The sequence below is a fragment of the Abrus precatorius genome, unplaced genomic scaffold, assembly GCF_003935025.1.
Source record: "Abrus precatorius isolate BTA unplaced genomic scaffold, Abrus_2018 Scaffold7, whole genome shotgun sequence".
Classification (NCBI taxonomy): domain Eukaryota; kingdom Viridiplantae; phylum Streptophyta; class Magnoliopsida; order Fabales; family Fabaceae; genus Abrus; species Abrus precatorius.
Window position 1 is genome coordinate 20,669,949 of NW_020874417.1, and position 72,089 is coordinate 20,742,037.

A 72,089-nucleotide genomic window follows, 5' to 3' on the forward strand; every position below is an offset into this window, starting at 1 on the left:
AAATTTACCTTTATCTTATGCATGTGATGAACAATTTCCTAGGCAATCAAAGCATTATAAAAAGTGTTTCTAACAAGAATAAAATAGCTCTATAAAGGATCTAAAAGATAATTTAGGAAAAGTCAAATTCTTTTCACCATGACTTTAACAATAACATTAAAGACTATATTAGAAAGACTAATGGGCTCAATATCCTTTAAATTAGTTGGATTATTAACATTTGGAATAAGAATAATGACAATCTTTGCTAAGTTTCTATCAAATTTGTCGACTAAATTATTTAAATAATGCATTTTTAAAAACAAATTCTTATACTAGGAATTTTTTTAAAAACTAATACCCTGTCTAATACGATTTTTGGTCAAGTTAGCAACAATATTACACCTGCATCTCCGATAGTATATTTTTATTTATATTTTAACATTATCATTTGTCACCAACTGATACACCTTCAGAGGTTGACACATGGCAGAGATCGAACATGTATCGCCACAACAGGAGTGGTAGATGTTAAATGATTTAGATATTGACATGTTTCATTCGCATAATAGTATCGAAAGATCAAGGATGATAGTCATATCCTTGGACCAAGTGTACTGTGTTATCGAATAATTGACATCAGAGTTCCTAAACAAAGCTGTGAAACCTGTGATGGTGGGTGGGCCAAGACTAAGGATGGCAAGAGCTTGTGATGCTTTCATGAGAATGGTAAATACTTCAGGTTATGCCGTAGCAATGTTGCCTTCAACAAAAGGATGGTAGAAGAACAACACCTAACTTCATTAGCACTTATTGGGGAGTAGCCAACACTGCCTTATGTGCAGAAGTTGTGGACTCTGCTGATGCATACCATTTTGCTGACCTAATATTCAATGACATTAACTCTTTAGGTTTCTCATAGCTGCTTAAAATAGAGAAAGCAATTATAGTGCTGCCTAATGGTGTAACGATTGCAAATGGACCTACTATTGGCTGTGTTTCAATGAAGGACTTTTTTAAAGCACTCACAAAATGCCTTAGATCTAACACTACTTATAAGAACTATAAAAGAATACATATCCAAGATCACAAAAATTCAAAAGAAGCATTAAGGGTCAATGTTTTATTTGGTCATACACAGGAAGGAGGAGGGGAAGAAAAAGAAGCTTCATGGCGCCTTCGCATCAAGATGTATACAGTATCACCATAAATATAGCGATAGTACTGTCAACTACTAGAATCAATATTTGAACACGTGGCCCGTTTTCTGCCTAATTGTTCATTTTAAAAATTTATTGTCACTAACTGACTGATACTATTAAGCATTTGACATGTGGATTGTATTGCCTTTATTAGGACGATACTAATTAAAATTATTTATTTATTTTTCTTCTTTTTTTATTTATTAAATTTTAAGTTCCATGTGTCAATTTCTGAGGGTGTATTAGTTGGTGAATGACAATAGTATGTTAAAATATTAATAAAAATATGCTATCAAACATGAAAGTGCAATACTGTTGTTGACCTAGCCAAAACTTGTACCAGACGGAGAATTAATTTAAAAAATTCTTATTATAAGAATTTGTTTTCAAAAATGCATTGTTTAAATAAATTAGCCTAATTTTGCCACTTTGAAAAGCATAAAAAACCATCTCTTATATATTAGAACCTACAATATCATAATAGGTTTTGAAGAAAATTGGTTGAAAGTCATCTGGTCTCCGTGCCTTGTAAGATTGCATAAAGAAAATTTCTTTTTTCACTTTAAAAAAAGTTACAAAGTTGAAAAAGTAATGCATTAATATGATGTGGTATAGTAAAAATATGTCTCAACCCAAGATTATTGGAGAAACACCTCGTAGTAGGTTGAAATAGGATTTTAAAATAAGAGAAGACCTTTCTTTTAATAACATTAGTATCTAAACACCACTTATCATCGATAAAAAGATTAGTAATAGTATTATTTCTCTAATAAACCATAAATTAGGCATGATACAATTTTGTGCTGTTATTCCTAAACTTCACCAAATTCTTCTTTGATTTTAGAAACCAAATTATTTCCTCTTAAGCCAAAGTAGAGCTATACTTCTTCTAAAACTCACATTCAAGACACACTATATCAAAATGAGGAAAACTTCCAATTGTTTGTGCACCCTTTTTAGTCAAGTCTCAATAAGTCTTTTCCTTCTAAACACATTAGTTAGGATAAGAGATCCAAGCTTCTTAGAAGATTTATTTATCACTCGATCAATGAAGAAATTTGTAACAACTTAATAAAAGTGGATAATGATTGAATTATTTGGTGGAAATAATTCTACAGCCACTTGAGGAAACATGATTCACTAATCTGAGTGCGATGTTGAGTAGTATGTCGACAAGTAAAAATACCACCACTAGTATCAACATCCACCGTATCAAAATAATACATTAAACTTTATAGATTAAGAAGTTAGAAAATACTCTCTTCTAATTCATAAGATTTGAAAATTTCATTAAAGTTATCCATATAACCCAAGGATCCAAGATAGCTTTGCTGAGTTGGGAAAGATAACTCTAAAAAAATCTATGATGAATGCAGTAAATTGGACTTGCATAAATCATGAACATGAACCACTTTGAGCCATTATTGATAAAGAAAGTAATAGCATGTGGCGTATATTTACCACTATATAACTGAGATTATTGTGATGAGAGAGAATCAAAATTTCACCTAACATTCTACTAGCTTCCTCAATATAAATAGGAGCTTGTACCTTAAGAAAGACCATAATTTTTAAGTCCTAGCAAAAGGACCATATATGTGTCTCACAAATGATAAACACTGAAGACTTAAAATTTAGTAATAAGAGGACAAATGTGTCGTTTAGAGCTTTGACACATTACTCTCTTAATATTTCAAGTCATAATAAAGACTTACTAAAAGCCATTAAAATAGATGATACAAGAAAAAGTACAAACACTTATACTTTAGTATTTCTACGTAGCATTCTCATATGGTATCTCCAAAACCATCTCTTGCATATAACTATTTAACATTATCACCTGGTCTTCACAACTTGCATCAATGTATTAAAAATATCTATTTTTGGGATAAGGAAAATTTTCTAAATTATAAAATTAGTTCGAGGAGTTTTTGGAGGATTAGAGAAGAAGTCTCATTTTTTATTGAAAAATAGGTTCAAACCCAAAAAAGTGTTAGAGGGTTTTTCGAGGAAAACCTTAGTTTCTATCGAAAATGTCACATTTTGAGTTGTTTTAGAGGTTTTTGTCACCCTAGATTTTCCTCGAAAAATTGCTCAAAGTACAAAAAAGTAAGGAGAAAATTATTCCAAGTCCATAAGATTGAGAGACTTTTCAAGGCTTTTCTGAGGATTTTTTACCCATGGACTAAGAATAACTAAAACAGGTCGAAAATAAGATTGACAAAAAAATAATTCTAAGTCCACAAGACTGAAGATCTTTTGAGGTATTTTTTGAGGGTTTTAAGAACCAAACTAAGCTCCACTCCAGAATTGCTTGAAAAATAGGAAGTGGTCAGAAAATATTATAAGTCCATAGACTTGATTGAGCTCTAGACTTTCTCTAGAATTGCTCAAAAAAAGGAATGATCAGATAATACTCTAAGTCCACAAAGCTAGACTGAGCTCCAGATTCTCTCCAAAGTTGCTCAAAAAACAGAAATGAATAAAGGAAATATTCTAAGTCCACAAGAACAAAAAGAACTCTAAGATTCCCCAAAATTAATCGATAAATAGAAATCAAGGGGGAAATTATTTTAAGTCGATAATGCTAAATAAGCCTCTTAGATTTCTCTTAGAATTGCTCAAAAAATAGAAAACGAAAAAAAAAAGATTTGAAGTCCATAAGAGTTATGATAAGACTCAAAAGTTATTACATGGCTCAAAAGCGGTTATCAGTAGTTACCACCAGACAAAGGTTCAACAATATGAAAAAGTGTCGCGGGCAATAGCAATTATGAAAGAAATCACAACCAACAGCATGTGGATAATGGGCAACAGTTGAAGGCAGTTACCAAGAAGTGTCTGCCAAAAAAGGAGAGCAATAATGATTTCCCTTGCCTATAAATACGTCAAAGCTTCACTTTCCCGTGGGCGACTTTTTACACCCAGATACTGCACCTAAAATTCTCTACACACTAAAACTCTACACCGCGTCAGACACCAGCTACCAAGAGACTTATTGTGGTTATAGTCCGTTGTTGCTAGGAGTCATACGTTATTTTCTTGCATATTTACCTTTCCACACTTCAATTCCAATTCGTTTAGTTTGTTTATGTTTCTATAATTCAGTTCTTGTTCAATACGTTGTGTAAAACTTTCACATTTGATTATGTTCTATTTAGTCAATTATTTACTATTCCTACTGCATTATAGCGTTGATCTTATTGTTACATAATAGACACACTTTAAATAACTCAAGAGGACTTAAATCTAGTCCTCTCTTAGATTATTTGTTTATAAATTATTATTTTTCACCGTAAACAATCCCTTACAAACCTTTCTCACTTTACATTAAGGGCATCAAAATGCTTTCATCATAGTAGAAAAGACTTAAACTAGAGAACCGAACGCAAACAAGAAATCTGATCAATCTGAGCTATTGGAGATAAAAAATAAAAATAAAAAGTCCTCAGACCAAGAAGGTCTCACAGTATGGTAATGATAAAAAAAAATAAAAATAAAGCCACGAACTGTCTTCCATGACCTTCAACTTGTCATACTTTACATCAAACTTGACCATAAAGAACCTATGTCGAATAATTCAAAGTCTAAAACAAGTTTCTAAAGCTTATTCAAATGATCTTTTATTGTGTGAAAATCAATTTTCATTCTAAATAATTTAATTACTAGAGCAGGTGCACATAAGCCCTAAAAAGTCACGAATGATTACCTCCTTCACTGTCCCATGACTTCTCACCTGAACCCTCAAAATAAATCTTTTCATATTTTTTTTTAGATATATTCTTATAATTTCATTAATTTTTTTAAAATCAAACCTTAATTAAATTAATTATAATAGACTTGGTTCTTGATTTTATCTTCTTTGATAGAAACCAATTTGATCGCTTAAGCAACTTTTTTTTTATACTTATTAAAGTTTTAAATTTGGATATTTTAAACTGTAGTATTTAGATCTTCGTTCTTTTTGCCTTAGTTCGTTTTGACTTTTTTTTTATACATAATGTTTTTAAGTGTTTATAATTATGTACATTATCCAATTTCTTTATAATAATTTATACGTCATGTCAAAATTTGTTTCTCGTTATACGAAGACCTCAAAGAAATATCGGGGCTACTGGGGACGACATTGCATGAGCTATTATGTAAATAAATATTCTTCTGATTCACTTTAGAGTTCTTATGTGATTTGTCAAAACTTATACAACTTTCCGATTTTATAAACAATATTGACTTAAAGTCTGCGACTTGCCACGCTAACGAGATAAGAAAATATTTGGTGGAGTGCCTTTCATCCATAGAGGTCGACTATCATACCATATGGATCACGATCACGTGGGAAATCAGAAGAGTTCTGCATTTGTATCGAAGGAATAAGGATGCACACCTTTTAATATATATATATATATATATATATAAATTTTACGCACTTCAAAGAATGGAATTAAAAAGTCTCTCTTTTACAAGAAAATTATCTATGATTATTATGCTGATCTCAATCCGGATACACGAGTTAATATTTTTCCATGAGAAGTCCAACTCATATAGATACAAGAATCAAATTAAAATATTATTTAAGAAATAATCTAATTTTATTACATAATTATACATGAATTATTAAAAGTAAATTTAAGTAAAATTAATCTTAATCATATCCAAATATATTTTACGATAGTCAAGACTGATTTCCTTTTACCTTTCATTTCATGTTAAATTTAAATTTGATTTATTGTTAAAAGTTAATATACAATTCGATCCTGAAAGTAATAACTTTTATTGTTTTATTCTTTGAAAGTTTTTGTCTATACAAGATAATATTGAGATATAAAACCATCAAGTCAACAATATAACAGGCTAAAATTTTTAACACGTTGATATTTTTCGAAGACAATTTTGTATAAATGTGCATTTTCACGAACTAAAATAATTCAAAATATTGCTATCAAAGACCAGAATTGTATAAATTCAAAAGTTCACAACGCATCAAAGGTGGGTTATGTGGTGATTATGATTTACAATAATCAAACTTTTTTAATGATTTTATATAATTATTATACCATAGTATAATTTTTTATGGTGCATCATAATTAAGTCCATTTTGCTCGACGGACTCACTAAATATTGGCGTCCTTACAGTTAGAAATAAATGCATGCATTTGTTCGAGACAGTGAAAGGGACTTCAATATGTACTCGATGCAAGTTCTCAATCAACATCAGAACTGGCCCCAGAAGAATGCACGGTGGATTTCTGAGGTCAGAAGTTGAATGCAACTGACATGAACAGACAGCCTTAATGGGAATCATGCTTGTTGATGCTTTGAATTAATGAAAATACGAAATCAAATATTAAAAAGTGTAACTCCACCTGTCTCTCTATTCACATAGGGTGTTCCTCAAAGAGCCCCATATAAACTCAGAAAATATTTCAGGTTACAATATTTGAAGCTTCAATATGGAAAGGAGGTGTAGCCGTTCCTGGTGAAGCTATCTCCAGCTGTTGTACGTCAAGGACCTAGAAGGAACCAGTAGTGACTCCAGTCCAATGTGGCCAAGAAAGAATCTATAGCACGCCATTTCCAGTGTAGCAAGATTAGAATTTTGCGTTTGAATTTCAATTATGTTTCTTGTTCCTTCGCTTGTTTTCCCTTTGAAATTTTGGTACAACGTCTGGGATCAAAATTTTCCTTTCAAGGTCTCAAACATTTGACAAAACAAATAAGCTAACTTGCAGCTTATTTGACTAGTTTAAAAGCTTGTTTAACTAAATTAGACATAATCCCAATTTAGAATAACTTCTCCAAAAACACTAGTAGGATAAAAATAAGAACATAAAATAAATAAAATTTTCTTATAAATTAAAATCAACTTATGCTCCTCATGTTTTGAAAATGTTAATTGAAAAATCGTTTAAAAAAATTGATTTTAACTTAAGAAATCAACTATGCACTTCATGATCTGTAAAAGGAGAAAATTTCTAAAAAAAATGTTTTTAACTTAGAAGAATTTTATTTATTTTATTCTCTTATTTTCCACCCTACAAATACTTCTACAAAAGCTCACCCAAATTGTGTCATAATATAGAATAAGATTTTGACCTTTCAACCAGTAAACCATACTGATAAAATCCAAGGGGCAAACGCGAAAGGGAGTACTCCACAGTGTTGGCACACCAGACAACTCATAATGCAGTCTTGAGACAGTTATCACAGGGGCTAGATCCAAATTTGCAGGCTTTTCTATCAAAAGATTCTCCAAAGTGTTCGAGTAAATTCTGTCTCCGGCATTCAACCTAATCATCCAAACAAAGGCAAAATATAAAGTCTTGCGTTGTGGCTAATCGCCTTTCTGCACTAGGGACCAGTTTGTTACACCTTAAAAACAGATGGAAATCTTTTGGATGAATTTTATATGAAAATTTATATGGACAACTCATTCGTTAATGTTTTTTACCCCCATTTTCGAAAGTATATTGACTATAGACGTGAGAGAAAGAAAAAATAATACGTGTTGATATGCGGTGGAGTTGGCTTACCTTCAGTTCACAGTACTGTTGCATCTTTTTGGCTTGAGCCATTGCTGTCTTAAAACTTTCCTTTTTATATCCTTGGCCGTTTCTTATCATGCATACAACTCTACTAAAATCCTTCTTCTGGTATAGAGCTATGCAAACAGCAGGGAGATTATCTCTTCCAGCCCTTCCAGATTCCTGATAATAGCTTTCGATTGATTTTGACATTGTATTGTGGATGACAAACCGCTGAAAACGTATGACAAAGAAAAAATAATAGTTTTGGGTAACCAATAACTGGAAAACTAAGACACCACAAAGAAATTTTTAGTTAGTGTTAATCTCTATACTTGCATGTGATATTTGAGCTAGCCAAGCATTTAAATGTTTCACTAATGTAGACATACTATATTTTAAGTTTATTAGGCAGATTCGATATAAAATGCTTACAGATTTTGGGCTTATACTTTCTAGTTTCTACTTGCTTTAAGGCAGGATGGATAAGATGATCACTAGGAATTTGAATAATTGTGCAAATTATCATTTTTATTTTCAATTTAGTTAATTCAATCACGAAAACATGGCTTGGAAAAGAGTATGAGATAAAGGTTTTGGTAATGGTGTGCTTGGCCCTACTATGTCATTTCTCAGCCATTGCACCGGTGATCAATAATTACATAGCAAATCAACAATGCACCATCAGTTTATATATCAACTATCAAGACCAGGAATTACTCACAGAGGACATAATTTCTTTCTTTAAGTGTAGAATTCCTAAACAAAGTTGATCATAAAATTGTGAATAATAACAGCATTATCATAATAATTTAAAAAACGTAGCTCAACTTACAACATCAGGTTTGTCTATCCCCATTCCAAAAGCAATAGTTGCACATACTATATGGACCTCCCCGTCATGCCATTTCTTTTGAACAGCTACTCTCTGGCGGGCAGCCAAGCCAGCATGGTAATACATTGCCTTGATCTTGATCTTCTCATTCAAAAATTTTGAAACCTCAACACATTCACTTTTTGAAAGGCAGTAAACAATTCCACACTGATTCTTGAAGCGATCAATTAGTAGCTGTCCAAGCTGCTTTAGCGGTTCCTTTGTCTTAACAATGACTTCATACTTCAAATTTGGTCTGTCAAAGCTTCTTTCAAGAACAATTGCATGGGGAATTCTTAAAGCATTTAAGATGTCCTGAAAAGAAACAATTCAATTTAAAGGCAAAAATATGGGGATGGATGATACTCAATAAAATTGCCCATCATGGCAATTTGATATTCTGATTACCTCACGAACTGCATGAGTTGCAGTGGCAGTCAGTGCCATGACAGGTACATCTGGAAAATGTTGCTTAAGAGATCCCAATCCCCGATAATCAGGCCGGAAATCATGTCCCCATTGGCTGAAAAGCATAATTTTCAATTTAACAGTAGCAAATAGCAAACAATTTGATATCTCTTATTCATAACAAAATCATATAGCTTTAACAACCCCATCTCATGTTGATGCATGCATTTTTTCAAGTATTTTTGCTGTTTACAGTGTTGCTAAGCATCATTGTTTCTGTACAGGAGAGTTTGATTTGTTTTCCTTGAGAAACTTATAATTTCAATACAGTATTCTTTGTCATTTGTCCCGTTCCTATAATGTGTTTACCTACTTGAATCAACCTGTCCATTTTCACTTGATTTCTCTTCTTAATGACCACCAACAGAGCTAACATGGGATAGTGCAGCTTCACGGATGTGTGTGATTCATGGCATATGTCTCAAAATTTCATACAATTGTAGTCATTGATAAAAAAGAAATACCGGGATTGTACACCGAAAGCACAAGGCGTACCTAACACAGTGTGCCTCATCAACAACAAAACCTGCAAGCTGTCCCTGTGATTTAAGAGGGAGCACCAACCATATACATGTAAGATCTTTCAATTCTACTGCTCTGTGACAATGGCTTAAAAAAGTGTACTCAAATTAAGACAACTTTACCTTCTGATGCATGCATTTTAGAATCTGAAGAAATGATTGATTGCCAGCAATTCTCTCAGGTGTCACATACAAGAGCTTGCATGATGGTTTGTCTTTTCTGGTTACACGAAAACTAATGTAAGAAAATTTTAAATAATAAAGTAATCAATAATCTGAAACAATTTTTTTTTTCAAAAAAATAGAAAGAAAGAAATGATACTAGTACTAATTCACTATTTTCATGGGCAAATTATAGGACAGAAAATGCTAGATAAGAATAGACAAAGAAGTCAATCTCACCTTAGCTCTTGGAGGACAGCTGTGGCTTGGGAAGCAGTTTGTTGAGAATTTAAAAAAGTAGCAGGTATTCCAAACTTGAGGTTTAGTGTTATTATCTGATCTTGAATGAGTGAAAGTAATGGAGATACTACTACTGTAACACCCGGTTGAAGAGTTGCTGGAAGCTTTAAACACAAAATAAAGTAAACATGTTAGAAACGCATAAATTATAAGAAAATAATATTTCACCAATCAATGGAGTCTGGGTACCAAGAACAGCTTGGACAACCCTTCAAACAATTAATAAAAGGACAGTCATGACTCATGATACACAATCATTTGACAATTGACACATTCTAGATTTTTGCACTTTTGAGCAAATAGCTACTTCAAAAGAATATAAACAGCGCCCATATTAACTAGTCAGAAGAATATGGCCAAAAGACAAAAATATAAATAACCAAAAAGGGTTACAAGAAAGAACAAACCTGATAGCAAAGAGATTTACCACCCCCAGTAGGCATAAGAATAAAAGAATCTTGTTTTGCCAAAGCTACTTTACATGCTTGATGCTGCAATGGTCGAAATGCCTTATTACCAAAGATAACAACATTTGCCAACTCAATATCATCTACTAGTGCTTGCAATTCTTCGTAAGTGAGAGTCCTGTTTTTATTATTTGATGCAAAGGAGGACCGTATTTTGCTGGAAGTTGATGAAACTGAGCCTTGAGTGATGCCACTTCTGCAATCCTATAACATATTTTTAATTATTTTAGTAGGTCTCTCGCCATTATATCTGTCTTATATACCATAAAATCTAGCAAACAAATATAAACTAATAGAAAATATAATAGAACTAAGAATAGTCAAGGAATTTTTTACCCATGATTCTTGCCATCCAAATGATAAACTACTTTAGAACTCCATTTAAATGTTTTGGAAAAAGCTTAAGGCCCCAATTATCGAAGAAACTGTGATTGCAATTTTTATTAATGCCATATTGGGTTTGGGTTATATCTATTCCCTTTGGTATTATTAATTGCATTATACTCCAGTTCGTTTAATAATTTCTGTACATGCAGATCCATAATAGTTCACCATCCAAATAAGTGTATTTTTATCACTCGTAAATGTAAAATTATTTTCTTACCACAGATTTTTGCCTTGAAACACTGAAATGCACATCCTCATCGTCACTGGAATCCAACTCCACCACATTGGTCTGGTGTTTGCGTCTCTGAGGCTGAGGCGAATCGTCGACAATGTTAACGAAGCATCTTGAGGTGTCATCATCATTGGCAACACCACACGTGGGAACAGTTTTGTCGAAAATGTGAGTCAAGGTTCCACACGCTTGTGACTCCATTTCCTGTAGGTCATCCCATTCCTCGGTGGCTTGCATCGACTCCGCCAAGGCGGCGAGAAAATCATCGCCGCAGTGTTCGACGGTGATGAATTCGCGACCATCATCGCCTGAACAGAAGAAAGAAACCTCAAATTTTGAAAGAGATTTGAAATGAAAGAGAATTAGAAAATGGTAGGAAGAGTACCGTAGAGAGCGAGAAGACGGTCGAAGCACTTGTTAGCGGAGTGTTCGTCGAATCCAAAATCAAGGGCTAAACTGATTAAGCGAACTCTTTCCAACTCCAAATCGTGCTTCTTCTTCCTGCTACTGCTTGCCATTTCTATTCCCGCGCTATTTTCTGCTTTCAACTTCAATTCTATTATTTTCCCCTTCTGCTTCTGCTCCCGGCGTTGTGTGAACCGTTAATTCAGGGATAGGAACCCGTTAGTTTTATTTGTATTTCTCATAAATTTTATAAGATATTAGTTAAGGAAAAAATATATAATTTCTTTATTAAAAAGATACTTATTGTATAAAAGTTTATATTACCTTTACATAATTATAAATATTTATCTTATTTAACCAATATTCTTAAAATATTCATAAATAAAATCATATTGTATAAGACATCCAAAAGTAGCATAATGAGCTCGTCCCCTTTTTCGTTAAGAGTAAGTTTTACAACGTTTTTTTATTTTTTCGATTTTGGTAAATTTTAAAAGTAAATAACTTAATTAGTTAAAATATAATATTTTTTCATTTTTTTTTCGTCCCCTTTTTCGTTTTTTCATTCGTTAAAATATAATATTTTTTCGTTAAAAGTAAATATTATATAACTTAAGAGGAAGTACATAACTTAATAATTCTTTTTTAAAAAAATAAAATAATTAAGATATCAATGTGCATACAAATTGAAAGATGCTTAAATTATAAAAGCATTACATCCTTGCATATAATGTTAACAAAATATAACTAAATATACAAACTCAAATAATCTTGCTTAAATTTTCATAAAATTTAGCAAATTTTAAAATTTTAAAACAAAAAAATTAGTAAAAAACTCAAGGGACACATTAAAATTACTAAGTACTTTAAGCTTGTGTTTAGATAGAGTATTTTAAAATTACTATATTTATATATTTAGACAATAAAAAAAGTAGTTTTAAAATACTGTAAAATTTTAATGAAATAATTTTTGTTAAATATAAAAATTGAAAATAATTTATTTTTAGAAAGAATTTAATTTTTTTTATTATACTTAATTTTTTGTATTTATTATTTATAATTTTTGCGTAATTAACATGTTACCAAGGAAATATGATGAAAAAAAAAGTAAAGATAAGAAGATAGAGACAAAAATGAAAAAGATTAGAAGGTGATGATCATGTAAGAAAAGAGGATAAAAATAAAAATTTCTCATAACGTAAAGAAAGAAACTCTCCTAATGCAAGTAAAAATTTTATAAAAATTGATAAGTTCATATTTTAATATGTTTTATAATTTATATTTATATACTTGAAGCTTATTTTATGGGTGTTTCACATTAATTTTTATTGTTAATTTTTACATTTAAGCATGAAAGAACCACTAGTACATTATGAGAATATTTTGAGCAAAAATCAGACAATTACAATTGACCTGCAAGAGAGTATGATCGTGCTTCGTTATCTAGTACAACCATGCTAGAAGATGATGCACGACTATGCTGAATAGATCTGCGTTCAAAATTTAATTTTAAATTTTAAACTTTGTGGTTTTTTTTTTTTTTTAATCTAGATTCATATTTGAAATCTAAACAAAGATGTCAGTTGAGATTCTATTGGTCGACAAAATCGATTTTTGTTCAAAAATATAAAAGCTCAACCACTAAAGATTGAGTGACGATTAAGGAACTCAGTGTACACTCTATATAAAGAAGCCTTATGCTCCTGAAAGGGGACACCTTTTACACACCATCTTTTTCCTCTAAGTTCTGACTTAATCAATCATTAAGAGTTATTGGAGATCATTGGTAAAGATGACGAGTGCCCCTTCAGAGTTTGAGCGAGTGATTAAGTGCCCTTAAGAGAACAAGAATTACTTCCATCCTTTTCCCTTTTGGGTCTTTTCAGTTCAAATTGTCCTTTGTATTTATGGATTTGTTGATCATGCTTTTCGTTGTTCGTTTTGTTATGAGTAGCTAAATCCATAACTAGGATTGTGACAGATTTTATTGCATACTCTATGTGACTTTTATATTTAATAACGATATTGGTTTCTTTTTAATGTTTAGTTTTTATCCTATCAAATTGAATTTTGCATGATAAGAATTGATCACCTTTAGCATCTTATAATTAGTTGCATCATAGGCAGTTGTACCACATGTAATTAATGAAACTATTAGATAAAACAGAACAAAGGGTTAGGCAGATCAAACTTAATTATTCCTTTCCAACAGTTATTGAATTAACAAACGCATAAGCTCTTTATGCTTTTTCTACCTTTTGTCTTGCATGATCATTAGTGGTGATCGCTTAGGGAAAAGAATATTGACATTGCATGATCATTTGGTGTTAATAGAATAAGTATAAGTGGTTGGTAAACATTAAGGAAACTAATATTGGAATTAAACTAAAGAGAACATAGAGAGTGTAATAGGTGAAACTATATGCCCTAAGCTCTTCTCATCCAATTTCTATCAAAAATTACTTTCATGTCTTTTTAATTCCCCTTTGAATTTAAACACCTCTTGTTTTTAATTCATTACGCACCTTTTCAGTTTAAACAATTAAATCAATGTGTTCTTGGTACTTGAAAATAAGCTCTATAGGACGATAACTTGGGAACTCAATTTTAAACGCCTTATTACTTTTTGACTAGTACACTTGCCTACAAATAAGTTTTTGGCATTATTGCTAGGGATTAATTTTTAATATAAAAGAAAATTGAGTACTTAGTTGATTTAAACATTTGTATGTTTGTTTATTTGTTTTGTTTTGTACTCATTTACTTTAAGCTTATTGCAAAATTTGCTTTTGATTTAGAGATTAAGAAGACAACACAAAGGCTAAGAAAGGAGTGTAGACAGAAGAAAAAGATGGCTGAAGAGCAACCAATCTTGGAGTATATGACACCCACTGTTGAGGGGATGCCAGAAGCATTGTAGCCCCTGATAAAGAGGCCAACAATTTATGAATTGAAGTTAGCCTTGATCAATCTAGTCTAGAACTCTACACTGTTCTTAGGGCGACTTGATGAAGACCTCATCTCTATTAGTAAAAGTTCCTCCGATTTACAGACACCATAAAATACAATGATGTCACCAAAGATGCTATCATGCTTCGCCTCTTTCCATTCTCTCTTACAGAAAGGATGAAAGTATGGTTCTCTATACTCCTATCAAATTCAATTACAACGTAGGATGACCTAACTCAGCAATTCTTGGCCAAATATTTCCCACCATCACTCTTTGTGAAGCTTATGATATAAATTTCTAATTTTCAGCAATATGAGTCTAAATCTCTGCTCGAGACATAGGAGCGGTTTGGAGAGCTCTTGAGGAGATGTCCACATCACGGGTTCCCTGTGTGGAAAGAGATGCAAATATTTTATAGTGGACTCTCATCTTTCAATGAAGTCACAATTAATGCGACAGCTAGAGGAGCCTTCCTAAGCAAAGGGCCATTTAAGGCCTACACTTTGGTAGAAAAGATAGCATCTAACAATTTTCAATGACATATAAACCATTTAATTGGAGCAAAGAATTTCAAAACTTGAGTCCCAAATGGAACAACAAAGCCTTTAGATAGAGCAACAACTCCAAACAATGGACAAAAAGTTCTAAGAAATAAGCTTTGACATATTCGAAATAAAATCATAATTAGGACAACTTACCAGTTTATTGACTCAAAGGGAGTTAGGAATGCTGCCCACCTAGCCTATACCTAATCCTAGGGAACATGCCAAGGCAATTAACATTGAGAAACGGGAAGACATTGTCTGATAACGTGTCAAAGTCACAAAATAGAGTTGCAAGCACACTCATGCACATAGAGCAACATGACCTCGCACCCCTAGGCACGCCTGTGCTTACTGAGAAGGACGACCATGACTTGCAAGAAGTACAAATGTGCTTTGTTGATATGCACACCCAGTTCATAAGCACATCCATGCTCACTCATATGCATGGTTGTGCTGACATCGCATAAATTGAACGAGAAAAAAAGAAGAAGAGCTATTTGCGACACCCAAACCTCAAGAACCTCAAATCACTTTTTTGTAGAGGCTAAGGAGCAAGTAGAGAGACTCACAGTTCAATAAATTCTTTGAAATCTTGAAAAAGTTATACATTAACATACCATTTGTGGAGGCTATATCTCAAATGCCCAAATACGCTAAGTTCCTCACAGAGATATTGAGTAACAAGAGGAGGATAGAGGAATTTAAAACTATAGGGCTCAATGAAGAATGTTCCACAATCCTTTTGGAAAAACTACTCTTGAAGCTTAAAGACCCTAGGAGTTTTACTATTCCTTGTACTATAGGTAGCTCTCATTTTGATAAAGTCTTCTGTGATTTAGGAGCTAGTATAAATCTATTGTCTCTCTCTATTTTTTGAAGTTTGGAGTATGCAAAAATTTAAATCTACCTTTGTTTCTTTGCAGTTAGCAGATCGATCTATCACTTACCTAAGGAGCATAGTAAAAAATGTCTTGGTAAAGGTCGACAAGTTCATCTTTTATGTAGATTTTATTGTATTGGACATGGAGTAGGATAATGAGTTCCCTATTATCTTGGGGAGACCATTCTTAACCACAGGAAAAACTATCATAGACGTCCAGTAAGGGAAGCTCACGTTGAGATTAAACGATGAGAAAGTTGTTTTTAAAGTTTTTGATTATCTTAAACATCCCTTTAGTTTTGACTCTTGTAATTTTAATTATGTGAGTGATGCTTCTTTCTCTTTAGACTCTGTGCAGTTAATAGATAGGTTGAGGAATGATATTCTAGAAAAAAATCTTCATACTTAGGAGAAATGCTCTACTAGAAATAGAGGAAGTGATATGTGAGATCTTAGTCTTAGAGAGCAGAAACCTAGGATGGTGGTTAGCACCTAGGCATTTTGAAAGCATGGGAGCATGTGATACTTAAATTCCTAAATCATCCATTAAAGAACTTCTAGAATTTGAGCTCAAACCCCTTCCCCTCTAATCTTAAATATACTTTTCTATCTCCTTCTTTTTCTCTTCCTATAATATTTTTTTCTAAATTGATAGGTCTTGAGGGAAAACAAGGAACCCTTTCAGTAGAGTATTCTTGACATCAATGGTCTTAACCCTTCCATATGCACCCATCAGATTTACTTGGAAAAGGAATTCAAACCCAAGGTTCAACCTCAAATAGGCTTAATCCTCAGTCTAAAGGAAGTGATAAAAAAAGAGATAATAAAGTTATTAGATGCTAGTATTATTTTCCTATTTCTAATAGATCTTGGGTGAGCCCTGTGTAGATTGTACCAAAGAAAGGAGGAACCACAATTATGGAGAATGAGCAACAAGAACATATTGATGTAAGGAAGGTAACCAGGTGGCGTATGTGTATAGACTATTGGAAGCTCAATGAGGCCACACAGAAAGACCACTTCCCTTTTCCTTTGTTGATTAAATATTATAGAAATTAGTTGGGCATGAGTTTTATTGTTGTTTGGATGGTTATTCGGATTATATGCAAATACCTATAGCATTAGAAGACTAAGAGAAAACTACTTTTACATGCCCTTATGACACTCTTGCTTATAATTGATGCCGTTTGGTTTATATAACATTTTCGCTATATTTCAAAGATGCATGATGGCCTTATTCTCTAATTTATTAGAAAATTGTATTGAGATTTTTATGGATGATTTTTCTGTTTATGGTGACACTTTTGATCATTGTTTACATAGCTTTGATTTAGTTTTACAAAGATGTAAAAAGGCAAATTTAGTTCTAGATTGAAAAAAATGTTAGTTCATGGTTGATGAGTACATTGTTTTGGGGCACAAAGTTTCTAGTAGAGTATAGAGGTAGACCCTACTAAGGTAGAGGTTATCGCTAAACTTTTCCCTCCCCAACATGTGTTAAATCTGTTAGGACCTTTTTGGGACATGCAAGATTTTATAAGAGAATAAAATATTGTTCAAAAATAGCAAAGTCTCTTTCCAATTTACTGGCTAAGGGTATAGAATTTAAATTTGATGATGCTTACTTATATACTTTTAATGCCTTAAAAAGTAAGTTAATTGATGCTCCTGTGGTTATTTCTCCTAACTGATCTTTACCTTTTGAGCTTATGTGTGATGTTAGTGATACAACTATTAGAGCAGTTTTGGGCTAGAGGAAGGGCAAGATTTTTCAAGCCATTTATTACGCTAGTAGAACTTTGGATGAATCAGTTTTGGTCTTCGACAAGATGTTTGGGGTATTGATTTTTTGAGACTATTTCTTAAGTCTTTTAATAATGAATATATATTGGTTGTTGTGGATTATGTCTCTAGGTGGGTGGAAGTGGTGGCGTTACCCACTAATAATGCTAGAGTGGTTACTAAATTTCTTAAGAAAAATATTTTTACTTAGTTTAGAATCCCTAGAGCAATTATCAGTGATGGGGGTACTCATTTTTGCAATAAACTTTTTGATAATCTTTTAGCAAAATATGGTGTCATCCACAAGGTTGCTACTCCCTACCACCCTCAAACTAGTGAACAAGTTGAGATATTTAATAGAGAGTTGAAAAAGATTTTAGAGCGCATAGTTAATAGTTTTAGAAAAGATTGATCGTTAAAATTGGATGATGCATTTTAGGCATATCGCACTGCTTTTAAAACTCTTATTGACATGTCTCTTTATCATTTAATTTTTTGAAGAGCTTGTCACTTATCTGTTGAACTAGAGCACAAGGCCTATTGGGATTTGAAGCCAAACATTAAAAAGAAACCAATATTGTTATTAAACATAAAAATCACATAGAGTATGTAATAGGATCTGTCATAGCCGTAGCTATGGATTTATCTATCCATAACAAAACAAACAATGAAAAGCATGATAAACAAATTCATAAATACAAAGGAGAATTCGAACTGAAAAGGCTCAAAAGGAAAAAATATGGAAGTAGTTATTGTTCTCAAAGGAGCGCTCAATCACTTACTCAGACTCCGAAGGGACACTCGTTGTCTTTGCCAATGATCTTCAATAACTCTCAATAGTTGATTAAGTCAGAACTTAGAGGAAGAAGATGGTGAGTAGAAGGTGTCCCCTTTCAGGAGCATAAGGCCTCTCTATATAAGATGTGAATTGAGTTCTTCGATCGTCACTCGATCTTTAGTGGCTGAGCTTTACCTTTTTGAATAGAAATCGATTTTGTCCACTGGCAGAATCTCAATTGACATCTTTGTTTTAGATTTCAAATCTGAATCTAGATAAAAAAAAAATCTCACAAAGTTTAAAATTTAAATTTAAATTTTGAACACAAATCTGTTCAACACAGCCATACATCATCATCTAGCATAGTCATGCTAAATAACAAAGCACAGTTGTGCTCTCTTGCAGGGTCAGCAATAATTGTTTGATTTATGCTCAAAATATTCTCGAAATGCACTAGTAGTTTTTTCATGCTTAACTGTGAAAATTAATAATAAAATTAATGTGAAACACCCACAAAATAGGCTCAAAATATATAAATATAAGTCATAAAATATATGAAAATATGGACTTATTAAAAGTCTTATAAATAACTATGAAAACTCATGTACTAGTTTTTTTTGTTGTTGAATTCTAGTGTTCAATAGTTTCAAGTAACATCGTTGCCTGTGATATAGGGACCCACGTTTATTATCTCAATTTTTCATTTTATTAAAATATAAAAGTTGCAAAAAAATTCCTCATATTTTGAAAACTTAAATAAACACATTGCTTGTTGTGTCTTAGTTCTTCTTCGTCATGGTCAATGTTCAAAGTTGAGACTAAAACTTAAAGTTCAACGTCAACATGGTTATCATTAAGTGGTGTTTTCTATAATATAAGTAAGATAAACATTGTAATTGCATTTCATCAACAATTTTAGAATATATAGAATCACTTATAAAATCCATAATCAACATGATTTATGTTATTATCATTGTCTCCACTCTCTAAGTTAAAGTGACATGATTTTATGCAAGTTGAATGAGTACACGGTATATCAAGATCAATGCGATACAAGGGTTGAGTTCGTAAGCACATTAAGCGATTCATCAATTTTTCTTTTGATTCAATATTAACTTCTGCATACTTATTCATCTTTCAATCCAGCGAGAAGAGAAAATCAGCGAAAGAGACCAAAAGGAATGTGTTTTTGAACTACATCATCATATATTTTCCTTTTTTATTCACGTGCTTTAGAGGAAATAAAAATTTGGAAGCGAAATTAAATCAATATACTAATCTCTAGCCATTGTAAATGATGCCCACACCAAACACAGTTTTGGTTTCTAAACTCTCACTCACTCAAAACATGATGTTGTTTTCTGAATAAAGGAGCAAATTTAATGATCCAAAACAAATGAGCATATGTAATATTTATAGGGCTCTATCTATCATAGAGCTCAAAATGTGGAGACGTTAATGGAATTCCAAAAAATCAACAAAAAATCAAAACCTTCGTGTACAAAAACAAAACATGGACAATCTTATCATCAACCATAATAAGAAACTAAATGTATGAATCATGGTGACAATCCCTCTAATGGTGAGTATTATCTCCCAGGTATTGCAATATATCAAGTCTCTCAACACTAGTTTTTAACTTAATGAATAAACTACATGTTTACTCAAGGTCAAAACTACATGAGATTTCTCAAAGTAAATAAACAAATATATGCACAAAATATATGAATAAACATCAAAACTGAATAAGAGTTTTATCAAAATAATAAAAATACCTATAATGATCGTCACATCATGGAATCAAGTCTCATACATACTACATGAACCTTAAAATTCTTTGTTGGTATGCCTTTAGTCAAAGGATCGCAATCATCAACTTAGTGTTAATATGCTCAATGACCACTTTCTTTCCCTTAACACGTTTTCTTATGACTAAATATTTAATGTTAATGTGTTTACTTTGACTTTTGTTATTATTAGCTATAAATACTGCAACTGAGTTGCCACAATATAACTTTAATGACCTAGAAATAGAGTTCACAATTCTAGGCCCAAATATAAAACTCTTCAACCATACACCATGTGAGATAGCCTCAAAATAAGAAAAAAACTCAGCCTTCATAGTGGAAGTAGCAGTCAAAGTATGCTTCACACTGCTCCAAGATACAGCTCCACAAGCTAGCATAAAAATGTAACTATATGTAGATTTCTTAGTATCAATGTAGCCAGTGAAGTCTGAATCAGAATAACCTATCATCTCCAACTCATTAGTTCGTCTGTACATAAGCATGTAATCTTTTGTCTCTTGAAGATATCTAATTACCTTCTTTACAACTTTTCAATAGTCAACTCCTACATTACTATGATATTTTCCCAAAATTCCAACAACAAATGTGATGATTCGTATTTTATACTCACATTTATAGCCTTATGGCATCTTCCAAAATACCTTTTCTCACTTTAATTATTGTATTTAGCATATTTTTGCATTTCTTGCATTAAATTAGAGTTTTCATGAATACTTGTCATCTTTACTTTATATTTTGTATTTTTTTTTCTATTTTGACCTTTGTCCACTATTTCGGTCATAACATTTTTTGCAGACCTCCTTTTGGATGATTCTTTTTGCAATGTATTCCTGACTTTTTGGGTTTCAATTTGGACATATGGATCATGTTGTTTGAAGTTCGGAGCTATTTTCTATTAATTTTTGAAGTTCAAACTTAAAATTTACCTTTTATATTTAAGGTTTCCACTTAGGGCCTTTATTTTATTTTTCGCAGAGGCCTTGACCTATTTATTTTCATTTTCATTTAAGACCAGTATATATAGGGGTCAAAAGGTTGATTTTGGACCCTTCTTCTTATACTTTTAATAATTTCATTTTTCTGTAAAGACACTTTCCCATTTTTGAGAGTAAATTTGTTTTGTTCCATTCGCTTGCGTCTCTTTGGATCCTGCTGTGTTCTTAATTATTTGGTGTCACAAATTATTTCGTCTCGAGCATGGATTGCTAGATCGATTGAGCGCTCTAAGTTTATCTTTTTACCTTCTCGCAATTCTTGATTAAGATTCGTGAATGCATAATTTGATTGAATTTGGCTTTTGTTCTTGAATGTAATATCGATCGATTGTTTTCTATTGCATTTGAGTTTTGGATAAATTCGGTATAGTAATCCTAGTTTGCGTTTGTGATTCGTGGATTTAATTCGTGTTAGTTTTAATTCTTCTTGTTTCAATTTTCATTTTTTATTTTCATTTTCAATTTTCGTTTTTCAATTTTTGTTCTCAATTATTTTTTTAGATTTCTTTTTAAATTTTAAATTTTAAATTTTAAATTCAAATTCGGTTCCAGATTTATTTTTTTAGATTTATTTTCAAATTTTAAATTCAAATTCGTTTTCATATTTATTTTTTGATTTGTTTTCAAATTTTAAATTCAAATTTGTTTTTCAAATTTATTTTTAGATTTGTTTTCATTGTCTTGATCTGCTTTCATTCGAATTACTTTCGTTTTTAATTCATCGTTAAATCACAAACCTCTAAATTAATCATCGTTGCATGTTTAAAATTAGAAATAGAATGAATTTGTGTCCTTATGAGATGACCTAGGTTTACTCCCTATATTGCATGCTTGTTTGAGGAATCTAGTTTTGTTTGAAACCACTACGACGCAGTTGTCAAAATGCAATGTCAAGTCTAGTGCAAACCTGCATACATAATACTTCTAATAGTTAGAGATTGAATTTTACGTCGCCAATGTAGGTTACTATTCACTTACTATTCACCCGATTTTAGAAAAATCAAATAAAATAGTTAGAGATTAAATTTTGAGTTAAATTTTTGTGTCCACATTTCTTGTAGTGTCTTTTGGATAGTAGAGTTGTCGGATTTGCAAAAAGAGTAGTAGAAAAAAAAATATACAAGTGAGTGGCAAAGAGAAAATTTTGAAAACTTAAAATGGGCATAACTTTGGCTAGGAAACTCATAATTGACATTATTGCATATGCATTTGGGGTAGAAAAATTTTCTATTCATTGCAACCCGCTATGTTGGTTGTCATTGCCCAGATTTTCAAAAATTGCTTGCTTTCTGAAATTTTTTTATTTTCTGCTATTTATTTATCTATTTTTCCTTCTTTTAGGCATCCAGTTTACATAGTTGTGCATTTCAAAAAGATTTAAAAATTTTTGTGGTGTTTTATTATACCAAAAAGAGATTTATCAAGGTCTTAATTCATCCATATCTCATATATTTTACAGTACTTGCTTTGTAAACTAACACTGTTCACTTTGTGAGTGTTTATTAAGTGCAGGATGTTTTTGGTGATTCTAACCGTGCATGACCAGGTCTAGACCAGGTACATTGTATCCATTAGATCCTGAGATTGAGAGGGCACGGTCAACGCTTCAGAGATTACAACAATCACAAAGAGAGTGCAGTACAAGACAGAGATGGCTGCAAACAATCACCAAGAGAGAACCTTGAAGGAGCTGGCTGCCCCTGATGTTGGCCACCAACCACTTTGCATCCAAGTGCCTCAGTTACAAGAAGACGCAACCACCTATGAATTGAAGTCTGGTTTGATACATTTGCTGCCCAAATTTCACAGACTAGCAAGAGAGGATCTGCACAAACACTTGATGGAGTTCCATATAGTTTGCTCTACCATGCGGCTAATAGACGTGCCTGAAGACTTTGTGAAGATGAAGGCATTTCCATTCTTACTATGTGACGTGGCCAAGGACTGGCTTTACTTGCAGCCAACACCAATCACTACTTGAAATGACATGAAGAGGAAATTCTTAGAGAAGTTCTTCTCTACCTCCAGAACTGCAACAATCAGAAAAGAAATAAGTGAGATCAGGTAACTGCAAGGAGAGACTTTGTATGAGTATTGGGAGAGGTTTAACAGACTTTGTGCAACCTGTCCAAATCACCAAATCAATGAGCAACTATTGATCCAGTATTTTTATGAAGGTTTACTTCCTATGGAAAGGAGCATGATTGATGCGACTAGTGGAGGAGCTTTGATGGACAAGACCCCTGCAGCTGCAAGGTATTTGATTTCCAATATGACAGAGAACTCACAGCAGTTCAGTTCTAGGAGTGTGACCAGATTTGTGCATGAAACAACAACTACCACTGTGGTTGCGGTCGATAATCAGAGGTTGAAAAATAAGCTTACGAAGTTAACTTCATTGGTGAGGAAACTAGCAATGGGACAGGCAGTGCCACAGATGTCATAGACATGTGGTATATGTTCAGGTGATCATTACACAAATGCTTGTCCTCAGCTGCAAGAGACATCCAGTGCACTGTCCCATGTGGTAGCAGGCCAAGCTGCCTGACAGGGGCCTGTGGCCTGACCTTTTTAATAAACAAATCAGGCTTAGGCTTTTTTTAAGGTCTGTTTAAGAATAAGCCAGGCCTGATCTGTTTATAAAGCCTGTTAAGCCTAATAGGTCGGCCTGTATAATATATATATATATATATATATATATATAATTTAAAAATAAAGCTGTCAAAATATATTTAAATAATAGTTATTTAATAATATATTTTTTATATTCTTAATTCTGCTATTATTAAATTAATATATTATGTTATAATTTTATTTATTTATAATTATAATAAATAGAAATTATATTCTATTAAAAATTAAAAATATTTATACATCATTACATTTTTAAATAATAAATTTATTTAATAATAAATTATTATATTTATTATATTTAAATAATTTAAAGAATAGTTAAGTCTTTGAACAAAAATAAGACGTAATTAAAATTAAACGAAATAAAATTTAAAAATAAAATAATAAAATTATATTAACATATTTTTTATACTCTTAATTTTATTATTATTAATTTAATTATTTAATTATTATATTTATGTATTAAGTTATAATTCTTTTTATTTATAATATGTAGAAATTGTTTAAATCTGAATTATATTTTATTTGAAAGTAAAAATTTATAAAAAAAATGATAACAAAACAAAATAAAAAACTTATTATAATATATATTAATATATATATATATATATATATATATAATTAGATTATGTAGCAAATAATATAATTATAAATAAATTATATAATAATATATATTTTTGTAACTTGTACGTGTTTTAATTAAATTATTAGTTAATTTATTAATTTATATATAATATATAAATATATGTTTTAATTTATTGTATCAGTAATATTTTTTATATTACATTAATGTTATAGTGTAGTTAATTTTACGTTTATTTGTCAATTTAAAATATTAAATTAATGAAACAAATAAAATTAATGTTTTGTAATTATTTTTTTAATTTAATACTTATTATTGTTGTTATTTTATATTAAGTTTTATCACATATTTTTTAATTAAGATAAAAATTTAGAAATATAAGTTATTTTAATTTTAATATAAATTTTAATAATTCTTCCTATGCTCATATGTTATTTTTCTGCATCTATGAATTTTATAATATAAATATTTTTTATCTACAATTTTTATAATAACGATATTTATTTACTTTTTAAAATATAATAATTTTTTTAGCTGATTCAATAAATTTTGTAAGTGTTATTTTTTGTTATCAATTTTATATGTTTACTGTGATTTTATATATTGAATATAAGATGTCTTTATACAAATCAAATATAATTATCATAAAAAATAATTAAAATATGTAATAATTTAGTAATTTTATAAAATTAAATTGAGGAAAATAAAAATAAAAATATTTTATAATATAAAAATATTTATAATTAATGTTCAAATAATATTTTAAAAATTATTTATAAAATTATATAAAAATTATTACAATTATTTAATAATTATCAATAACACAAATAAAAATTTGAATATATGTAAACTAATTTGATAATAAAATAATTATATTTTTATTAATATTATTCAATAACAATAATTATTATAAATTTTTAATATTATACAAATTTTATTTAATTTTTTTATCTTTTCTTAAGCAATTTTATTGGTATAAAATTTATAATAAAAAATTTCATTGATTGTATTAACTACATCACAACAAATTACAAATCTAGCATAACTATATACCTCTGAGCCAAAACTGCTGTCGCACTTATTTTTTTTTCTTGTTTTATTATTATCTATAATCACTTTAAATATAAATATAAGATAAATTGTTATATTTGTTTGAACAAGTTGAAGAGCAGCAACGTCTTCGAATAAGATTAGAATGCAATCAAAATTAAAGAAACTAATATTTAAAAATTAAATAATATTATATTTATTTATTTTTTATATTTTTAATTTTATTAGTATTAATATTTAATTTTTATATTAATATATTATGTTATAATTTTTTATTTATAATAAATAAAAATTATATTATATTTGAAACTAAAAATATTTATACACGATTACACGTGTTTAAAAACTAAATTTATTTAATCATAAATTTTATATTTGTTATATTTAAACAAGCTGAAAAAGAATAAACGAATTAAAATTTAAAAATAAAACATTAATATTTTTTTAATAAATTTTTCATATTTTTAATTTTATTATTATTAATATTCAATTATTATATTAATATAGTATGTTATAATTTTTTATATTTATAATAAATAAAAATTGTTTAAATATAAATTATATTTTATTCAAAAGGAAAAATTTATAAAAAATAATAAGAAAATAAAATAAAAAATTTATTATAATATATATTAATATATATATATATATATATATATATGTATATATAATCAAACTATATAACAAATAATATAATTATAAATAAATTATTTAATAATATATATTTTTGTAACTTGCACGTATTTTAATTAAATTATTAGTTAATTTATCAATTTATATGTAATATATAAGTATATGTTTTAATTTATTGTATCAGTAATATTTTCTATATTACATTAATATTATAATATAGTTAATTTTATATATTCATTTGTTAATTTAAAATAACAAATTAATGAAACAAATAAAATTAAATATTTTGTAATTATTTTTTTAATTTAATAGTTATTATTATTGTCATTATATATATATATATATATATTGCATTAAGTTTAAATTTATTTAATTTTTAAAACATAATAATTTTCTTTTAATTGATTCAACAAATTGCGTGAATGTTATTTTTTTTATCAATTTTATATGTTTACTATAATTTTATTTGTTGAATATAAAATGTCTTTAAACAAACAAAATATGTTTTAAAATAAAACTAAAATATTTAGTATTTATATAATTTTTAAAAATAAATCAAGAAAAATATAAATATAAATTTTATTAATATAAAATATTTATAATTAATACTTAAATAATATTTTAAAAATTATTTATAAAATTATATAAATATTATTATAATTATTTAATAATTATTAATAACATAGATAGAAATTAAAAAAATATATAAACTAATTTGATAATAAAATATTTATATTTTTATTAATATTAATTTTTTTTTTTTGTAACAGACTTTGTTAACAGGCTTCAGGTCAGGTCAGGCCACTTAAACAGGCCAGGTCAGGCCTAAAATAAAGCCTTTAATAGGTAACAGGTCAAGCTCAAGCCTAATAATTATGTTACAAGTCAGGCATGTTTAGAGTAAAGTTTGGCCTGACCTGGCCTGTTTCCATTCTAGTGGCAGGTATACATCCTCTGTACCAGCAGCAGCAGTATAATCCATTTGCACCTACATATAATCTAAGTGGAGGAATCATCCTAACGTGCGACATGGTCCAGACACAACATCAGCATAGGTATAATTACCAACAGCCACAGCTTGTGCAGCATCCAGTCCACCAACTAGCATAACCACCACAGCCAGCATAGCCACAGCTGAAATATACTCCTCCTATTCTTAGACAGCAAGCTCCACAATAGCCACCTCTGCAGCTACCTAATTATAGCCCTTCTCTGGAAGAACTGATGAACCAAATGGCTACACAAAGTCTGCAGTTCCAGTAAAATGTTTCAGCCACTATACAGGATTTGTAGACCCAGATTGGTCAATTAGCTACCTCAATGAACAATCTACAGCAACAAGGGTCTGGAGCGTTACCTTCTTAACCTGTAGTGAATCCTAAAGGTAATGTCAGTGCTATCACTTTGAGAAGCGGCAAAGAGCTGGATAATAGCCCGGTGCAGGCCAAACCAACTCAGTCTAGTGTAGATGTCACAGAGAAGTCTGTACAGCAGCAGCAACAGATCCTTCTTCCATTTTCATCCAGAGCTTCTACATCAAAGAGAGTAGAGTCCGATCAAGAGTTGTTGGATACTTTCAAAAAGGTGAAGATAAATATACCACTGTTGGATGTTATTAAACAGATTCCTAGGTATGCGAAATTTTTGAAGGAGTTATGTACATATAAGAGGAATTTGAAGAAGAGAGCAGTCCAAACAGTCTTATCCCTGTCTCAGTCCAGTCTTCTTAAAAAATGTGATGATCCAGGCACATTCTCCATACCCTGCACTATTGGAGAATCAACCTTTACTAATGCCTTGCTAGGCTTGTGAGCTTCCATTAATGTCATGCCATCAGCAGTGTATAAAATGCTACATTTGGGAGACTTGAAGCCAACCAATGTGATTATTCAATTAGCAAACTGTAGCACAGCTTAGTCTTTGAGAGTGCTTGAAGATGTGTTGGTAAAAGTCAACCAGTTAATTTTTTTAGCTGACTTATATATTCTTGATATGAAGGATGAGAATTCTACATTGATTCTGACAAAGCCATTTTAATGACTGCGAGGACCAAGATTGATGTTCATACAGGCACATTGTCTATGAAGTTTGGAGATGACACATTTCACTTCAATATTTTTGATGCCATGAGACATCCAGCTGAGAGTCATTCTATGATTTCTGACCATTCTATTTTTATAGTTGATATTGATGTTATAGGTTCTAATGTTGTTGTAGATGTCAGTGTAGATTTGGATTCAGACTTTGATTTTTCTCAGTTTTCAAATTTAGACTTTGATGCTTTACCAAGCTGCACCTGTGATAGTGACATATGTTCCATTTGTGCTGAGATTGATATTGCCATATCTTTTGTTGTTTTACCTTCCATTACAGGTGCAGGTTCAGATTCTGTTATATCCATGATTGCTGCTGCCCCACAACCTCCATTATCATTTGTTCAGCAGTCGCCCTCATTAGAGTTAAGTCCTTTGCCAAACCATCTTAAATATGCCTATCTGGAGGCAGAGCAGAGGTTCCCACTGATTATTTCCAACAGCCTTCTGGAAGACCAGGAGGAGAAGCTGTTGCATGTCCTAAAGGTGCACAGGAAGGCCATTGGTTGGACCTTGACTGACATTCTTGGAATCAGTCCAGCTATATGTATGCACATGATTCACTTGGAGGATGAGTCTAGACCAATGGAGAGTATGTATTGATTATAGGCGACTTAACCAGGCTACTAGAAAGGACCACTTCCTTCTCTCATTCATTGATCAGGTCATAGAAAGGTTAGCATATAAATCCCATTATTGCTTCCTAGATGGTTTTTCTGGTTACATGCAGATTCATATTGCTCCTAAGGAGCAACACAAGACCACTTTCACTTGTCCTTTTAGCACTTTTGCTTATAAAAGGATGTCATTCGGCCTATGCAATGCACCTGCTACTTTTTAGAGGTGTATGTTGAGTGTATTCTTTGATTTTATTGAAAATTGCATGGAGGTGTTTATGGATAATTTTACTGTTTACGGTTCCTCATTTAATTCATGTTTGCATAGCTTGACCAGAGTTTTGGAAAGATGTGTTGAAACTAACGTTGTGCTTAATTATGAGAAATGTCACTTTATGGTAAGAGAAGGTGTAGTTTTAGGGCATCTTATTTCTGAGAGGGGAATACAGGTTGATAAAGCAAAAATTGATGTTATTTCGTCTCTGCCTTATCCCGCATCTGTGTGGGAGGTGCGATCTTTCCTTAGACATGCAGGTTTTTACAGGAGATTTATCAGAGACTTCAACACGATTGCTCTGCCACTGTCTCATCTTTTGCAGAAAGACGTACCGTTTTTATTCACTAATTCATGTAAGGAGGCGTTTGAGGAGTTAAGGAGGAGACTCACTACAACACATATCATGCAGCCACTAGATTGGAAGTTTTCCTTTGAGTTGATGTGTGATACCTCTGACTTTGCACTTGGAGCTGTATTATCTCAGAGAGTTGGTAAATTTTCACATGTTATTTCTTATGCCTCTAGAACTCTTGATGCAGCTCAGATAAATTATACCGCCACTGAGAAGGAGCTGTTGGCTATTGTATTTGCATTAGATAAATTCCGTTCTCATTTGCTTGGCTCCAAAATAACTGTCTTTACAGATCATGTTGCACTGAAATTCCTATTGAAGAAGCCATATGCTAAACCCAGATTGATCAAATGGATGCTTCTTCTGCAGGAGTTTAATATTGATATAAAAGACAAGAGTGATGTGTTGAATCAGGTTGCTGATCACCTAAGTCGTATTGAAGGGACCATTGATCGTTTACTTATTTGTGACAGTTTTCCTGATGATTATTTATTTGCTTTGTATTCTATAGAATCTGTACCCTGGTTTGCTGATATTGTAAATTATTTGGTTACTGTTATTGTACCTCCTGATGCATCTAGATCCCAGGTTGATAAGCTTAAGAGTAATGCTAAATATTATGTTTGGGATGATCCATATCTGTGAAAATTTTATAATAACCAGGTTATTCGTCGGTGTGTTCCTGACCATGAGTTTCAGGATATTCTGCATTTTTGTCATGGCACATCTGTAGGAGGCCATTTTGGACCGCAGAAGATAGCCAGGAGAGTATTGGACAACAGATTTTATTAGCGCACCATATTCAAGGATGCAGCTAGGTTTTCTGAGAGCGTGAGGTATGTCAGAAGGCAGGAGGGACTATCACTAGGAGGCATGAGATGCCTCTGTAACCCATTATTTTTTGTGAACTTTTTCATGTTTAAGGCATTGATTTTATGGGTCTTTTTCTTGTTTTTGCTGGATATTCTTACATCCTACTTACTGTTGATTATGTGTCTAGATGGGTGGAAGAAAAGGCCACAAAAACTAACGATTCTAAAGTTGTTTCAAATTTTCTCTATACTCATATATTTTGTAGGTTCAGTGTGCCTAAGACTGTCATCAGTGATCAGGGAAGTCACTTCTGTAACATGACCATAGCAGCATTGCTCCAAAAGTATGGGGTTACACACAGAGTTGCTACACCATATCATCCCCAAACTAATGGGCAAGCTGAGGTATTCAACAGTCAAGCAACTGTTGTAGAAGTTGGTGCACCCTAACAGGAAGGACTGGAGTAAGTTTCTGGATGATGCTCTCTGGGCTCAGAGGACAGCTTACCGGACACCATTAGGTATGTCTCCATTTCAAGTGGTGTTTGGTAAAGCATGCCACCTTCCGGTGGAAATTGAGTATAGATCATATTGGGCTGTAAAGAGTTGTAACTTGACACTTGAGCAAGCTAGAATTGAAAGGAAGCTCCAACTTCAGGAGCTTGAAGAGATACGCTTGCAAGCCTATGAGAATTCTAGATTGTATAAAGAGAAAGTTAGGAGATTTCATGACACACATATTCTGAGGAAAGAGTTCTTTGTAGGCGAGAAAGTGTTATTGTTCAACTTTCGGTTAAAATTGATTGCATGTAAGCTTCGATCTAGATGGGATGGACCTTTTGTGATTATTCATGTTTTTTCCCATGGTGCAGTTGAGATTCAGGATGAAGCTACCAGCAAGGCTTTTAAAGTAAATGGTCATCAGCTGAAACTATTTTGGGAGAGCAAACCAGTGGAGTCAGCTCAGAACATAGTTGATTTATCCTTAGTGGAGTCGACTTTGATGGAGGATGTGTCTACATAGGCACTTGGGGCATTATTTTCTTTGACTTTTGTTTCTTTTCCTTATACTTTCCTTTACCTTTTCTTGCATATGTTTTGCATTTTCTATTTTTCTTGGATTTCTTGCATATGTTTTGCATTTTTTGTTTCTTTTTCTCACATTGCGGACAATGTTTGATTCAAGTGTGGGGAGAGTATGCCTTAGCATTTTTTTCATTGGATTCCTTTGATTTTAGATTTTATTTGTGTGAACAACTTTTTATTTGTCATTCTTAGTTGAGAGTTCCATAACATGATAGAATTGTTTCATACATTTGAGTTTAGTTGATTTTTCATGATAATTAGATTTTGGATCAATGATTGGTAGAATAATTACCTTAGTAAGATTTGAACTTATTGTCTTTCTTGTGTGATTCACTCATGTTTGTAAGTACTCCAGAACTTGACTTGACGCATTTTGAGATTATTTGTTCACATGCACTGTTGATATGATTTAGGCATTCTTTCACATTTTAGCTACTTAGCCAAATTTACTCACCTTGCATTTATTTCACTTGTTTACCCCTTTGAGCCTTATTAACCCTTTCTTGATGATTTTGTAGCTCATTACAAGTCATGTGACTTGGAAAACCATGATTCACCTAACCTTGGAGATTAGATGAGCTTTGGAATTATTTTAGGAGTTGGTTAAAAATAAGTATGGGAGTATTATGTTATATTGTGCTTTGTTTGGAAATTTGGATGCATTGTTAGTCATTGGAATAGTAGCTTAAAAAAACAAAAAAAAAAAAAAAATTAGTATTGAATTTTAGATATCTTTCTACTTGTTTTTAGCTCATTCTCCATTACTGTTCTTTCTTACCCTTGTCTACTTTCTTTTTATCCCACCTTTCCCTAGCCACATTACTTACCTAAAAGTCCTATTGATTTGTTGATGCATGTGTTTCAAATAGTGGAAATTAGAGACTCTTTAAGCCTATGGTTGTGCTTACTTTCATGATGTGCTTTGAGTAAAAATGTTAACCTATACACTTGAGAGAATGAGTGATACACATACCTTTGAGAGAATTTTTGCCAATTGTGATCCATGATTTAGTTAGATTGAAGTTCTTTACTTTTATGTTAGGACATACTCTTGATTATTTTTTATTTTTTCATACTTTGATTGATGAATTCATTTTCTTTCTTGCTCACATCACTCTCACTTTAGGATCCATTGAAAAATTTTGCTTTGTTTGGTTTTGTCTTGTTGTCTTTTCCTTTCTTTTGCTTGGGAGTGCAAAAGCTTAAGTGTGGGGGTATTTGATGATTTGTATTTTATACTCACATTTATAGCCTTACGACATCTTCTAAAATACTTTTTTCTCTCTTTAATTATTGTATTTAGCATGTTTTTGCATTTCTTGTATTAAATTAGAGTTTTCATGAATATTTGTCATTTTTACTTTATATTTCGTATTTTTTTTTTATTCTGACCTTTGTCCACTATTTCGGTCATAACTTTTTCTGACCTCCTTTTTGGATGATTCTTTTTGTAATGGATTCCTGACTTTTTGAGCTTCAATTTGGACATATGAATCATGCTGTTTGGAGTTTAGAGCTATTTTCTATTGATTTTTGAAGTTCATACTTAAAATTTACCTTTTATATTTAGAGTTTCTACTTAGGGCCTTTATTTTATTTTTCGTAGAGGCCTTGGCCCATTTATTTTCGTTTTCATTTAAGACCAGTATATATAGGGGTCAAAAGGTTGATTTTGGACCCTTCTTTTTATCCTTTTAATAATTTCATTTTTCTGTAAAAATACTTTTCCATTTTTTAGAGTAAATTTGTTTCATTCCATTCGCTTGCGTCTCTTCGGATCCTGTTGTGTTCTTAATTATTTGATGTCGTAAATCATCTCGTCTCGAGCGTAGATTGCTAGATCGATTGAACACTCTAAGTTTGTCTTTTTACCTTCTCGCAATTCTTGATTAAGATTTGTGAATGCATAATTTGATTGAATTTGATTTTTGTTCTTGAATGTAATATCGATCGATTGTTTTCTATTGCATTTGAGTTTTTGATAAATTCGGTATAGTAATTTTAGTTTGCTTCTGTGGTTCATGAGTTTAATTTGTGTTAGTTTTAATTGTTCTTGTTTCAATTTTCGTTTTTAATTTTTATTTTCAATTTTCATTTTTTAATTTTTGTTCTCAATTTTTTTTTTAGATTTCTTTTCAATTTTTAAATTCAAATTTGATTCCAGATTTGTTTTTTAGATTTGTTTTCAAATTTAAAATTCAAATTCAACTTCGTTTTCAGATTTATTTTTAGATTTATTTTCAAATTTTAAATTCAAATTCGGTTCCCGATTTATTTTTTTAGACTTGTTTTCAAATTTGTTTTCAGATTTATTTTTAGATTTGTTTTCAAATTTTAAATTCAAATTCGTTTTTCAAATTTATTTTTAGATTCGTTTTCATTGTCTTGATCTGCTTTCATTCGAATTACTTTCGTTTTTAATTCATCGTTAAATCACAAATCCCAAATTAATCACCATTGCATGTTTAAAATTAGAAATAGAATGAATTTGTGTCCTTGTGAGATGACCTAGGTTTACTCCCTATATTGCATGCTTGTTTGAAGAATCTAGTTTTGTTTGAAACTATTACGACGTGGTTGTCAAAATGTAATGTCAAGTCTAGTGCAAATCTGCATACATAATACTTCTAATAGTTGAAACATATGGAATATTTTTCATATGGTCATGATATAGGTTATGTTTTGAACGCTAACTCAATTCAAGTCTATCATCCTTCACAATAGAGCTATACTTAGTAAACAATTTTTTAATTTTTCATGTTAAACCTTTGTAAAACCTTGTTGATATAGGTCTCATGTAAATCCAAGAAAGGCACCTATGCCTTTGCTTTTACCGGAAAAAAAAAAAGAAAAAAGGGCGACAGATGAATGTGTTATTGATTAATAATAAAATATTATAATATTTTATAACTTTTTGATTATGAAAATTGTAATGCAGAGATTTTGCTAGAGGGATGGACCACTGTAGAGAATCGAAGTCCTTAAACTTCTGGACACCATAGCATTTATCTTTTGTTTTTTGGCATGTCCATTGTACAATATTATGATTTTGGATGTCATGATTTGATCAAGAGTAACGAATGTGAGTTACAAGCCGAAAATATTTAGATAATTTAAAAGTATAACTCTGTTACTCGTATCATTTGATTGGTTGTTAATAATGAATGAGACTTTATTAATAAAAAATAATTCTAAAGTAAATTTTGATATTTTAAAAAAATTTGGGACCAATCAAGATCACGTTCGAGCAAATCCGATCTAATGAAGCCAAGAAAAGAAAAAGCAAGTTTCAATATTTTAGTTCCCATTTCGTTAATCCGATTCCTCATAATCATGGGATTGAGGAATCGCTCGCTTTCATCACTATGCTGCTCTAGCTCGAGACATCCAGTGTTTTTGGGATTGAGAAAAAAAATATTTCCATACAAACTTGTTACCGTAGAATGCTTTGTGTGTGTGTAAAACGGGACCATGACCCCAAAGCTGTTTAATTTGTTACACATACAAATTATTTCCAGAATCGATAGAATATCAATTTGTTTACTTCTGAAAAACGTCGAGAACCTGCCCAAAGAAAACAAAATAAAACGTCTTGAGTCTTAATGTTCAAAACGACTTATGGCACCAAGAAACGTTTTTAGGGTGAAGCTGGAAACAGCCAGTTAAGAAGTCGCCACTAAATGAAAAACAGATTTTACAAAACCGAACTGGTCCAAGAAAGAAACGAAAAGAAATACAACCCTCATGACATCCTATAGAAAAGAAACCACGAGGAAGGCTCCATCATATACACATCTAAACCACGTGGAACGCATGTTATCATAAAACTATATTACACTATCATACACACAATCTAACGACTGGTGACGATCTTCATGCATGCGATCTTAAAACTGGGAAATCTGTTCTTAAGAGATGACTTGGCCTCGCCTTCAGCCATGTACAATTTGTATGTGGCCACTCTGCGTTTTCTCTTTAGCTCATGGTTTTTCCACTGCGATTTCTGAGAAGGTGGCTTGCTCACATCCTCTTTATTGCGTTTATGTTTCCTCCTTGGAGATGGCTCATCATAAGAACAATAAGGAGAGGTCCTTCTCCTTCCTACCCACAATTCGTTGTCATTTATGGTTCTCACATTCAAGTCTTGTAGTTGGCTGTATCCTGCGGCTCCGTAGAATGATTGAGGCAGCCGGTGTTGGATCACTTCCATCTCTTTAAGCTGATACGGTTTTGATCACCCTAAGTCTCAAAACTCTATTCAATCAGTTTTTATTGCAATACTTTCCTTCTACGAATGTATTTGGTGTTCAATCTCCTCTCCTTTTCTCCCCTTTAGAGAGAAAATAAGGGGATATCGAAAATCTGAAACAGTAGGATTATCTTTTATATGTGAATTTATTTACGGTAAAGGAACGAGTGGTCAGAGGTGAATGGGGGAAAACTTATCGTCCGTTGCTGCAAGAGTGAAAGGGGAAAATCTGAATTTAGCCAAGCAAGTCATCCTCAAATATGTTGTGTTTATTTTGGGTTTCTTCACCAATCTAACCGTAATAGTAACTAGTAAATATAGCATGTATAATTTATCACATTTTAAAATGATACATATACATGACAAAAAATTATATATATATATAAAATGAATTTAATGAACACACTTCATAAAAATCTCTTGTTTTCTATATAAAATTTTCCACTTTACACTTTAATCAATTAAAAATTAATCTCAGTTCAGAATCAATCCTTGTTGGTCTCCATGTCTGTCCACAACTTTTGGTATATGTTTCTTGGATTTCTTGGCGTTTTCCGTGTGGGACACCTGGAGGGCAGTTAAAAACAGTAAAAATGATTAAGTTCATTCATGGAGGGTATTTTATTTATGGTAAATGTTTACTAGAGTTTTAATATTATGCCCAGACCAAAATAATGAGACTGCCAAAGACACAAAATGCCAGAATAATAAAAAAAGAGAAATTGTAATAAAGGAAAGGTTAAGCGGGGGTGGCTGCCTATTTGCCAGGCAGAGAAAGGGTATTAGTCACATACGATGCAAGACTTCCACTCAGATTTATCATGTCCATGACCGGGAAGATGGTGGAATATGTGAACAAGTATAACAGCATCCAGAGCAGCATATTCTAGCTGCACATTTAGAACCACGTTAGATAACTGCATGACTTGGTTCAAACGGATTACAATTCAGCCATCATAAACGTTCATGTCTTGTCATACACTAAATTTCTCATGAAATCATATATACAGCATAATTTGGAGTAATTCAATTCATTATCAGAAAAATAATACTTCTTCTTTGGCTATATTCAGCCCCTCCTCCCCCCTCCAGAAGTGTAAAAACTAGTATCGATTGCAACTTGCAAGATGTAGCAAACAAGGAATTATACAAAATGAACCTCCCGTTCCCGAAGCCAATGTCACAAATGCATTAGATCAAAGAAATTTATGAAGATGGAGAGCATTAATGAATAACAAAAAAGCAGGGGAGCAATTACTTGATTTGGAGACAAAGGTCGTTGCTCCCAGTTGCTGTTTCGTCTTGTCTTGTTTAAACTTGCTCCCAGTATTTTCTGATTTACCAATAAACACACAAGTTTTGTCAAAATAAGCTACAATTATAATGCAGACAAATCAGGAGATTTAATCATTATCCCTCCATGGCTATCAGATCTACTGGAAAAGAGACCTGAAACCCTAGAAGCACATTCATGCATGCAGTACCTCTGAAAGCCCGGCCAAACCACCGTGATGTTCTTTAAAAATATTCTGGACGTCCAGCAACATTTCATAATTCTTGAAACATCTCAACTCTTCATATGAGTGACCAAGTTGCTTTACATCACATTGGAAATTATACCCTGAAAATACAATTGAAACGCAATGGTTACCATCTCAGACTTACAAAATGACACCAAGTGCTTCATCGGTTAGAGAATGTTCCCTTACAATAGTAAAAAGATACTACTAGAAAACCCCATCAATGCTAGCATTCTCATTCGCGTTAATCATACCACAGAGGTTAGGGATCAGTCTTGTTCATCAAAAGTATTTTTTGCCAATATATTCACAAGACATAATGAATTTAGAATTTTCATACCAAGTTTTAGAATTCTAGGTGACAGCAAAATGCGAGATAGACAGTCGTCTAAAATGCCAGGCACCTCTGTGTGTAACTTTATCAGATCAAAGATAAAAACCATCTTTTCAGAAGCAATTTGCATGATAGAAACCTGGAACATAGAAAATCAAGGCAAAAGGAAAAATGGGAGAATCAAGAGTTCTGCTTCAGAGGGAAAACATGTCATAACTGGGAAGCCAAAAACCCAGATATAATTATTGACATACAATTCAAATAAACAGAGAAAGATGTATGGAGAAACATTAATCTATCAAGAAAATCATTTCAATTTACCTTGTTTGGCTTGCTGCCTTTTACATAATTAGGTTTCCATTCACAATCAATACCTACAACTTTAAAACCCTCAATATGACTTGTTGCAACAAGCAAACCTTCAACTTCATCAACCCAAATGATGTCTTCAACCGATAGTTCATCAAGATGTAAATAACGCCCTTGCAGATTATTTGTTTCAGGTACTACAAGACATAAAGCAGTTTTTGTGTTTGTCATCTGAGAATAAAATTGCAGATGGTAGATACTAAATAACAATAAAGTAAATAAACAAAATGGAAATGGAAATAACATCAATGCAGGCAAACTGAATAAAAAATGACCTAATGAACAGGAGTAATGCCTTTAGGATACAAGAACAAAATAAAAAATGACTCGGAAAAACAGAATGACTAGAGGCAAAAGAAGAATAAGCAGCACAATCTTCTTGATTACAGAGTCTTCATGTTAATCAGAATATAAATTTTTTATCCTTTACCAATTTTCGTTGGTCACAACAAACTGGCTTACCTTTGATATCCAAAAACCTGTCTAGGGAGTACCGATCACACAGTTCATCAACTTTCTCCGTGTAACCAGCTTCCATTGCCAAATAAACCTTAAATTTGTAAAATTAAAATATTAAACATATTTTAGAATTATACTGAGGCTATAACGCTTACGAAAATGTCAAGAAAAATTAACATTCAACAACAAAAGAAGTTGCAAAGATTATAAAGTGATTCTAGGAGAGAGCCTTACTATTCAAGATAGGTCTTGGTTCTTGATGTTCATTTCAAGATAAGTAAACAGAGAATTTGATAAGTTATTGTTTTAAGAATTAAGTGATGACTACTTAAAGGTGAGAAATAATTGGACTTTTATAGGCAGTTAGTAGAAGAGAGTAACTAGGTTGCAAAAGGTAATGCTAACATCATTTGGGACAAAATGGCTACAAAAGTCAGGAAAGTTGCCAAGAAAATTTTAAGTGGATCTAAAAGTTTTTTACCAAAAGAGAAGGAATCATAGTAGTGAAATGAAAGTGTGCAAGAGAATATTAGAGATAAGATGATGTATTTAAGACTGACTAAATGCAACAATGCTGAAAATTTGGCAAGATATCAGAATGCAAGAAATATCAAAGACAATTGGGAAAAATATTTCTATAATTATTTTAAGGATGTTATAGGAAGATTATAAGTGCAAGCGAATAATCCAAATTTGATATAGTTGAAGAAGTAAATAAAACTCTTACAAGGACGAACAATGATAAAACAATTGACCCTAATAATATCCTTATTAATGTTTGGAAAAATTTGAGAAAATACGAACTTAGTGTCTCACTAAACTCTTGAAATTTAAGAATATCTCAGATGAATGAAGGAGTAACACTTTGGTCCCTATATACAAAAATAAGAATGATATCCACAATTGCAAAATATAGAAGGATTACATTTATGAGTTACACTACAAAGTTGTGAAAAAAAGTGATTGAACATAAATTACAAGATGAATTGAAATTGCAAAAAATTAAGATTAAATCCTCATTTTGGTCTCCGAGAGAATTTGCGTTTGGCATTTTAGTCTGTAAAAAATTAAAAATGTCACGTTAGTCCTTGATTTTTATCTCTGTCGTTTATTTTAGTTCCTTAACACATATTTCATTAACAAATAGTAACAAAAAGCTAACATGTCACGTTAAGTGTCATGTCACGTTACCCTTCTCTCTCCTTGTTTTCCCGTCTTTGAAATGCTTGTTACCTCTGTTTTAATATAAATCTTTGAATCCATTCATAGATTGATGCAAAGGAATTTATTTATCAGAAAGTACAGTGATGAGTCCCACTAGAATTTTATCTAAAAGAAAAACCCTTCACAGATTCCCACTCATTCCTCTACCTCTCCTTGTAATCTTCCTCTCCTTTTTCATTCTCGATATTTTTTTCCATACAAAACCTCATTTTGTATTCCCCAAAAATTCATCATCAGAAGATCCTCAATGCTCACACCAAGCACTAGCCATAGGGGGGAAATTCATGTGGTACACACCTGGTTTCAGTAACCAACTATTTGAGCTATCTGAGTTTAAAAATGCTCTTTTAATGACTGGAATTCTCAATTGTACTTTGGTGGTTCCTCCTATTCTTGATCATCATGCTGTTGCCCTAAGTAGATGACCAAAGTTTAGGGTTTTGGATCCAAAGGGTATTCGAATTTTGGTTTAGGATCATGTAATTGAGCTAATTAGGAGTGGGCATTATGTCTCCATTGCAGAATTACCATGAAGATGGTCATGAGGATGACATGTTAGATTCATTTCAAACTGATGAACAACTAAAGAAGAAAAAGAAAATATTATATGTTAGGAGAAAGAAAGATGTGTTTAAGACTCTTGGACCGGATTCTCAAATTGAATCAATCTCACTCCTTGCATTTGGAAGCCTTTTCTTTGCCCCATATAAGGGTTCTCAAATATATGTTGATATTATTGAGTCGCAACAGGACCAGAGATTTTTATCTTTGATGGAGAAGATTAAATTTCTTCCATTGGTCTTAGAAATTGTGATTGTTGGAAAGGGATTTGCTAAAGCAACCATAAAGGCCCCATTTTTTAGGTGGAATCCACGTTTAGGGTTTGATGGGCATGAAGAAACCCCAATAATAAAAGGAAGGAAGAAACGACACTGTTTTGCCATGTTCACTTTCTCGATCCTTCAAAACGACGCCATTTTTGCCAACTGAACATCTGACATGGCACGTAATGTGACATGTCAACTTTCTGTTATCATTTGTTAATGAGATTTGTGTTTAAGGATTAAAATAAACAACGGAGATAGAAGTCAGGGACTAACGTAACATTCTTAATTTTTCAAGGACTAAAATATCAGATGCAAACTCTCTCAAAGACCAAAATAAGAGTTTAGCCAAAAAATTAATTTAGTTTTATGTCAGAAAAGTCTACAACAAAAGCTAGATATTTTTATGAAAGATGATAAAAAAATATTGCTAGAAAAAAAGACTTACATATGATTTTTATTGAATTAGAAAAAGTATATGACTATGTACCAAGAGAAGTATTATAAAAGGTTTCAAAAAAGAAAGAAATTCATGTAGAATATAATAAGACTATATACAAAATACAAAACATGTATAAGAGGGTAAATACGTGTACAAAAACTTTTAAAGGCGTATCTAAAAACTTTTCAATAGGGATAAGTTTGCATCAAAGTTCTACTTTGAAACCTTGTTAAATCTAGACCTACATGTACTTACAAGTGACATACAAAAATTTGTCCCTAAGTACATGTTCCTTGAGAACGACAAAATATTAATTAAGAATTCAAAAGAAGTTAATGTTAAACTTGATTTATGGAGGGAGACGTTAAAATCTAACAATTTTCACTTAAGTAAAAGTAAATGAGTATGTGCATTGTAGGTTTAGCAAAAAATAATATAAGGACCATGTGTTAGAAGTTAAAATTGGAGATGATATTATAATTTAAATATCAAAGTTCAAGTACTTGGGATTGATTCTACAAAATAATGAAAAAAGTAATAAAGATATTACTGAAAGAATACAAGTTGAGTGATTAAAATGAAAAAAGACAAAAAGTTACTTGTATCTGTAAAGTACTTATCAAGTTAAGAAAGTTTTTTTGATACAACAATATGATCAATTATCCTATATGATAGCGAATCATAAGCCTTAAAGAAACAACATGAGAAAAAAGTGGGTATGACAAAAATAAAAATATTAAGGTAGATGAGTGATTGAATGAGAAAAGACAAGATAAGAAATGATAATATATTTGAAAATATTGAAATCACACTTATAGTAGAAAAGATGATTGAAAACTATCTAAAATAGTTTGATCAAATGAAAAACGACCTTTGGAGGCACTAGTGAAGAAAATGGATTGCATGACTTTTAGTCTTGTTAAAAAGAGTAGAGAAAAACCAAGAACTTTAGAAAAAGTTATTAAAATAAACCTTTTGATCAACCATATTTTTAAAAATTTAGTTTTTGGCTGAGTTAAATAGTGTCATATGATTCATATAGCTAACCTCAGCTACTGAAGTAAAGTTTGGTTATTGTTATTACATCTTCATTTCGATAGAATGAAAATTAGAGTATTGTTATTTTGCTTATATGCCCAGTTCCATATTCATTTTAAAATTAAACTTTCACAGCTTACAACTGAGCCTCTATTACATTAATAACACTTCCTGGGCACTTAACGCTGTCCAAGCCCACTCAAACTGGACACAATGGTTCATGAAATTGTCCTATCTTGAATTTAAAAAATTTCACAGCATTCCTTTGATAAGTATATACACCCCAAGCAATTCTCATAGCAGCATGTCAAATGGTACCTAATAAACAGGCTAAGATTATGCTTACGGCACTTATGTAGCTGATATACAAGTAAAGTTAAGGAGCTGGTAAAAAACCAACCACATTCTAGGAGGCTATCCCTAGCCTTGTACGTAAACTCCCCACCACTTTATAACAACCAAATATGGGTGACCTAACTGAAATCCCTTCTCTTTAAGCAATGAGTTCAAATATCAACATGCTACCAGTGGTTTAACAACTCATTAAATTTACTGAAAAACAATCTCTCTCTTGTAAAACAATTTTAAACAATAGGTCATCTAATATTTATTTCAGGAAATATACTCATCTTGATACATATTTTGCAGCATTGGAAGCTGACATGGCCAAAATTACCCTTCAAGTGTGACAAGAATAGTAACACAAGGATGAAATGTTTGTTCTGGTGCAGAATAAATAGACAAATTAAGATTAAAATAAAGTGAATACAAATTAAATTTTGGCTAATGAAGACTCATGAAGGTTGTACAACAAGGACTGCTGAAAACATTATGCACCTATAGCAGAGTAAGAAAAAGATTGTCTAAGTTTCATTTGTAAACAACCCAATCAACATGACATAGAAATCAAAATTGAAGATCACACAAGCATTAATACAAGGGTAAAACTAATCAATACAAGAAGACTGTAAAGGACATAGTTTAAAAAGTAAGGCATTATTTTACAGTCTCTGGTGGTATTCACCAATTCAATTCAGAGCATGCACATACATAATAGCAATCATTATGCAAAATATGAAAATAACAACTGACCAAATATTCCATTAGCTGTCTATCATTGTTTGTTCTTGCCTCGGCAACATCCCAACATCCTTTTTCTGCTAAGGTTTTTAGTGAGCTACAAATCAAAGAAGTAATCTTGTAAAAGAATTTTAAAATGGTTGAGGGGATGTGGAGTTGAAATTAGAATTAGAATGCTTTGAACAAATCAAACAGTAGAACCATGTGAACAACTACAAGTCATTTACCTTTCTTTACACCTTTTGTATACATTAGGGAAATCGTGCTTTAGATTATTTTTCTTTATAGTCTCATAGGCATTCTTTAGCATGTTCCTCTCAATGAACTCCTCCACAAGTATGGATAACATAGGTTTCCCCATATATGTCGCCCACTTCTCTGCTGCTTTGAATTGATTACTCTTTATCATTTCATGGAGAAAAGACTTGCCATAGTGGTGGATAGAGAAATGCTCCATTAAAGTGACAGCTGTCACATACAACTGGGATTTTACCAATTCAACAATATACTGCTCAACAAATTCTTTTGCTGTGAGACTTAAATCATATTTTTCCTTGATTTGGCACATTGCTTTCTCAACATTTGTTAGTTTTACATCAGAAATCTCCAATAACTTCAGGACTATCTTGTCATCATGATAGATCTCACCCCTAAGAATATCAAGAAGAAGATGGGCGGCCAAGTCTTTCACTTCCAAGGAAGCTTCTGTAGTGGTTGATCTTTTTAGGAAGCGGCAAAGAGCAGATACAATCAAATGAGTAAATCCTTGACTGTGATCTTCAAATAAAGGTGACACATACATGCACTGAACAATAAAAGTTGATGGTCCAGGTTTTGGATCATTATGGAGAACAAGATATACTTGATGTTGAAGGGCTCGGAATTTTGCTGTTGCCTTACATGTGCCTATGCAATGTCATTCAAAGGAAAACAACTCTGAAAAGTAAGAAACAAGATGCATATTGATGAGACAGATGGAAACCACATTAAGTCTAATGAATAATCATCAATTTCAATTGCAACAAAGAAGTTTGATGGCTAATTATGAAAACATTTATAAAGAAGTTTGCTGACTTGTATGAAAAGAATATCTTACTAACTTTATAAAGGACTCATTACCAGAGCTGATAAGTAATTAAGGTCTGTAAAAAAATTTCTTAGTTATGGGCTTTCCAAAAAATCAACTTTCTGCTCATGTGCCCATATAATATCAATTGACCCTGAAAAGTGATAATTGGTTCCTGAATCACTTTTTTTCCCCAAAAAGTTTCCATGCATGGGCAATAATATATTAAAGCAGATACCACGTATGTAATCTGAAAGATATAGGATATCATATATCTGAAGTCTGAACATTGAAATGCTCAACCCAAAATAAATATCATTCTAGGAAGGAATTTGTAACACAAGGCAGAGTGAGATTTTGGACAAATCTTGGATGACAATTAATTTCTTGGGACGTGAAGGAAATAATTTAAGTAAATAATTCAAAGCCCTTGAAGAAGGAAAAAAATGTTTTAACTATCAAATAATCATCGGATGCCAAGATAGTTAAAACACACACCCCCTCAAAACCAGTTTTATCCTAGGTGTCACATGTTCAACACTTAGACAATGAAAACATAGACATGTGCACAACAAGTTTCCAGACAATAAACACTGATGTCCAGTCTCTTTGAGTGCACGGTGTTACCTTCAAGAAAAATAAATTATCAGAGAGGTTACTTGAAGCATTTCAGCAAACTCATAGCACTCATCATCATATCCAATCTCAGAACAAATATCAGCATTGAAAAGAGAAGAAAGCGTACCATAAAAATAGCATTCTTTCAGCAGGAATATAAATACCACTGGAGAGACATGTGTTAAATCATAAAAAGCATGTGTGCATAAGGTCCACACTGGACAAGCACTGTCCTTATTGCACATCTCTGCTACATTCTCCTCCAAACCCATCCCTGGTCCAAATTGCAATCAGAGCAGCAATGTGTAAGATAACTATTTGGGGATAGCAAGTTACAGCATGCACATCATGACTCTTAATTCCATACATTAATCAGATCATCCATTCTCTACTCTAAAGCTTACTATGGAACAAATGAGTCCTCTACGAAGCACCAACTCAGACGGAAACATTCTGTCACAGCTAATGTCCAAAATATAGGACACTGGAACAGTGCACACATACACGCACATATAATCCAGATTTTTGTATCTTTCCTTTTATAATAATGATTCTCACGAAAAATTGAGAAACAACATTTTAAAATATTCTATATCATTTTAAAGTAACTTTTCTAAGTGCTTTTAAAAAAATCGAATAAAACCGTGCTTAATAGACAACAACCTGACTCGAAGAAGTAACCAAATTGAAACTAAAATTCTTATCATTTTCACAAAGAAAGTAGTGATGTGGCTGCTGATAGGTCACTGACTCCAAAATAGCATGCTGGTAAGTCAAATAGGTAAAAGTTGCCGCAATATCACTGTTGATTAAAAAGTCTCGCAAATTACCGTCCTTGAAAACACAAGTCCAACATAGGAACAAAGGATACAAAATTACCCACACTGCTCACATTTATGACTCAAAATTCAGAGACTCCGGTAACTGTGCATAAATGCTTTATTGTTTACATAAAACTGCGACCCTTGCAATGTTCTCGCGATGTTTGATTAGTGGTAGAAGAAACCAGCATGTTTCACTTTCGCAGGGATTTTGAGAAACATCATGTTCCATCCCTCTTAGAGGTAAGTTCGGAAAAAAAACATAAAAAAATAAAAATAAAAATCCACGAATAAAGAAAGAGAAAAGAAAAGGAGTTTGTTCGTTGAGTTACTTTTCCTTTTCTGAATGACAAGCAAAACAGTGCATGCAGCGGAAAATAGAAACAGGAGTGGAAGAGGAGAAGAATAAAAGGAGAAATTCACCGACTAAAGTTCGAATCCAACCGAAAAATTTGCAGATTGTAGGGTTGTTTAGCTCCTTGTTTAGCAGCAACTCTGTTGTGCGTGACTCCGTCTTGCTCAACACATTCGTTGTTATATGATATGTTCTGATCGGTTTGAATTCAACAAAACTCGATTAAATAATATTTTATATTTATAATAATTAATAATCATTATTATTATAAAAATATAATTTTCATTGTTAATTAATTTTTAAAAAAATATTTTTACTATTAAATTATAAATTTAATCAAAACAATTTTATACGATGAGATGTTTTTTATATTTTTATCTGACTATGAATTATGGTATTAGCGAAAGTGATTCTTTTATAATCATTTTAGAAGCTGTACCGATTATATATTTTAATTGGTTAGTAATATAAAATATTATACTAATAATACATTAAAAATGAAGTTAATTTTATAATATAAAATATATTAATCTTATATAAAAATATATATTTAAAAGACTATTTTCTTTTTTACATAAAAATTAATTATTTAAAGAAATGCACAATAAAATATTTTGATTATTACTTAATAAAATATTTTCATATTGTAGTAAAAAATTTAATTATTATATCATAAATAAATATTTTATTATTTTTAATATTATAATTATAATATAATATTATATTAATACTTGTATTTACATGTAATTAAAGAGAGAGAAAAAAGTATGAAAATATAGACAACATAATAGTCAAAATTAAAAGATAAAAATTTATACAAATAATTTAATTTTATTTTCACTCTTAAATATTATAATATTTTGATTTAACTTTTTACTTAAAAAATATAATCACTCTTGAATATAACTCTTTTGATACATATTTTATTTGTTATTTATTATTACTAAATAAAAGTAAAATTAATAATAAATTATATAAAATTCTTTAAAAAAAAATAACATACATATATATAATCTTTTTTATATGAGAGTGAGAGATGTAAATCGGAATCATATAATTATATGATTTAAAAAAAATATTATCACTTAAAATATGTCATATTATTATTTAAAAATAATACAAATTTTTAAAAACATATTTTCATTATATATATATATTTAAAAATATAAAATGAGAGAAAAAAGGATAATGAAATAAGTAATTATTAAGTAATTGTTAATCTAAAAACTAAGATAATATTAATATTTATTAAGTAAAAAATATTTTCTTTTAATAAAATTTTATAAGAATAATTTAATGCATGAGCATATAAAAAATTATATTTTTAAATTATAAAAAATTATTTCATTTAAAAAATTGAAAATAATAAATAAAATTTATTGCATATTAAATATTGTTTATAAGTGATAACTAATAAATTGAAATAAAAAAAATATTTTATTTTTAAATTTTGTTTGAAAGTTGGTTTGAGCCTTGAGGAAGGAATTCAGAGAAAAAAAATAATATTATGTAATGTTTATTATTGATAAGAGTGAGAGACTTTATAAATTTATATTAACTCTTCTTTTCGTTCTTTTTTTATTTTTTTTTCTTTCTTTTTTCTTACTTTTCAAATTATTTTATTAACAGTTTACAATGTTATTAATAATATAAGTTTATAATTTATTTAATAGTTTGTAGCTAAATAAATAAAAAAATTATAACTTTTAAAAAAATACCGTAAATAAATTTTAGATTACAAGCTAACTTTTAACAAATTTTTTTATTTTTTTCTTGCTTTAAAACACACTCAACAAAAAAAAAACTGGATTTATTATTATTTAATTAATAATAAATAAACTAAATAAATAAATATTTCATTAATTTATTAATAATAAATAGTTATTTATTTAACTAAATAATAATAATAAATAAAAATTATTTAATTAATTTGTTTATAATAAATAATTTTATATTTAATTTCAATATTATTCCAATATAATTATTACATATATTTTTTTAGTAATTCAACTTATTTCAACTAGTTATATAGCTAGATTTATTAAATAATTTTAATTAATTATACAACTATATATTTTTAACTGTGAAGTTATAAACTTTCAGTTTTTTAACGACCTTTAAAATACTTCATATGCAAATTTTGTATATTTATCTTAATGTTGTATATGCGGAATATGTTTATTTCATTGTTTAATATGTTCACAAATTTATTGGTATATATTTTTTATGTATATTATTAACATTTAAAGAAAAAATCTCAAGTTTTTTAAGATTTAAAATTTTTATACATAATAAATAAAGTTGTATTTATTAGTTTAGTTTGTTAAATATTCAATAATTGTTAGTTCATACTCAATGAAATAACAAATTTATGCTCTTAATATGTGTAGTTTCTTTTTTTTATTAATAAAAATATAATTTTGTTATATAAATAAAATTTGCCTATATAAAAATTAGAGGGAAAATTATAATATTAATTTGAAATCACTGGTTCTACTTTATTTCTTTCAATTGATTGTTAGTAGAAGAAATATTTCATATCCAATAAATCTAAAAAAAAATTATAAAAAAATATCACTACAAAAATGACTTTTTATAATATAATTTTATATTAGTTAAGAAAAAAATTATGAAAAAAATATAGTGATATTTTTTAAATTTATGCAAACCTTTTACATAAAAAAAAGTTCTCTCATAATTTATTACAATGGTTACATAAGAATCAATGTAAAAAATAAGGTGAGATTTTTTTAAAAAGTTTTGAAAAATTTTTTTTATAGTAATTATACTATACAACTAATGTAGAAAATGATTTTTACATCGATTCTGAAAGTAACAAATCTAAAAAATGATGTTTATATTTTTTTTATAAGCTTTTTCGTCAATTATACTAGAAAACATTTTTCACATTAGTTGTACTATACAACTAATGTTAAAAAGTCTTTATTAGTGCATTCTACCACTTTTAAACAATAATTTCTTTTGTATCCAATATACAAAGTATTATAGGTTTCTGTTTCTCTCTTGCCTTAGCCATAAAATCTTCATTACAACCTAGTCTTCTTGTCAATCTTGTTTAAAACTTGTTATTGGTACATAAATTGGTCCATGTTCTTTGTATTTTCACAATATTTCATTTTTATGTTTGTTTAAAACATGAGAATGTCACTGATACAAGCAAAATATTCTTTTGCTTTTCAAGATCTTGGCATCGTTTTTTACCTATAGAATACAAATTTCTTTGTTAGGTTGAAGAAAAGTTATTTGTGACATTTTAACTTAGTCTATTTATATCATTTTGCTACTTCAAATATGCAAGGGCAGCTCAAGTGCTTTTAGGGCTTAAAGTAAATTTAAAAATGAAGTTTTTTCTATTAATAAAATAATTTTTTTAAATTATTATAATTTTATTTAAAATTTATTTTTTAAACTTTTTTTTTAAAATTATTATAATTTTATTTAAAATTTATTTAAAATAAGACCAAATTAAAATAATAAAATCTGATTGTCAAGAAAATAAACTTGACACTTGCAATGTCTACGCCTCCAAAAGTGACAGTTTTGCAAAGAAACTGTGAAATACTGTTTGACAGGTGTGTGTAATGGAGGCTGAGTAGTAAAGGGAAGACTCTTGTACCAGTGTCTCTGTATTGAGAAAATGGAAGGCTTCATATCAATGCTTATGCGTTAGAAAAATAGAAGACTTTACTTTCTCTTCCACTTCTACCCCAAGGTTGTTGTTAGTAAAAAAAATACAAATTGAAACAAAATTAAACAAAAAGAGAGTAGTTAGAGAAAGGAAGAAGAAAGAAGTAGCAGTTAAATAAAAAATAAAAAACTATTCAATTTTTTTCTTTGCTATTCAATTATTTTTTTAAAAAAATAAATTAAAAAACGTTTATTATTTATTGGTTAAGAGTTACAGCTCATTAAATATTATTTATAATATCAATGAAAAGTTAATAATTACTTAAAATATTTAAATTAAAAGCTATTTTTAAATTTAATCTTTTTAATTTTTTTAAAAGTATAATAAAACTAAAAAAAAAATTGGGGGCCTAAAGCCCTTGCTTTACTTGCTTGGGCTTTAGGCCACCCCTGCAAATATGTCATAAAATTTTATATTTCTGCATACAACCTTATTGAATGAAGTGTCTTTATTTTGTTATTCCTTTTATCTTGCAATTTTTGTATATTATGAACTATGTACATTATATATATGTTTTTTTTCAACATTTTTTGTTGCACACGATATATTTCATGAAAAACTTGAATGAAATGCTTAGTAACTTATTAATAAAATAATTTTTTTAAATTATTATAATTTTATTTAAAATTTATTTTTTAAACTTTTTTTTAAAATTTATTTAAAATAAGACCAAATTAAAATAATAAAATCTGATTGTCAAGAAAATAAACTTGACACTTGCAATCTCTACGTCTCCAAAAGTGACAGCTTTGAAAAGAAACTTGTGAAATACTGTTTGATAGGTGTGGGTAATGGAAGCTGAATAGTGAAGGGAAGACTCTTGTACCAGTGTCTCTGCATTGAGAAAATGGAAAGCTTCGTACCAATGCTTATGCGTTACAAAAATAGAAGACTTTGCTTTCTCTTCCACTTCTACCCCAAGGTTGTTGTTAGTAAAAAAAATACAAATTGAAACAAAATTAAACAAGAAGAGAGTAGTTAGAGAAAGGAAAAAGAAAGAAGTAGCAGTCATAGACATATCTTAAATGTCACATAATCCTTACTTTTTGACTCTTAAATATTGTATGTCATGTCATTCATCTCACAAATTGATACCTACCAAGGTATTAGAAGGAAAAAATATCCATTTGAATGATTATATATATATATATATATATATATATATATATATATATATATGCTAATACTAACTTTTCTTGACTCAAAGGTCTTTGGTAACTTATGTTAGCATCTTTTTACAAAATAGAAATAAATTGGATCTAAGACTAGTAAGACATGTCTTTTAAGGTTTCAAATTTAATATGAAAGGCTGTGTTCTTTTGAACCTTTCAAACAAAATCTTTTGTATCTAAAAATATAATTCTATATGAACACTTGTATAATAATATACTTGATAAAATTTTAATTCTTTAAAATTTACATTATCTTTGAGTGCTTGCTTGGTTGTTGTATAACATACCACTTTTAAGTTGTGTACTTGGAGACTAATGTGAAATATTACCAAAATTTTGTCTTATATAATATACAAGATTCAAAAAATAATTTATAATTTCTTAATGGAAAAGTTTTTTCTTGAATAAGATAAGATCACACCTAATGAGATAAAAATGAGAAGTTATGCAACGTTCTTAAGTAATCATCATTCAACTAACCTATTTTTGTAGCTATGAATGATAGTTGGATAAATGTTAGATGTGCAATTGAAATTTAAAATTTGAGAATGATGTGGAAGAGATTTTAAAATTTGCTAAAAGAAATGCACCTAATAATAAAGGAAAATTTTATTATATTTGTGTGAAGTATTTAAATTTAAGGCAATTAAGTGTTAAAATATAAGAGACCATGTATTTTGCAAGAGTTATATGACATGGATATGGCATGACAAATTACTAGATATGTCCACCTTATCCCAAACAACTAAGGTTGATATAGACATGAATGATCAACTAGAAAACTTGATTCGTGATATCAAGTAAGAGTTTTTTTTGAGCGAGGACATGTTTTTGAGAATTTATTCAAAGATATTAACAAGCCTTTGTATCCATAGTATATTGATTTCACACAATTATCAGTAATGTTAAAATTAGTTAACTTGAAAATAAGAAATAAGTGAACTGATAAAAGTTTTACATAATTACTTCAATTATTGAAAGATATTTTTCTAAAAGTTAATACACTTCTGTTATATAATAAATGTAAAATTATAAAGAGTAAGTAACAAAATAGAGAGAACAATAAAAAGACGAAGAGAAAATCTCAATTTTATTTCCTATCACCTCGCCTCAATACAAATGAGATATTTTTATAGGCCTAAATCTATAATTGAAGAATCTCATCTCTTTAAATGAGATTTAAACAAAATGGTTATAAAATTGTAAGTTACAAAGAATATAAGTTATGAAAATGGACATTTACTCATATAATAATTCATAACACTCGTCCTGGAATGTCCATCATTTGAGAATATGTTTCCTAACATCTAACTAAGAAAAATCCAATGGGATAAAAATCTAGTGAAAAGAAAAATATATTATTATTTAATACGTTATTACTTATTACCTCATTAAAAACCTTGTCAAGAAAACCCAATAAGAAAAAACTATAGCTAAGGTAAAAAGAGTGCAAAGCATATTTAATTCTCCCCTCATATGGACAATCATTTCTTAGGCAACGAAGTCTAATCTTGGGAACTAGTTTTTCAAAAGTTTTACTTGGAAGTGACTTTGTGAAAATATCTGCTAGATTCTCACATGAACGAACTTGTTAAATATTTATATCACCATTCTTTCGAAGATCATAGGTAAAAAAGAATTTTGGAGAAATATACTTTGTTCTATTAAGTAATACACGTAGCATTATCTTCACATATGATTATTAGGGTCATTTTTCCCAAAGATAAACAACAAATTTCTTGCACATGTTGAATCATAGATCTCAACCAAACACATTCTCAACTTGCCTCATGTAATGCTAAAATTTCTGCATGATTGGATGATGTAGTCGTTATAGTTTATTTCATAGATTGCCATGAAATGGCTGTACCACCACATGTAAACAAATAACCTGTTTGTGAGCTAACATTATGTGGGTCAGACAAAAAACCCGCATCTGCATAACCAATCAACTTAGATTTAGATTTATTTGAGTAAAATAAACCCATATCCATTGTACCTTTAAGGTAACGAAATATATGTTTAACTTCATTCCAATATGTTATTGTAGGTGAAGAACTATACCTTGCTAATAACTTAACAGCAAATGATATATGAGGTCGTGTATGACAAGCAAGATACATTAGTGCCCCAATTACACTAAGATAAGGTACTTTAGGACCTAGTAGTTCTTCATCCTTTTGACAAGGTTTGAAAGTATCTTTGTTTACATCTAGTGATCTTACAACTATTGGAGTAAACAATGGATGTGATTTATTCATATAAAATCGTTTTAACCCCTTTGTGATATAAGTTTCTTAATGTATAAAAATTTCATCATTTACATATTCAAGTTGTAATCCAAGACAAAACTTTGTCCTTCCAAGGTCTTTCATTTTAAATTCTTTCTTTAAGCAATTTACTGTTTTTGAAATCTCTTCAGGAGTTCCAATGATGTTTAAATCATCAACATAAACAACAATTATTTCAAATCCATTATAAGATCTTTTTATAAAAATGCATGGACAAATAAGGTCATTTTTATATCCTTCCTTCAACAAATATTTGCTAAGGCAATTATACCACATGAGTCCAGATTGTTTCAATCCATAAAGTGATTTATTCAACTTTATTGAATAACCTTCTCTAAATTTGAATTGTATGCATCTGACAAATTAAAACCTTCAACGAGTTTCATATAAATGTCATTATTAAGTGAGCCATACAAATAGGCTGTAACAACATCCATTAATCGCAAATCAAGTCTCTCACTTATTGCTAAACTAACTAAGTATCAAAAAGTATTTGCATCTAGTATAGGTGAATATGTTTGTTCAAAATCAATGCCAGGTCTTTATGAAAAATCTTGAGCAACAAGATGTGCTTTATATCTTACAATTTCACCTTTTTTATTTCATTTTCGCACAAAAATCCATTTATATCCAACTGGCTTTACATCTTTATATGTACGAACTATAGGTCCGAGAACTTGACGTTTTGTAAGAGTTTAATTTTGCCTCAATTGCATCTTTCCATTTTTCCTAGTCACTTCTTTGTCTACACTCGTTGACTGATTTTGGTTCATGATCCTCTATATCAGTTATCACATCTAATGCTACATTAAATGAAAAAATATCATCAACATTGACTTCATTTTGTTTCTATTGTATTTTATTCATGACATAATTTATTGAGATCTCTTTATTTTCATCATTTTTAGGTACTTGTGTTTCTTCAGGAACTAAAATATTGATTATGTCTAATGTAGTCTTCAGGAGTCTTTACATCCTCATTTTGGTCACCTTGATTCTTAGTTCCTTTTCTTTTTCGAGGATTTTTATCTTTGGAACCAATAGGTCTACCACACTTCATACATGATTCAAATTGATTTGCAGCTTTGGATTGTCCAATTAGAAAATTGATTTTGATTGGAACATTAACAGTTAGCACATATGATTTAGTCACTATTTTTGGATTCATCAATACATTTTGTAGTTGGTTGGCTAAATCTTGCAAATGAATTATCTTTTGAACTTCTAATTCAAACTATTTTGTTTGAGGATCAAGATGAGATAAAGATAATTCATTCCAATTTATCTCATTTTCTAAATGCTTATTTTCTCCCTGTAAAGTAGGAGAAAGTGATTCATCAAAATGACAATCAGCAAATCAAGTAGTGAATAAATCCCCTGTCATTGGTTCAAGGTATTTTATTATAGAGGAAAATTCATAGCCAACATATATTCCCAACCTTCTTTGAGGATCCATCTTAGTGCATTGTGGTGGAGCAATAGGAACATACATTTCATATCCATAAATTCTTAGATGAGAAATATTTGGTTTTTGACCAAAAACTAATTGCAAAGGGGATAACGTATGATAGTTTGTTGGCCTATTGCGAATAAGTGTTGCAACATGCAAGATTGCATGTCCCCAAGTAGAAATTGAAAGTTTTGATCTCATTAGTAATGGTCTTGTAATGAAAAGACTATTGCTAGTTTTTATCAAAATATAAGTGAATTAAATGTGTACTAGGCTAAGCTAACCTAGGTCGTCTCCTATAAATCATTGGATGAGTGACCAAATATCAAACATGTAGTGTGCATTGTATTTAGAAAATAGGGGGTGTTTGGTTGTGGTTTAAAGTCCTTAATCATTCAAAATATAAATATGAAATTAAGAAAATCAATCAATAAATTAGATTAATCCCTAGTTCATCCACAGTTGGTTCAATCATTTGTTATCCAAGAATTAAATACTAATTCCCTCATAGGCTTGAATGAATTGGAACAAGCGTAAATTAATTCTTGGATTCTCATGGAAGATTAAGCAAATTACATGAACTCCAATCTCTGGTCCTTGAATTTAAGCAAACCTAAAACCTAATCCAGAATTAAGCAAATTTAATTATGAATCCCTTGTAAAAAAAAGAACATGAATTGAATTAAGCAAACAACTTTTGTTCAAATCCTAACTTAGATTTCAAGAGATTAGAAAAAATAAACCATGAGTAAGAGGAAATTCATATTAACAATCAAACCGAAACTTCAAGAACCATTGTGAACTACACCAAGGATTAACGCTCAAAACTTAGCCTTCCATAAAGGTTAGATTCAGCATTACAAACATTTAGTGTATAGAAAACCAGAAAAACAGAGTGAGAAAAGGAAAAGAAATGGAAACCCTAAAGTGGAGTTCTTGGGTGTTCGGAGGGCAAGTGTACCCATCGAGAAGTAATAAAGGGTTCTTAAATTAAGTTCCCGAAATATCGTCCCACAAGGATTGTTTTCCAATTACTAAAAATTTCCTAATTCAATTGTTTAAGCTTCAAAGATATGAGATTAATTAAAACAAGAATTTATAAAATTAATTATAAACTAAGAGCAAAGAATACAATGCACGTGTTGGTTAAACTTATCGAAGAGGAACCTAGGGCATATGGGTTTTCTCATTCAATCCTTTATGTTATTTTTCTGTTTAATTCTAAATTTGATTTCCTTGTGATTACCAATCATTCATACGAATACTATTAATATCCAATAGTCATGCAATATTAATATTATTTTCTCTAAATTAATATCCCCAATAATCATGCAAGACATCAATTTAAGAAAGCTTAAGGAACCTATGAACTAGTTAATTTAATAACGATTAGAAGAGAAAGATTGGTTTGGTCCACCTAATCCTTTGTCTCGTTTCACCCTATAGATCTATTAATTAACCGAGGTACGGTCGCCTGACGATATAATTAATTTGGTTTAAGAAAGAAGTGTAATAGGATAAAATCTAATCACAAAATGGAAATTAAATTTAGATTCCAATATCAAAATTTCATAAATTCATGAACAATAGTTCCCATAACCCTAGCTATGGACTTAGTTACTCATGCTAAAGAAAAGAACTAGAACAATAATAAACAAAGCTATAATAAAAAGAAATAGCAAACTAGAGTATGAGATGTGTTCCTGGTCTTCAAGTACGATTGCTTGAATCTCCAAGTCTAGCTAAGCATGTGCCAAGGATCCCGTACAAGAGAGACGAGATGAGAAGTGTATCCGAAAGCCAAAGACTAGATGTAAAAATAGTCCTTTTTATAATGCCTGAGATCTCCTTTTAATAGGGTTTAAAAACCCTAAAGACTCTTGATAATTGGGCTTCTCACAGATGAGCACGACCGTGCATGGGCTCGAAGCACCCTATGCTTGTTGAAAGGGTCTGGGCACACTGACTGCTGTAAAGCTCTAATCTTCTATCAATTTGGGCCCAAAACACACCCAAAGTATACTTATGACATCTTTATACCAAACTACATAATTAATATATAAATTAGTATGAGCACCAAATAAAATAAAGGTCAAATACGAATATATGGGCTGTAAAATAGGGTCTAATTACAGACTTATCATTGGGTACCCACCCATAACTCTTATCCTAATCCTATGAAAGTGGGGAAATGAATTACAAGAAATGCAAAAATGATCCCTCTTTTCTAATTGGAAATCTATTTATAGTAAAGTTAACACCCTCATGAAGTAATCACTTTGAATAGAGAAAGTAATTACACAATAAACCTCCTGTAGTGTTGTCCTGACTGGAGTTATTACTATAAGCATTGAGAGTAATTACTCTGGGAGTGATTACTATAAGTAGTCATAGGAATCACGTATAGCTTCATGAGCAAAATAGGCTTGCGTATAATCACTATGAATGGTGAAAGTGATTACGTGTAGCCTTGCTTCTCTGAAATGGCTCTGGAGTGTTCACTATCAACGGTGTAAGTAATTACTTCCACTTGGCCTTTGGAGATTGCTTGTTGGAGTAGTTAATTTAGATGCTAGAAGTGATTACTTCCACCAAATTTTCTCTTAACAGCTCAAATCCCATAGATTACTTCCTAAAAATTATTGCACAATTATTCAAATCAATAAAATTACAAAAGATAATTGTAAAACTAATGTAAATTGAACTAAATTAAGAAAATTGAAATTAATAACAAAATTGACATTTTTATGTTATTTACATTTTCTAACTTCATTTTTCTATTAAAAATCTATTAAAAAGATAAGTAAAATATTAACTAAATATGGATTCATCATCTTGCAATTAATTTTAGGCATTAGCAAGTCCATTTTGTGTATGTACATGTGCTACAGGATGCTCAATATCAATCCCAATAGACATACAATAATCGTTAAAAGCTCGAGATGTAAATTCATTAGCATTATCAAGGCGTATTTTCTTAATTAGATAATAAGGAAAATGAGCTCTTAAATGAATTATTTGTGCAAGTAATCTCTCAAATGCCTGGTTGCGAGTTGAAAACAAACATACATGTGACCATCTAGTTGATGCATCAATTAAAATCATAAAATATCTAAATGGTTCATATGATGGGTGTATTGGTCCACAAATATCACCTTGTATACGTTCCAAAAATATAATAGATGTTCAATTGGATTTTTATAACATTATTTCCTCTAATTCCTAGCTCATTAATCCTCTTTTGTGCCTAATTGGATGAATTGGATCATTTTATGATGTTGGAATTTTATTTGGGCTTTATTTAATTTTTACAGTATTTGGCAAATTCTGATACTATTTTAGTTTCTGGACCATATCTTGAGTTGTAGAACTCCTTTCATTGTGATTCTTAATTTTTAGGAAAGCTAAGAGAAAGGTGCACAATTCCTATGAAGAGTTCAGAAACCAATTCTGATGATAAGAAGCTGAAACTAGGGCTGGAAAAAGTCAAAATGCTGCACTCACGGTTTCTGACCTTGGTGCAGTATTTGGGCCATATCTTAGTCCACAGATGTCCGTTTAAACCCATTCTAGTTGCGTTTTGAAGCTGACATCCAAGGCTACAATTGTACTTTAGGCCACGAACCAAAAAGAGGTCATTTTCATAGTCGAAAAAATGGAACAAAGTGACAAACGGAATTTTGAATTTTGAATTTTGAATTTAATTTTTTGGCTCTTCTCTTCTCTTCTCTCTCTCTCACCCCTCTTACCTTTACGACTTGTTGTTTTCCTCCATTAATGGAGGCTTAGATTTCCATCTAATTCAAGGATTAAAAGGGACGTGACACTCTTGAGGATTGGTCTCACATTGGCATAAATTCAATAACAAATTCAGTTTCATCTCTTCCTTATTTTCTCCTTTTGCTAATTATATTTTTGAATTGAAGTTATTCGTTTGGATTGATGATTATGCATCTGGTTGATTATGTATTATTCAATTGATGTATGTAATTCAATTTTAAGGAACGTGAATTAGATTTTCAGGTTTGAGATCTAAGATTAATGGCATTGGTGAATTAAATTAACACAAATCAATTAGGTTCTAGAGGTTTCTGAACTTTGAGCGAATTGTATGTTAATCGAATGCATGAGGGTTCTCGTATTCCGAGAGCGACACTCGCGATCAATAGATTCATTTCCAATTTTAGCTAGTGATGATCAACTAATCAATTTTTCTTGGGAAGAAGCAACACATGAGAAATCATTAGATTGAAGAATCTGCTGGCTCTTCAATGAATGTCCACATGAATTTTCAATTACTTTTTGCATAATGATTGATCCATGATGGTTTAACCGTTTATGCCAAGTTGATAAGTCTGTAATTAGGTCTTCTTTTACAGACTATATATTCATATTTGACCCTTATTTTATTTTGGATTTACACTAATTTATATATAATTGTGCAGTTTGGTATAAAGAGGCTGCAAGTAGATTTTGGGTATGTTTTGGACTTAAATTGATGGAAGATTAGAGCTTCACAGTAGTCAGCACGCCCAAGCCCTTTCAACAAGCACGGGGTACTTCGAGCCCATGCACGGTCGTGCTTAAGGCCTTATACGACCATGCTTATTTGCAAGAAGCCCAATTATGAAAAGTTTTTAGGGTTTTCAAATCCTATAAAAAGATAGACCTTAGGCATCCTGTGGGGTACTATTTTACATCTTGGCTTTTGCTCTTTAATACACCTTTCACCTCATATCTCTTCCAGGGGATCTTTGGCATATTATTTACGAGACTTGAAGCTTCAAGCGGTCGTACTTGAAGACCAGGAACTTATCTTACACTCTAGTTGCTTTTCTCTATGGCTCTGTTTACAATTGTTTTAGTTCTTCTCTTTAGCATGAGTAACTAAGTCCATAGTTAGGGATATGAGAACTATTATTTATGAATTTATTGGATTTTTAAGTTTGAATCCTAATTAATTATATCATCAGGTGATCGTATCTCGATTAGTTGATAGATCTATAGGATAAAATGAGACAAAGGATTAGGTAGACCAAACCAATTTTTCTCTTCTAATTGTTATTAAATTAACAAGTTCATAGGTGCTTTATGCTTTCTTTGATTGATGTCTTGCATGATTATTGAGGATATTAATTTAGAGAAAAGAATATTAGCATTGCATGATCATTGTGTATTAATAGTATTTGTATGAATGATTGGTGATCACAAGGAAATCAAATTTAGAGTTGAACGGAAAAATAACACAAAGGATTGAATAAGAAAACACATATGCCATAGGTTCCTCTCCTATAAGTTCAATCAAGACATGTGTTGTGTTATTTGCTTTTATTCATAATTAATTTTATAATTAAATTCTAGTTCTTACTTATTTTCACATCTTTTAGGCTCAAACAATTAAATTAAGAAATTTTTAGTAATTGAAAATCAATCTTTGTGGGACGATATCTCGGAAACTTATTTTAGAACCTGTTATTACTTCTCGACGGGTACATTTGCCCTCCGAACAAGTTTTTGGCATCGTTGCTAGGGATTACCTTTTTAATATTAAGAAAATCTCGAATTTAATTGATTTGAGTAATTTGTGTTTTGTTTTATTTTAATTTTGTTTTGTTTATTTTTAAATTTTTTTATTTTAAGTATTTTTGTTTTTATTTTATAATTTCTTTTAATGTATGCTCACTCGTTCTAAGTGCTCTACAACTTATTTATTTGATCTGGAGATTGAGAGAACAATTCGTAAACAAAGAAAAGAAGTGAGAGAGCATAAACTGGCAGAGGGAAGGAGAACAATTCAATATTACATGACACTCACTACTAGAGGCACTCCTAGAAGCATTGCAACTCCTAATGTGGAGGCCAACAATTTTGAATTGAAACCAACACTCATAACCATGGTTCAGAACGCCATACAGTTTGGAGGCATGCCTAATGAAGACCCCAACCTCCATCTGACAAAATTCCTCAAATTGACAAACACTATCAAATATAATAGAGTCTCCAACGATGCTATTTGACTCTGCCTTTTCCCCTTTTCGGTATCTGTAAAGGTGAATGCATGGTTTTCTTCACTCTCAGCCAATTCCATCACAACTTGGGAGGATCTCACTCAACAATTCTTGGAAAAGTACTTCCCCCCCATGAAGGTCCTCTAAGCTTATGAGGAGATATGTTGCTTCCAACAATATGAAGCAAAATCCTTATTCAAGGCATAAGAGCAGTTTGGAGAGCTTTTGAAGAGATGTCCTCGTCATGATTTTTTAACGTGAAGACAGGTGCAGATCTTTTACAGTGGCCTATCAATCACTACCAGGGCTACAATCAATGTTGCAGCAGGAGGGTTCTTCATAAGAAAAGATTCAGATGATGCATACAAGCTAATAGATGAGATGATATCTTCTAGCTTCTAGTGGCACACCATTGACTCTTACGACATTAAGAGGAAAGAGACCACCCTAGTCTACCAAGTACAGTGCAGCAGCCCACTAATAAACCAAATGACAGCCTTTGCAAAGCAACTAGAATCTTTAATGAAGGCTTAAGACCAACATATAAGTGCTCCTGCAAGTCGAGAATTTAAGTAAGAGAAGGCAAACTTCATAGGCAATCAAATCTCAAGGTGGCAAAATAATCCTCCTAAATCTTGGGGGAATTGTTTTGGAAGTCAAAATTCAAGTGTTTGTTGCCCTCTCCATATGCAAAATCAGGGAGCAAGACTAGAAGGGAAAGAAGCCCCTAGATCTCTGTTCAACTTTCAAGAACAAATTATGCAATATGTACATTACTCTGATAAGAGGATGATAGAGCTTGAATCCAAGTTGGACCAACATATTGAAAGAACCGATAAAAAGTTCACAGAGATCAAATCTGAATTGAGGGCTAAATCTTCAAAACTTGAATCACAATTGGAGCAAATCACAAATCTCCTCAGTCAAAGAACATTAGGAACACTACCATCTTAGCCTAAACCTAATCCAAGGGAACAATGCAATGCCATCACCCTTAGAATTGGAAATAAATTACAAGAATCGTAGAACAGATGCAAATGCCCATGCTTGCTAAGAAGCATGTCCATGCTCCCTCACTAGAAGCCGTCACACTAATAATTATCAAGGAACCTCTTTCCTTTCATTCAATTACCCTCTTTGCATGCATTCAATTTGGTTGATTTCAAACATTGAGGACAATGTTTTGCTTCAAGTATGGGAGAGTGGTTCCTAATTATATAATTGTTATTATATGTTCTTGAGTAAAGTGTCTATGCTATTTTTTATGATAATTTAAAACTTTTTCCCTCATGGAACCTAATTTTTCCAGATAGAAAAACATGTTAAGTGATTATTATTAGCATTATACTTTCATTTGGAAACTAATAATTAGCTAAGTTCCTTACTTTTATGCTCTACATTAAACTTTAACCCACAGATATAAGTTTTGAGCCTCTAAAGAGATTTTTTATCTTAATTTAATTAATTGTACCCCTTTCCTCATTGTTTTAAGTGATTATCTCCTTAAGATTTGTGCTCTAAAACTTGACTTGGAACCGACTTAAAAATTCTCTTTTTAATTGCATGTTTTAATGTGATTGAGGTATAATAGGATTTTTATTCTTGGCCTTCAGCATGTTTGAGATAGAGATACAACTAGTTGCCCACTTTGAGTTTTATTGATTTTCTTGGTCCCTTGCATTAAATTTATAGAATGTTTTGATGACCTTGAGTTTATGAATGGAGTAATTGAGTGGTTGAATTGTTTGATAAATTCTCCCTTATATCTTTCATGTGCAAAAAGAAAGAAAGTATGAAAAAGAAAAAAAAAGTAGCAAAAAAAAAAAGTTATATATGAATGAAAGGAGAGAGAAGTAAAGATATTGTTTACATATAAAAACATAAAAAAATTACTCCAAGAGCATCATTTAAAAACTTAGGAAATGTTTGTAATTTTATAATTTATTATCCCTTTGAATATCCCTTCCTTTCATTTATCTCACCTCAATTATTATAAACCATTGACCACATTATAACCTAAAAACAACCTCATGATTTTTACTTGCATTTAATTTATTTAGTGGAGAGTTAGTTCATAGTCAAGCTTATGGTAGTACACTTTTCTTTAGAAGAACTGAGTAATATATCATTTTGTCCCTCAGTGAGAGAGAAAAGTAGATTACCTTAGTTTGATGTTTGAGTGAAAAGAATAGGAATATAAGATTCTAATTGAGAATCCTTTTGATTGCTTATGCTAAGTGATATTACTCTTGTTGCTCTCTTTATCTCTTTTATCTCGGGTTCCTTGTGTGGTATTGTGTTTCAAGTTATTTTGTTATTCTCTTAACCAGCACTTTGCTTAAGGACAAGCAAAAAGATAAGTATAGAAGAGTTGATAAGTCTGTAATTAGGCCCTATTTTATAGACTATATATTCATATTTGACCTTTATTTTATTTGGGGTTTACACTAATTTATATATTAATTGTGCATTTTGGTATAAAGAGGCTGTAAGCAAATTTTGGGTACGTGTTGGGCCTAAATTAATGGGAGATTAGAGCTTTACAGCAGTCAGCACACCTAGACCTTTCAACAAGCACGATGGTGCTTTGAGCCCATGCACGATCGTGTTTAAGGCCTTGCACGGCCGTGCTCATCTGCGGGAAGCCCAATTATGAAGATTTTTTAGGTTTTTCAAACCTTATAAAAAGATAGACTTTAGGCATCCTGCAAGGCACCTTTTAAAATCTTGGCTTTTGCTCTTTAATACACCTTTCACCTCATATCTCTTCTAGGTGATCTTTGGCATATTCTTTATGGGACTTGGAGCTTCAAGCAATCATACTTGAAGACTGGGAACTCATCTTACACTCTAGTTGCTTTTCTCTATGACTTTGTTTATGATTGTTTTAATTCTTCTCTTTAGCATGAGTAACTAAGTCCATAGCTAAGGCTATGAGAACTATTGTTCATGAATTTATAGGATTTTGAAGTTTGAATCTATATTTGGTTTTTGTTTGTGATTAGCTTTTATCCTATTGCACATAATTATAATCATAATTAATTATATCGTCAGGTGACTGTACCTTGATTAGTTAATAGATCTATAGGATAAAACAAGACAAAGGATTAGGTGGACTAAACCAATCTTTCTCTTCTAATTGTTATTAAATTAAAAAGTTCATAGGTGTTTTATGCTTTCTTTAATTAATATCTTGCATGATCATTGGGGATATTAATTTAGAGAAAAGAATATTAGTATTGCATGATCATTGGGTATTAATAGTATTTGTATGAATGATTGGTCAATTTTAGAGTTAAACAGAAAAATAACATAAAGGATTGAATGAGAAAACCCATATGTCCTATGTTCCTCTGCTATAAGTTCAACCAAGACGTGTGTTGTGTTATTTGCTTCTATTCATAATTAATTTTATAATTAAATTCAGGTTTTTAATTTTACATATTTTAGGCTCAAATAATTAAATTAAGAAATTTCTAGTAATTGGAAATCAATATTTGTGGGACGATATCTCGAAAACTTATTTTAGAATCCTTTATTACTTCTCGACTGGTACACTTGCCCTCCGAACACAAGTAAAAAAATTATCATGATTTGTATACTTCTGGTTTACAATGTGTGTTTCAATTATATTTATATGTGTGTAAAAACTAAAAGAAAAAGAAGGTAATTTTTCAAACACATTTTTTATTTGAGATAATTTTTGTGATATACATGTATTCTTCTTTTCCTTCATTTGTTGTTTTAATATGGTATCTATTTTTGCGGATAATTGGATATCTTTGAAACTTAATAAGTTTTCATGAGACTTAGTGGAGTATAATGCACAAACAATGTGTAATTTTGTTCCACTAGGTAACAATATATTAGCTCTATTGGAGCCTTTAATAATCTTTGTACTACCAAATATAGTATTCACATTAGCTTGTTGCATTACTAAATGAGAAATTTTTTTTTTCCTTTTGATAATTGTATGAGTTGTTGCGCTATTAATAAGACATATGTCCTCATTGTTAGTGTCGTCCATAAGAACATTCATTTTTCGTTGCAAAAATAAAAAAAAAACATTTAGATAATAAAAAATTGGTGAAAAATAATAATAATAATAATAATAATAATAATAATAATAATAATAATATACCAGATACCCCGAAGTGGATCAAGGAAAGAACAAATAACAGACTGAAAGGAAAATAGGCAGTAGCAGGACTACTAAATGAAATGTAGAAAAGAAAAATGCAGAATGTAATATGATGTATTAAAACATAAGAAACCAGAACGGCGGTATAACCGGCACAGATCTAGTAAAGGGAGAGGGGAAGAAAGCCGGACGACGGTAGTCCGAACAGAACCGGCTAAGAGGGAGAAGAGAGAAAAATAACTTGAAACAGCAAATTTTATTGAAAAGATCTCAAAGAGGAAAGCTTACAAAGGATTGTTTCTCTCAGAGCTTCTCTCTCTAAATCTCTCTAAACTTGCTTAATCAAAGGGTACCTCACAACATGGTCGAGGACTTCTTTTAAAGAAAAATTTGAGTACTATTTCTACAGTTCCGGTTGGTAACTAGAACTATTTACTACAGTACTGGTTTTAAAGCTCTTGGATGTCAATGCCGAAGCATTCATCTTCATTTTGATACATTTCTTCTATATTGGTATCTTGTTTTATAGAAGATTCTCCTTCTTCTTGGCTTTGTAAGAGAAGAAGAACATCTTACAAATTTTTCTTCATCTTTTCTTTTGAATCACAGCTTGATAAAAATGCTGTAATTTTTTATTTTTGATTTAGGAATTGAAATGTTGCTGGATCTGCTAAATTTAATAATTTTGGATTCTTGCCAAAATATTCAGCAACACCTTCTGGACCGGCATGGTCAGCATTGAATTGATTCCACCATTTCACAAAGGAATATCTATGAAGTAGTGGGAGAGTATCTTCATTTTCTGTCTTGCCGTATCTATACTGCCATGAGAATACCCATGCTAAGGCAAAGTCAGAGAAGTATTTGAGGTCTGCTGGAATTCTTGATTCTCGCATATATCTTCCTTTATAAATTCTGTATCCTTCTTTGACAGGTGTAGGAAGGATTTCTTTGATTTGCCCAAAATAGTCCCACCATTGGAGAAACCAATTTGGAAAATCATAACTCTGATTCTTCTTGAAATATATTAACCAAGAATGTCGGTTAAGCTTATTTTGGAACCAGAAAGTTCTTGTCCATGCATCTATATAATCCAAGTAATTGTATCCTACGGGGTCAAAAGGTTGGGAAAACTTTTTATAAGAGTTCAGATTTTTTCCAAAAGCCTTTGGGGTTAAGACTTTTAAGATCTGGATTGTAGAATGGGTTATGATCGATGGATCTTTTTGGTCTTTATAGTGTTTGATGGAGACAGAGTCTAAATCCACTAAAATAAACTCATAGAATTGTCTGGTTTTATTTGCCGCATAAGGTCTAAAATGAAATCTAGGTGGGAAGATTTTGGTAATAGCTTTGTATGGATTTTTGTCCCAGAATTCAGGTTCCATTTGTATAATTGAGGAAAATTTCCCTTTGGCCACATAATAGTTTGGATTAGTGGATTTTTGTTTTCCTTTTTGAAGGTCAAGGGTCCCTTCTGTTTTACTTGGATTTGCTATTGCTTTCTGGGTTTGATTGAAAGACTGGAGTATGCTATTTAGACTTGCTAAATCTATTTCCATGTCTTCTTCAGAGGCAATGTCAGCCCATGATTTTTTTGGTAGGCTACTCAGGCTTCCTTGTTGGACAGCTAAGAGTGTGCTTATTGGGAGAGCATAATCTGCTTTAGTTTGTTTTGTAGTTTTAACAGAAGAATCAGTCTTTTTGGAAGATTCTTTTGGAGTTCTAGATTGCTGTGTCGATGACTTAACAATTTGGATTGCTTTCTGAGTCGATGACTCAATGGGGGAGGATGACCCAGAAGAAGAGGATTTTGAATCTGCCGAAGCAGATTGTGGTTTTGATTTGTTTAAAGTCAGGGCCAGCCTAACTCTGCCGCCTCTAGATGTCCCTCCCCTGGAAGGGGTAGTTGCCTTTCTAAGCATCTTACTTATCCTGTAAATATTCACGACTAAGGTAGTCAGGGAGAGAATTTAAAGTGCCTTTGAGATATTTGATATCAAAATAAAAAACACTTAAAATTGCTTGCCATCTAGCAAAGATTTGTTTTGAGGCAAGGTTTTTTACATCCGTTTGTAAAATTTCTTTAGCAGACTTACAGTCTACTCTAATAAGAAATTTTTGGTTTAGTAAATCAGATTGAAATTTTGAAACACATAAAACAATTGCCAAAACTTCCTTTTTAACAGTAGAATAATTCTGTTGTGCAGAATTCCAATGTTTTGAAGTATATGCAATGATATGCTCATGTGACTCAATTCTCTGTTTGAGGATACCCCCGTAACCTATGTCCAAGGCATCAGTTTCAACAATTTTAAAAGCTTGAGGAATGGGAAGATATAAGCAATTTATCTTCCTGACTCTGTTTTTGATTTCTTTGACGACATTGGTATGAACATCAGTCCAAGAAGGAGGATTTTTCTTAAGCCTATCATGTAAAGGTTTGATGATATTATTTAGGTGAGGAATAAAATCACCTACATAATTGAGACATCCTAAAAACCTTTGTAATTGAGTTTTATCTAGGATTCTATCTGGAAATTTATTAGCAAATTCAATAGACCTACTGATAGGAATGATGGTTCCCTGGTGGATATTGTGACCAAGGAATCTAATATTGGTTTGAAAGAGATTAATTTTTGTCTTAGAAACAGCAAGTCCGTTCTGTTTGATGACATTGATGAAAACATTTATGTGTTTGAAATGTTGATCAATGGATTGGGAAAAAATTAAAACATCATCAATATAAACAATGACAAATTTTGAATAAGGATTGAAAATGTCATTCATAATTTTCTGAAATTCAGAAGGAGCATTTTTTAAACCAAAAGGCATAACATTCCATTCGTAAGCCCAAAGGGGACAGTAAAGGCAGTCTTGTACCTATCGTTTTCACAAATTTGGATTTGCCAAAATCCAGATTTCATATCAAATTTTGAAAAGATCTTAGCAGAGCTTAATCTGTTAAGAAGGTCTTTTTTGTTGGAGATAGGATGCCTAATCCATTGAAGGGCTTGGTTAAGAGGTTTGTAATTGATGACAAGCCTGGGAGTGCCTCTCTCAATTTCTGCCGGTTTATTAACATAAAAGGCAGAACACGACCAAGGACTCTTACTTTTTCTAATAAGATTTTTGTCTAAGAGATCTTTAATCTCTTTCTGACAATAATGAAGGAGTTCTTCATTCATCTAGATAGGTCTGGCCTTAGTGGGAATCTGTCTATCCTTAAAACCTGACTCATAAGGAAGGCTAACAATATGTTTTTTCCTACTCCAGAAAGCGCTGGGTAGGTCAGAACATATGGAGGATTGGATGCTTCCTAAAAGGGATTGGATTTTCTTCTGAAGTGAAGGATTCTGTAATTATTTTTCAATGTTGGCAAAAGAAACTTCTTCTTTCAGAAAATTAATTTGGTTGATTTTATTTTGAATGGCGTTGATACTTTTTGTAAATGGTTTGTTGGAAAATTTGAAAATTATTTGCTTCCCTAAATGATAAGTGGAAATACCATCTTTCGAAATTTGTAGGGGGAAGAGGGCTTTTATAAATGATGTTCCTAAAATAACTTCATTTTTTAAATTTTTTACAAGAAGAAAGTTTGTTTCAATCTTGAGTCCTTGATTTTCAATCACAGCTTTAGAAAGCTTGTAATTAATTTTAAGCTTTGAACCACTAGCAGTACTGAGTTTTTCAGAAGTTTTTTCAAAATATTTTGTAGGAATTAATCCTTCTAAAATACAGTTTGAATCAGCACCTGTATCAAAGAGGGCAAGAGTTTCAAGAACAAAATCATCAATAACGATTCTGATATTAATGTAAAATTTTTGTATTTTGACCTTGTTGATCAAACACATAAAGGTTTCTTCTAGATTACCAGAATCATCCTTCATAGAATCATTATTTTCAGGAAGTTCTTCTTTCTCAATATCAGATTCATCATCTAATTAGGAGAGAATAACTTGATGAATTTGTTGTTGATCTTTGATTTCCCTGATCTCTTTCTTGAGATTGTTAATCTCAATATGGAGATCCTGAATAGTGGTAGGCTTAATGCTAGAATTCTTTTCTAATCTTTTGAAAATATTTGTAATATCAAATTTATTTGTGATAAAATACTCTTTAGGCTTAGGTCTATTTTCTAAAACCTCTTTGAATTTGTTTAGAAATTCTTTTCTTTCTTGGCTATCAGAAATAGAACTTATTGCTTCAAAAAGAAGATCTTGTTCTTTTGTCAAAACATTGATTTCTGGAGTATCATCACTGTCAGAAGAGGAAACTTGATCATCGTTTTGTATTTGGTTGACATCTTCCTCAGATTCTTTAACAGATTTTTCATCAGAGGATTCAATAAGGAGATTGTTAATTTGGTCTTCTATGGAAGGCTTAAGATTAAGACTGCTAATTTTCTTTTTTAGCCTATAGTGTTTGCTGATATGGCCAGGTTGTCCACAATTGTAACAGGTTACGGCTGTCCTGGGTTTTTTGGGAATATTGGTGGGATGACATTATACCCTTGCTTCTTGAGAATGGGTTTTCTATTGTACTTACGTTTGTAAGGCTTCTTGTAAAGTTCAACAGCCTCTTTCTTGGGGGCGTGTTTCTTCTTTTTGGTGGAGCAAGATGGAAGACCAAACTGCTCGCAGAAAGATCCTAATTCTTTCTTACTCAAGGCCTTTTCTTTGGCAAGCTGCTTCTGAAGTTTATCCTTCTGGCAAGCTTTGATACCGTTATGAATAATGATGGCAGTAAGCTGTCCATAGTCATAACTATCATACTTGATTTCTCCAGTAGGAGAACGACTTCGGAGTTTGCTTCTAATAAGATCTCCGAAAGCTTTGGGAAGCCCATCTAGATATTTTTCTTTCCAATAGGCTTGGTTGCAATCTTCTCTGGTTAGGACCCTAGACATGAAGGTATCTTTATACCATTTGAAATGTTCTAAGGAATCACACTTGAGGTTTGAAAGGAGTTCACTTGATCTTTCTCTCCAGAGAGAAGGATCACCCAAGAAGTGTTGGGATATTGTGTATAACAACGTATACACTGCATCAGGAAGGCGCTCATTGTCACTGACAATAGTTTTTCCCTTATCATCAATTTTCACTGCAGAGAGGATGTTTTCTTTATCAGCTTCAGTGAGATAATTATCCCACCAACCTTTGAGTTGGCCAGTAAAACCAGCTACAAGAATATACACAATGGTGTCTTCGGGCATATTTTGATTAGTAAAATAACCCATGGCGACAACCGACATGTTTTGGAGTTTGGCAATGATATTATATTCAGATAATCCATCAATATTCCAAATATAAATATCATTAGAATTGAAACTTTGAATAAAATCTTGTTTTTCTTCTAAAATAAGATCAGGAGCAGTAGCCCTATTATAATAAAGCTTAGAAGAATTTTTCCAATTGTTGATAGGATTAATGGCTAAAACAGAATCTGTTTCAGAATAATGTTCTGAATCACTCTTGGAAATAGCATTGACAGTTTTGGTAAGGGATCTAGTTCTAGGTTTAGCACTAGATTCTTCAGAGGGTTGAGGAGTGTCCGGAACAGTAGTAAGAAGACTAGTAATTTTACTAAGCAACTCATTTTGATTATCTTTGTTCACTCTGGTTTTTTCTCTCTGTCTGAGTTCTAAGATTTTTTGTTTAGCTTTGGCACTAATCTTAAATGGTTTAAATAGAGGTTTTTCTAATTGAGGTTGAGAGGATGAAGAAGCCATTTCTTCAACTTTAGGTTTGACAGGATTAACAGAGATTTTTTCTCCTAGAACCTGAAGGTACTTATTGGTATAATTGGTCTGTTCCATGAGGCCTTGGATGTCATTAGGAGTGATAGACTCTTCAGGATTCTTTGATTTAAAAGGAGTAGCAGTAACAGGGTTACCGCCCTTGTCTCTCAGATTAGGTAATTGGTACTGAGAAGCGGGTGGCAGTTCACTTTGAACTATTTGTCCATCTTTGATCTGCCAGGATATGACATTAGCAGAGGAGGTACTAATAACATCCTCTTGCCAAGGATAATTTATGTTATTATGAATGGTATATGCATTATACCAACCAAAGAATGGGATGTTCTGTTTAATTTTTTCGAGAAATTGATAAAATTCCTCTTGGATATCATATTTGTCTTTTCCCCTATACTTTTGAAAGAACCACTCTTTTTGAGGTTTCCATTCCTCAGAGTAGAAATCTTTCCTAAGGGTTTCCTTATTAATAATGAATTTATGAGATAACATCATAAGACTCATTTAAGGAAGAGTAGGTTGGAGATTGGATACTCTGATTCTTTTCTTCTTTTTCAGAAGTCTGGTAAACATTTCTAGGAATCCTAGAAGAAGTATCTAAACCCTGTAGGTTTATGGAAGGATCATGGTTAATAGATCTGGGAATTTCTGATCTAGTAGAATGGGACCTGTAAGAGAATGACCTCCTAGCAGTAGCGAAACTAGATCGACCGCTATAAGCATCGATTCTGGAAGAGAAGGAGTTTCTCCTATCAAAGGTTATTTCAACTTTCCCAGAATTGTCCTGAGAAATATTTTCAATTTGAGGAGAAGGTCTAGGGACACAAGGCGAAGCCTTGTCCAAGACCCACTTTTCTGGAAGGGAAACTTCATCCCATTTGATAATTCTAGGAAGAGAGACATTAGCCTTTGTCATATCAGTGATAAACAAAGTAGTCTCGCCTCTTTGAGGTTTGAGAAGGACACGAGAAGCACAGAAGTTCATGGCCTTGTACTGAATCCTATAGATTAAGGCTGCGGGAATAGATCTCTCTTTCATGTTTAACCCATGAAAGCAGACATTGAGGAACAGAGAGTCAAGAATATGGTCATCTAAAAGACTCACTGTTTTGTTAGGAAAACAATTAAAATAAATTGGTCCTTGACCAAGGCTGGTCTCAACGGTTCCTATAAGGGAATCGTTGAAGTCATTATGACGAGCATCTCTAAGACACATTAGGATAGCAGCATCTATACCTATGTCTATGAGGGGCTTAATGGCTACCTAAACACATCCTATGTGGAGGTATTTGTATTTACGCTTATGCTCTTTGATGGAAGATTTGGACAGGAGATGAAATTCTTCTTCTAGGTCAATTATTATTATTATTATTATTATTATTATTTACATTGACTATATTAAAATTTTTAAATAACAACTTTATTAATGAAAGAACAACTAGAGAAAAAATTTATTTTAACCTTAAACCCTAAACAACTAGAACACATGACAATTTATTTTAACCTTTACTTTTTTTATATAGAGAAAAAAATACATTAAACATAAATTAACATATAAGAAAAAAACATAATAACTCAACTATAAAAAACAACTTATATTTGGACACTTCCATCACTAATGAGATGGTCAATTTTTCCATCTGGATCCGCAAAATTATCAGCAACATCTAAGTGAGTAACGTCCATATGATCATAAATAGAATCATTATTATCTTCACAAATAAAATTTATCTCTATCTTTTTTCCCTTATTTTTAAGTGATTCTTGATAA

General features: G+C 31.1%; 3 protein-coding genes across 5 annotated transcripts; 1 reads left to right on the forward strand and 2 right to left on the reverse strand.

Moving 5' to 3' along the window:
• Positions 1-7,357: 7,357 nt before the first annotated feature.
• Positions 7,358-11,688, reverse strand: LOC113873043 (ATP-dependent DNA helicase Q-like 1). The gene is made up of 10 exons (XM_027511001.1): positions 11,499-11,688; positions 11,099-11,421; positions 10,435-10,698; positions 9,968-10,131; positions 9,689-9,785; positions 9,540-9,583; positions 8,985-9,099; positions 8,538-8,891; positions 7,712-7,936; positions 7,358-7,468 (listed from the first exon to the last, which is right to left on the reverse strand). The coding sequence occupies exons 1-10, from the start codon at positions 11,629-11,631 to the stop codon at positions 7,358-7,360; spliced, it is 1,830 nt and encodes a 609-aa protein (XP_027366802.1). The 5' UTR covers positions 11,632-11,688.
• Positions 11,689-29,261: 17,573 nt separating this feature from the next.
• On the forward strand, positions 29,262-31,331 carry LOC113871604. Its single transcript, XM_027508701.1, has 4 exons — positions 29,262-30,099; positions 30,420-30,712; positions 30,804-31,116; positions 31,180-31,331. The coding sequence occupies exons 1-4, from the start codon at positions 29,262-29,264 to the stop codon at positions 31,329-31,331; spliced, it is 1,596 nt and encodes a 531-aa protein (XP_027364502.1).
• Positions 31,332-36,065: 4,734 nt separating this feature from the next.
• Positions 36,066-45,949, reverse strand: LOC113872629 (exonuclease mut-7 homolog). Of its 3 annotated transcripts, none has more exons than XM_027510329.1 (11): positions 45,882-45,949; positions 44,744-44,890; positions 43,160-43,868; positions 42,945-43,029; positions 38,328-38,415; positions 37,818-38,002; positions 37,503-37,635; positions 37,127-37,263; positions 36,901-36,975; positions 36,437-36,532; positions 36,066-36,209 (listed from the first exon to the last, which is right to left on the reverse strand). In XM_027510329.1, exons 3-11 carry the CDS (start codon positions 43,732-43,734, stop codon positions 36,117-36,119), a joined length of 1,467 nt encoding a protein of 488 aa, XP_027366130.1. In that variant the 5' UTR covers positions 43,735-43,868; positions 44,744-44,890; positions 45,882-45,949; the 3' UTR covers positions 36,066-36,116. The 3 variants fall into 3 exon arrangements, with proteins under 3 accessions (XP_027366130.1, XP_027366128.1, XP_027366129.1); XM_027510327.1 differs by having other exon boundaries at positions 43,160-43,838; positions 45,861-45,889; XM_027510328.1 differs by lacking the exon at positions 45,882-45,949 and having other exon boundaries at positions 43,160-44,625; positions 44,744-44,786.
• Between the last annotated feature and the right edge of the window lie 26,140 nt (positions 45,950-72,089).

Bases quoted from the DNA above. Each gene is read 5' to 3' on its own strand.
- LOC113873043 (XM_027511001.1), bottom strand. From the start codon at position 11,631: ATGGCAAGCAGTAGCAGGAAGAAGAAGCACGATTTGGAGTTGGAAAGA. The intron at 9,100-9,539 runs GTACGCCTTGTG...TATGCTTTTCAG, and splicing joins GATGAGGCACACTGTGTTAG to CCAATGGGGACATGATTTCC. The intron at 7,469-7,711 runs GTAAGCCAACTC...TTGGATGATTAG, and splicing joins AACAGTACTGTGAACTGAAG to GTTGAATGCCGGAGACAGAA.
- LOC113872629 (XM_027510327.1), bottom strand. From the start codon at position 44,888: ATGGGTTTGGAGGAGAATGTAGCAGAGATGTGCAATAAGGACAGTGCT. The intron at 36,976-37,126 runs GTACTGCATGCA...TTGGTAAATCAG, and splicing joins GTTTGGCCGGGCTTTCAGAG to AAAATACTGGGAGCAAGTTT. The intron at 36,210-36,436 runs GTATGTGACTAA...ACTGCCCTCCAG, and splicing joins CTGAGTGGAAGTCTTGCATC to GTGTCCCACACGGAAAACGC.
- LOC113871604 (XM_027508701.1), top strand. From the start codon at position 29,262: ATGGTAAGAGAAGGTGTAGTTTTAGGGCATCTTATTTCTGAGAGGGGA. The intron at 30,713-30,803 runs GTATTCAACAGT...CTCTGGGCTCAG, and splicing joins AAACTAATGGGCAAGCTGAG to AGGACAGCTTACCGGACACC. The intron at 31,117-31,179 runs GTAAGCTTCGAT...CCCATGGTGCAG, and splicing joins TCGGTTAAAATTGATTGCAT to TTGAGATTCAGGATGAAGCT.